The sequence below is a fragment of the Polypterus senegalus genome, chromosome 12 (assembly GCF_016835505.1).
Source record: "Polypterus senegalus isolate Bchr_013 chromosome 12, ASM1683550v1, whole genome shotgun sequence".
Lineage (NCBI taxonomy): Eukaryota > Metazoa > Chordata > Cladistia > Polypteriformes > Polypteridae > Polypterus > Polypterus senegalus.
In genome coordinates, this window is record NC_053165.1 from 105,384,773 (window position 1) to 105,456,861 (window position 72,089).

Here is a 72,089-nt window from a genome sequence, read left to right on the forward strand (position 1 = left end):
ACTCCACAGAAAATGAAACACAAAATGTGGTTAGTGCTATGTGCCAGTATCATACATGGGTCAACTTAAAATTTGTTGATATGACTGATGTGGCTGCTTGCAGTGAGTTTGATTCAGACAATTTTATACAGAATGTCTGTTTCAATCAGTCTGTACTCCATGGTCTGCTGAGTATCTCAGAAAATACCTGGCTTATTGAGTACTGCAGCAAGGCTGATAAATTTCAACCCCAGGAGATGTGCCAGTACCACACATGGAGTAACATGAGACCAATTGATATGACTGATGTTGCCGCTTGCAGTGAGTTTGATCCCTATAATTTCACAGAAAACGTCTGTGGCAATCAAACAATACTCCAGGGTCTGCTGAATAATGTGGATAGTGCCTGGCTCCTAAGGTATTGCAGCAAAGCTGACCATTTCTTTCCCCTGGAAATGTGTCAGTACCATACATGGGTGGCTCAGGTTCCTTCTTCTGTTATCATTCAGCAGTGCTGGGATTACAATAAAAAACAGTTTGTGTCTGTTGTCTGCAGTAATGAGGAGCTTCTATCTCAGCTGAAAAAGGATACATCTAACAGTTGGATCAGCATTATCTGCTCCACAGAAGGTCAGACATGCCTAGTGCGAGATATATTGACCTGGCTGAATTGGTCCTGCAGCAGTGACCTTTCAACTGTATGTCAGTACAGTGGTATCAGGCTAGAGAGTATGGAGTATCTTATTCAGTGTGGAATGGAAATGGCAGGGTTCCAGGTAGGCGGAACCGCAATTCAGCAAGTAGTCTCATCCTTCCATAAATCAGTGAACAAAATAGTTATTTTGCTAGCGGTGCTGGAGGAGAGCCACATGCTTTCTCTACATCTTACAGAGAACATTCGTCTGAGTATTTTGCAGTCCACCATGATGTACCTACGCACTCAGGACAACTTTGCAACAAAAAGAGTTCTTCTACAGTGCTTTGGGGTGAGTAAGATACTATGAGCATACAATTTTTGCTGTGGAAATTTGACCAGTCATAGTAAGATGTGTACAATTCAGTAGACTCTGCTATTGGTGTACAAGTTTCTTCACAGTAAGCACAGGTCAAGCTTTAGCTTTGAGGAAATTGTTAATGTGAGTAGATTTTACAGCGCAAACTTTGAAAATTCTGAATTTCATTCATATTTTGTAAACATTTCCATAATTTTTAGATGGGGTTTGTTTCAGTACTGGGTTCCTCAGTGATCACAACCCAGGATTGAATTAAATTTAGCCTTTTGGGTTTTTACTTTTATCTCTTTTAAAGCTTCCCTGCAGTTTCAAGATTTATATTGGCAAATCTAAAACATTTTAGAATATAAGTAGCATATATTGTTTGAAAAATGTGATAAGTATGCCTGCATTACTTGCATTTAGGATGTCACAGCTGTATTGTAGTCAGCTTCAGGGCCCAGCATCCTAGGCTTGTTTCTAATGCCCTGCTGTTTTCTGCAACACTTGTCCCCTATCCAGGGCTAGTTTCTCTCTAGTGACTGACGCTGCCAAGTTGGCTTTGGTTAACTGTGACTCGAAATTGGATTAAGTGGGTTTGATCGTTTTTGGTGTGTTTGCATGTATGAGGCATTTATTAGGCCTAGAATTTGGAACTGATCAAGAGTAGGATCAGATAATTTACTGTTTTTAATTGCATACATGAATAGTGCAGTTCATCACAAGCTACCTATTCACCATTATTGCTGTACCTCTTCAGGAAATGCTCAGAGATTATAACTTTAATGATCTCCATATATTCTTTGAACAGGGAAATTAGTAAAGTGCTTGAATATCAATGTTGTGGCCTGCTTTGTTCTCTAACACCTTATATATAGTTTACCTACTACCTCCTTTACTAATGTACTGTACCTTGGTGTGGCCTGATCTATAAAAAAAATGGTTGCTGGTTCTGTCCTTAGCACAAACTTGAGTGAGTCATTTGCCAGTACTCTCGTTATATAAATGTGTAAACACATCTTAGGTACTTGTAATGTGTTTTAAGAAGGTGTTCACAATGATAACTAAGTAAGTAAGGTTGGGAACATGCACTGATAACACGTTTCCACACACACCACACAACAGACCACCTGGATTGGGACCCAAGTGCAGCAGGTGACACCTCAGCACCACACTGGAGCAATGTGAGGTTTTTTACAGTGGCTGAGGTGCCAATCCTGCCACCAGCCCTCAAGTTTTCCCTGTAAGTTGGAGGACCTATTTGTAAGGCTGGATGCAGATAAACATCATACACAGGACAAAAGAAATTGTAGGCTAAGAGCCTTACTCAAGTGCCCAATGGAGTAGAGTCACTTCTGGTGTTTATGGGATTCGAATCAGCAACCTTCCGATGGCTGGCACAGATCCCTAGCCTCAAGGCCACCACTCTTCCTTACAATGATAAGTTATATATCAAATAAAGTAAGCAAATCCCCTTTTCCTGTGGCCAACTAAAGTCACTTCTAGCATTATGGGCTTCACTCATCAGCCCTAAGTTATATTCAACTGCTAGTCATACTTCCCAGATAAACCACACCTCTCCCTTAAAACTATGCTTTTAGCTTAAATGACATTCTAGCATACAGTTGTTTTGTCTTACTTTTGGAAGTGGCAACATCTCTGTTTCAAAATGCAATCAAGCTAAAACTTGAAAGAGGTCGAATTAGTTTACTAATTAGGACATAAAAGCCTTATTAACCAACTAGTCAAAATGGAGAATGAAAAACACACCAAATGTGCTAATGGATTAAGCAAGTGAATCTGACTTATTAAACTACATCCTGAAATGACAGACAATATCTCCTTCTCTCACAGTTTGGACCCTGGATTGATTCCCAGCAATAGGAATTTTGCATGTTATAGGTTCACTCCAAGTCATGCATATTTCTCCCAAAGACATATTGGTTGGTTGACTAAATACTATAAATTGGTTCCATGTGAGAGAAACCAGATGTGCGCTAATGACTTGTGTTCGATCTATGGTTGGTTTTCAGGTTATTTTTTTCAACATTTCCTTAAATGAACCACTCTTTGTTGACAATTTCTAGAAAGTTGTCTAAAGTGCTATATTAATGTAAGATTTGTAAATTGATTATTTACAGTATTTGACATTGCTGTGTTCTCCAACATTCAGTACTCCCTTTTTTCTTATTTGGGTCATGTGTACTTTAGCCTGCCACAGGGCTTACTCCTTTAGTCACTCCTTCACTCACATTCCAGATGTTTGGACGTGCTAGTCAAACTCACAATAGACTTTATGCACACAGTAGTGCATATCTCACTTCTGTTGTCCATACTGCAGTTGTGATTTTGTTTAGTGGTGATAATGTCCAAGAAAACGGAGTTTTAAGTTTCTGCTTACAGATAGCTCTACAGCTGAACATTTTTGTGTACCTTTATGTCGAGCTTCCAACAAGGTACTTAGTTTTCATACACTTCCCTCCAATGAAGAAACTTGATTTAAATGGATTTTTGCCATCCGGAGAAAAAGCTTTATGGTTAGTCACCATACCTGAGTTTGTGGCCAGCCTTTTAAAAAAGAGGATTTTCATGAGCCAGGGTCTGAGACAAGTTGGCGACTGTTGAAGAAGGGAGCAGTTCCTTCATTTTTTGAGTGGAACCATTTCTCAGTTCCTCTTTCATGACTGGGTTATTGGGAGAGGAGACAGTGACCAACGGAGGATGATAACATTCTTGAGGACTATGATTACGCTTTGGCTCCGTATCCAACATTTGTCATCCTAGCAATTGATAAAAACATGTCTATCAGAGAGGAGATCCTCCAGCTGCGGAAACAAAGTGATACCCTTACAATGAAGCAGCGATTTGGCATTCACCATTTTGCTATCTCAGACAGAGAAATTTGTTTTTCACAATGTGAGATGTTGAGCAGACTCACGTTATTATGTTTTGTAGCATTGACGCCAAATGCCCCAATGGATGGAGTCTCTTCTCTTTACATGGCTGATTGAGGTGGCTCACTATCCTTAAAAAGACTGCTTGCCTTTTGCCGTACTAGTTGGAAAAACTGCCTGTGACTGTGCAGAGTTTCAGTTTTTATAGGCGCTTTCGCTATTGATAATGTAATGGCAGCTCACTCTTTTGGTTACTCATCACTGGCTGATTTAACTTGTCCAGTGCTGTTGCAATATTAAGCTAACATGCATATTCACCTGTCCCTAAATAAAGTTTAATGACTAATTATTGAAATTCTGTTTTTTAATAATTTCATAGTAAACACAAGTTTTTAATACATCTGGATGTAGCTTGAAACATAGTTTGAAGCCCTTTGCCTTTTTAGCTCCTAATGTTTGGCACACTGTTTGAATAAAGCGACTTTAGATAGATAGATAGATAGATAGATAGATAGATAGATAGATAGATAGATAGATAGATAGATAGATAGATAGATAGATAGATAGATAGATAGATAGATAGATAGATAGATACTTTATTAAAGTTGTTTACCATAAATCTGGTCATGTCTTGTAGCGATCAAGTGAAGAATGCCATAGCTGGTCTGTTTTAATATCAGTGCTGGAATTGCAACAGCTGGCTGACATGGAATCCGGAAGAGAGTGTGCATACAGCATATTAGTAATTCAATCAAAGATCAGCAGTTAAGAGACAGCAATTCTACCTGCTGCAACACCAGGTTACACAAAAGATTACCAAACTGTGAGCAAAATGATAGACTTTTTTTTCATTATACTATAGCTATATTTTCTCATTCCTAGAAATGTAAGCAAAAAAAGACTAAAAGATTGAAGAATCCTCTCTTTAGTGTTTGTGCCTGCTATGGGCCTAACATTTTTCAAAAAGACACGAGTCACACAGACCATTGGTCCAGCCAAGATCAAGGTTACAGCACCAGTAGTTTGCGGGTAGCAGCTGATTACATGTGCTTGGTGCTGTCGTTCTTCTTCTATCACATAATTGACTTCTGCAATTTGCTTCATGTTCAGTAGATTTCACTGTTCTCGTTTTTCTTTCTGCCATGTCAACTTGATCAGTCTCCCTATGCAGTTTGCCATAGGAAAGACACAGACCCTGCGAAGTTCACAGAGGTTGCCGCTAACCACAGTTTTGCAAGTATTACATCATAATCTTTCGGTAGTCACATCATACACAATCCTTAGCATTTTATATTTACTGTATAGGTTTGCATAGTAAGCTAAAAGGTTGCATGTGTGGTGTCGCCTGGGCTAAGTGATAGGAGTCAGGAGATTGAAATGTGAAACAAGTAGATTTAAGACGGAAGCGGGAGGGTTGAGTCCTCTTTTAATGCTGAGTTTACTTTTCTGCAAGCAGAACCTTCTGATGAGCCTGATGCAGACTGGCAGGGAGATCTCTGATGAAAACTTCTTCCTAGTGAAGGTAGGGTTATAATGATGATGTGGAAATTGCTTCAACACCAGGTTTACAAAGGATTCCTGTGAGGTATGCAGTCTGTCAGCAAATTATCAGTGAGTATAGAGAGATGCTAAATTGATCAGGCACTTCTGGGGGTGGGTTTAATTAATCACAAAAATGTGTGGCATTGGTGAATTATCATTGATTTAAATTGCTTTTGATTGCAGGAATACTTCCAGCTTCCCCTTGAGAATATTAAGGCTGTACTCATGGCTATGAACGTAAAAGCAGGGCGACAAATACTTCTATACCTAAACAGAAACTGGGCAGTCCTAAAGGTGAGATTAAGCCTGATTAGACAGGATAAGCACAGCTGTGTGTTCAAAAAATGATCTTAAATAACAGTAGAGATCACCACATCATTTTTCCAAGATGAACATCCTTTATTACAACAAGGTTGAGGGAGACCTGCTATACGAACAGCTCAGTTGAGTAAATGATGAAGAGCATTAGTTTATAAAGCTAGAATAATTAGAATAGGAACTTTTTATATATACAGTAATACTGGAGTTAGAAAAGTTGAAAATCATATGATCTCATCATCTCCATGGTATAAGTGCTGGAAGAAAGTGTACAGAAAGCCTTGGTTACATAGGAAGGGAATACTCAGAAACACTTACAAAATAAAAGAGAAAGCTTTCCCCAACAATTCGACCCTTTTTGTTGATTCAGAACAACTAGAGTTAATTATTTATTCTCATTATTAAAAGGTAACAGTTAAGCATCAAGCAATGATTTGACCAGGGAGCCATGTTTAATATTATTTCCAGAAAAGATAAGAAATCCTCTTTGTTTCCATGGTACACCAAAATCATGAACTACCTCAAAGTCATATCTATAGGGTGGTCCAGATCTAATTATGCAACTTTTAATTCAATGCAGGAAAACAATGCAAGACAAAAGAATTGTTTGAAATATCTTGTAATAAACGGAAATGGACTTACCTTGAATTAATTCACTGATTTTCCATGTAATGCCCCACTTGTCCTCCATTCAGTTGTGAATTCTCTATGTAATAAACTTAATACATTACAGCGTAATGAAAATTGCATAATTAGATCTGGACTACCCTGTACTATTTGTATAGATGTCTACTGTTTTGTGACTCAGTACTCTTTCTTTTGACTTTTAACTACTGCATACTTTCCTGGCCTACTGCTGTGACTGCAGCCTTCTTGGTATTCTTTCTTGCAGTTGAGTGATGACTACTTGAAGACTATAGCTTCGGTATATCTGCAAAAATATGTGATCGCAGATCCCTCTGTGTTTGCTGACCTGGCACAGCTTTTGAGTTATGCTTCAGTTTCAGATATTTCCAAGCTGCCAGCCCTGCAAGACAACCTCATAGTGTAAGTCCTGGTTATAAATAGGGATATTAGTGCTGGAGGTTAAAGAGTAACATGTCTGCATGGAATTGGAAAAAAATTGTCATTTTTTGTGAAGGAGTGAGTAATACAGTACCAGGAGCATGAAAGAGACATTTTTTGGAAATTAGGAATTGTGATGGTGTGAAAAGTAGCTGAAGATAATTTATACATGGTGAAAAACTGGTACAGTATCTCATGATGAAGGAGCAAAATGACATTCTTCAGGAAAAGGTGATGAGTCAAAAGAAAGGGTAGGAAACACTGATATAAAAATGTTTGAAATATTGCTTGTGTCTTTAACATTTTGGCTTTCAGATTGTCAGCAATCAGTAGTTCCCTGCCGAAGCTAAGTCAAGACCAGAAAACAGCATTTGGGAATTGGCTTGGCAACTCGGTTAAATTCCAGAGTGTGGCAAAGTGGCCGATGGCATTTGTCAAAGAAGTAGGCGCTCTTCTGGCTTGCCTTCCTTTTAACAAGTTCCAGCAACTGTCTGCTGCTCAGGTATTGTTGTAGGTTATTACTCAGGTATTTCTGTATAGTTGTATGATGGAGGGCATTAAATAAACCAGTCTTGAAAATCAAGGCTCCTCCAGGGCTCTTGCAAGTATACCATATGTGGAATGAAACCACTTTCAACAACAACTTTCAATTTTTTTTAGATGTTGGTGAATGTTGAAAAATTATTGGCTGTCCCCATGACAAACCTTCAGCAGCAATTCCTCGCTCAGAGTATTTTGAAGGCATATACTAACTTGACATCCCAGGATTTCAAGAGGTGTGTATGGCCATTATGGTAGTAAACAACTTTGGGTGTGTTTATCCCCTCTTAGGGAGTCTTAAGAGACATCCTTAAATGTTCTGGCACTGTCTGAAGGTAGTCCAGGTTATAATCCCAAAAGTGACTGGTGTCCACGGGTCATGTTCCTTTGATTTTAACCTCTCATTCTGCTTTAATTGCTTACTTGTGCCAATCATCCCTTTTTAGGCTGGGAAATCTAACTTGTCTAGGGCATACAGTTGACTTACTGCCCTATCTGCACACACCTGCCATGGACATCATTAAGAAAAACATACAGAGCTGCCTTCGTATGGGTTTCATCGTTCCCAGTGAAATGGTACAACTGTAAACATTAATTGTCCTTTGCTGAGATTACAATTTAGGAAAATTCCACCTTAATTTTGTTATTTCTGCTTTTATATGTTTCTCTACAGATTTCACTCTTCCTTGTGAACAGCACATTTTTGAATAACGTATCAGCCCTCAGTATCGAGCAACTCAATGACTTGGCAGTGGTAATGCCAAAGCTAGGCCTCCCCTTTCTCAAACAGCTTCTGCCCTCTCAGGTTGAAGCTTTGCTTCCAGTGCTCAGCTCTGTGCAGTTCTCTCCATTTCAGGTAAATTAAAACCTTGGGTCACATAGCAGCTGCTGGACAGAACAGTGTCCTCAGCATAGTTATGATAGGAGTACATCAGTCACCCACTGATGCACTCAGTGATCAAAGAGAAAGTGAGAGAGTCTGCCATCTGGTAGGGTTGAGAGACCTGTCTAGGTTGACAGGCTGTAGCCTCACAGCTGTTTTACTTACCCTATACCCCTGTGTGCCTGCAGGCCCAGGAGCTGGTAGACAAGCTGTTCCTGAGCAAATCGGTGAGTACAAAGGACCCAGCCCTCTGTCTGGTCATGCATGTGAACAATAACCTTCTGAGCTCTTCCTGTTTTGTTTTTTTTCTATTTATTGCAAAGTATCTAATTGCATTCTGTGTACTATATATACTAAAACCCAGAAAAATTGATATTGACCATCAGAAACTATAAAATAATAAGTACATTATATAGTCCCTGTATTTAACACAATCTAGTACCAGAAATCTCAGACTGCCTAAAGGCCAGCTGTCTACAGGTATGTTAAAGAAGACATTTCATCCAGCCACACAATACTGAACATATGGTCAAAGTTAGGCTTACTCTTGCCATTGTAAATGTGGTGAGATTTGTGTTACTAATTGATGTAAGGTACTGGTAGATACTCACTGACCTGAGACTATTCCAGGTCAGTTTCCCTCAAATCAATACCCAAATAGCACTTTCTCATCTAGTAAAGTCCTGGACAAACCAGTCCCATAGCAGCTAGCCTATTACAAGTTAGACCAGGGTCTGCCTCCATTTATATCTACTTTTCCTACCTCTAGATGCGTCAGGACCAGTTGAGGTTTTTGCACTATTTTTTGTTAATAGTTGTGTGATGTACACCCCACTTCCGCTCACATCCTTTGGCTGTGTATAGATAATGTTGCCTATGAAAGTTACCATACCATTATGACATCTTGAGTAATTTTTTTTTTTCTCACCTCTTATTTTGTCCATTTTTAGGACATTCTTCCAGTGACACTCAGCAGTTTGGGCTCTCTCATTACTGGGGTGCGTCCAGAGATTCTGCGGGGACTGTCAGAAGACACACTTGCATATGGTTTGGCAAATATCAGTAATTGGAAGTCTCTCCTGAATCCTGTCCAGAAGGCAACCATTGCTAGTAAACTCTGGGTATGAGTGCTGATATCAGGGGTGTTAACCTTGTAATAAGTAGCGTAGACAGCAGTGGGGTTTTCCTGTTTGACATGCTAACTACCACATTAGTGTTTGTATTCTGCTGATTGCTCAGCTGTATAGTGTTTGGTTTGGCAATGATTTTGAAATAAATTAACTTTTCCAAAACTCAAAACAAATCGAAGTGTGACAGTATATGCCCCCTTTTGTAAGGGTTGGTGATGACATAACACTCTACCATGTCCTGATACTACGCCATATCAGCAATTACAAGCATTAGAACTTTAAAAAAACAGGTTAGGGAATGGGTAGTGAAGTCCCAGGCAAAACAGGTAAGGTACTACAATAAACGGGGAAAAGTAGTTCTATATTCAGTGGGTGACCTGGTTTAGTTTGAGGCTCACCCCCTTTTTAATGCATTAACTAAATTTGCTGCGAAGCTAGCTCCAAAATGGTTCAGCCCAGCTACGGTACTTAGCAAATTAGGTCCTGTTAATTACCACGTTCAATGGGCTACTGACACAGGGCTAAAATTGGATAGTGCATGTGACCAACATGAAGCCCTATTTTGGCCCTTCACTTCGTTTGGGGGTGGAGAATACGTAACGGGTGCCACATGTACTATTGTCCCATAGTCAGTTTGCATCTCTTTAGGGTGTACATCAGGAAATGGGCTGCTGAGGGTTCCCCAAAAAATAGGGAAATACACCTTTAAGGGGAAGACACAGCGCAGACAGGACAGTTGGGGCTGAAGACAATTTAACCAGAAAAGAAGGGAGAGAGAGAGAGACAGAGAGACATTGGGCAGTGGAGCAAGGAGAAGCAGCGAGATAGTGGCAAAAATCCACCTGCATGCCACCTGCTGTAAGAAGGTTTAATTTTACTTGGGGAAACAAGGGAGACGTGCCTCTGAAGACAAACATTTTTGTGGCTTCACCAGAGCGATCAAACTTTGGAACCGGTAGGACAGAACGTTTTGTTATTGGCCCGGCTGCTGGTGTACTGTATGGGGCTTCCTGCATTTCACTGTGCTCATGAACTGTAACGACAGTGATCCATTTTGGAGAAACTGGGATATCTCAGGCAAGAACATCTCACACCCTAATCTGTAAAAGTTTGTCTTTGTTTCTTGTTATGTACTTGTTTTTTTGGGGGAAATTGCTTAAGCTATCTTGTTTGTTAATATGTAAATATACCTTTATCTTTTTTTTTTTCCTTTCATCGCTTTAACACGTGATCTTGTACTGATCTGAGGCGTGTGATGAGTGGGTCATAAATAAGGACAAGCGTTGGTCACGTAACCCTCAAAGATTTCAATAATAAACTGCTTTTCCTAGCAGTATTCTGATCATACAGCAGCCCAGGGTTTTGTTGTTCTCCCGTGGCAGCAGTACAAGATATTCTTCAATGTAAAATTAACATTTATAATGTCTTCTATAAGACAACAGCTTTTCTAGTACTGAGAAACATATTTGTCTATCACTGCACTTACTGATTCTGCTGCTTAGTCTTTAGCGTTGTCTTTTATTTTTTTTTAAATCTAGGCATCTAACAGAGTCAAAGAATGGTTTGACATCCTGGAGCCTCTGGTTTCTGAGACCCCACTTTTGATTGTAAAATCACAGCTGAATGCTCTACTCTCCAACATCTCAGCTACTAGTCGCATGTCATGGAACAACCAGCAGGTCAGGAAAATGAAGCCAAAATTGAATTATTCTGTAATAACACATGACTAGCTGAAGGATACTTTGTAAAGTACATTTCACTGTACTCCAGCACATCAGTACATATCATTACAGCGATAGAAACAAATTATCCTGACTTCATGATCAGCTGGCTATGCAATCGTTCTACTATTGGGTCTCAAGTGAATCACACTTGTATCCTAGAAGGAAGCAGCCAATTGTCCTTGGCCTATCAGACTTTGAACTTTATTCCAGTTCTTTAGAACCCTAGATAATTTTTATACAACATTTCATTTTACAAGACTTATTATTTCCTTTTTTGCCTGAATAAAACATACTATACTGTATGTTAGTATGTTATACTAACTTTGTGTTATATCATTTCTAATATACTGACTATACTGTATATACTATACTATATATGCTCAGAGCCGTGCTATTGTGAAATGAGCTATGTAAAAAGGAAGTTTATGTAATCTATACCAGGGATAAGTTATTGATATTGAATTATTCATAAATCTATCAGCTAATTATCCTTTGAAATCTTAATGCTAAATTGAAACGTATACATGTTGCAAAGGTATACGCCGCCAGGCATTTAGCATGTTCTGAAAGGTCTAGCACCCTGAGAACATGGACAAGTCATATTGGACATAAATAAAGTTTACATTCAATTGAAGACTATTGCCAGTAAACATCAACAGCAATTGATTATGAAAAAATAGTGCTGAACTCATTTTTGGTCTCAGTAATATTAACATGTGCATACGCACTTTGATCCACAAAATTTCAGCTTCCTACCTACTTTGAACAGCATGCAAACATATAAAGAGGCCATGTGTTTCAGGAGCAGGCTTGTGAAGTGCTACTTTCCAGTGTCTTACATGCCTCTCCTTGAAGCCTCCTCATCCTCCACTCATCATAAATAACACTTGTGGCAAAGACTTGTGGGTCTAACATCTCACCTGTTAACTGGTTGGGAGAAAATGACAATGAAAATAAGATATTTTTATTTGCTTTTCAGGCTAATCTCCTTTTCAGGGAAACCCACCGTGACAAGGGGATCAGGACAGAGAGTTTCCTTCAGTACGTAAGACTTTTACTTTTCTTAGGATTTTGTCTGGTTTGGCTATCATTATTATTTCCCTTGTTGACCAATAGTCATTCTAAAGATCTTCTGTACTCATACCAATTCAGGAATCATGCAGACTATGAATGGGTCTTATAGTTTAATCTGTAGAAACCAAATCATACAGAAAGAGTAAATTAACAAATGGGAAAATGTGAAAAGAATAATTTGGAAATGTGTGTTTAGTACAGCAAATCTTCTAAAACATATTGTCTATCCCCATGACCACTTCAATGAATTAACATCATTAGGACATAATTATGCAGAAAGGTCTTTGCCATGAAACAGAGCTCACTGTTATAACATGTAAATCCAGTATATGTGGATTTGAAATGAAAGCCTTTATTTCATATTCTCTATTGTTTCAGTAACAAGCTAACATGTTGAAGAATTATGAGCACTTATTAACTCCTTTTTCATTTGTACAGATCTCTTGGAAAAATTCTTCAAGGTATTGACTGCACAACTATAGGCAACTTGCTTGCCAGCTCAACATCTCCCTCCTCGGCTAGTTATCAGATTTTGCTGTTCTTTCAGCAGGTTGCAGTGCAGCTGCCAAGTGCCCTGGTATGTAAAAGAGAGTAATTGTGGGAATTGAATGAGTCAAGTAATACAGTCATGCCTATTGCTTGACTGGGAGGTGATCCTCTAATGTTTAGGAAGATATCTGCACGCTAACTAAATGGCAGAACCCATCAGGCAATAGACATTTATAGTTGGCAGGTGATGTTAGGGAAAGTATATTTGATTAAAGTAATATAGACGGAAAAAGAAAGAAATGAAAAGTGCTCATCTCAGACATATTGTACCAAAAGTGTTAGTTTCTCAGCAATGTATAGTTAAAAGTCTGAAATGAATCTCCTACATCCATCAACAATTTTAGGAAAGCTTCTCTAACTTCCTGTTTGTTTCCAGAAACAGTGCATAATTGAGCAGATGAGCAATGTCAGCTTAACAACAGTGCTGCTGCAGGATCTAGGTGCCCAGGTGGCAGTTGAGCTCCCGTAAGTGCATCTTCTTTGTTTACCAAGATCACAAAGTAACAGTATCCTCCTGTACTGTTCTAATTCTTCTGATGTAATAATACTGTATGCTTCCTTGATTCTGTTGAATTCTTCTTATATACTGAAGAAGCTATTGTATTATACTTGGTATGTTTAGCATTAATCTGGTGGAAAATGTTGGTGAAGGAGTTGAAGAGCTAGCTGCAACACTCCATTGGCCATTAATCTGGACCTACCTTTGGATATTTCTCCTGTATTTTCAGGATCAGCAAGGTTAAAAGGCTGTCTACTGATGTGATGCAAAGTTTGCGAACAATGATTATCCAGGATCCAAATGAATTTCTCAGTCTTCCAAAGATCAGACAGGTCCTGTTAGTGGATAAAGTGGCTCAGAGGCTGGTATGAACAGAAAATATATAATGTTTTTACATAAGAATTTGTTAAAGAAGATGGCAGTGGCTGCATCTGTTGTGAATCTGCTTCAGAAAGAAGCTCATTTACTCTATTTTGTCTCTGTTTGACTCTAGACGACTTTGGCAGTGTGGTGTAGTTGTTAAGGCTTTGGATCTCAGCCCCTGAGGTTGTAGGTTCAAATCCTGCTACTGACACTGTGCGACCATGAGCAAGTCACTTGACCTGCCTGTGCTCCAATTGGAAAACCAGAAGAAATGTAACCAATTGTATCATAAATGTCATAAGTCACATTAGATAAAGGTGTCAGCCAAATAAGCAAATGTAAAAGGTTTACTCATTAAACTGGGATTATGGCTGTAATGATCCAGATTAATGAAAATTATTCTGTATTATTTGGTTTGTCTCAGTCAAGGCTGAGCTACTCTATATACATACATCTTCTATTGTTTGAGATTCAAAAATTAACAATAGTTCTATGCAAAGTTTTATTCCTAAAATTTTGCCTTGTTCTATTGCAGTGAGCTCTAAACTTTTCATCTTTATGTGCAGGTGACTACTATTACTTGTGACTGTACGAATACTAGACATAAGATGTCTTGTTCTTTATAGGGTGTCTATGGTGGGGAGTTCACCAAGGAAGAGTTTGAGTCACTTGGTGTGATGGCATCTAGGGTGGTGGAAGAGGTCTTTATCAACCTTTCCCGGCCCTTTCTAGCAGAAAATATACAAGAGCTTAACAATGGGTGCATTGACAAGACTAAAGGAGATATCCTTGGGGCAATGCTGGAAGAGACAAATGTTTTTGGGTATGTAACTTTTGTCAGTCATAAAAGTTAACCACACTGTGTCCATCTCCTTTTGTATCCTTAACAGAGTTTGCTTTTCATGCATGTCTGCCCTTAGAAGAAGGAAACTGAAGTCCCTATTTAATTGTTTTGCACTTAAGTGCCACTTTTCAATGACAATCAGTTAAATTGTGATGTGGAGTTACAACAGAACAGATGATTTTGCACCCATAACTTCAACAATTGAGAATGATTTGATAACATTTGAATATTACATACTGAAGTGTTACATGTGGTCACCCTAAAATGTGATGATGATATATGGAATATGAAATACTATTTTGTTTATGAATATCTCAGAACATGAATTCATTCAGTTCCTAAAATCAACTTTTGCAACTTTATAGACAACATCAGACGCAAGCTGAGAGACCAGCTTTTCAAGGGACACAGCTTCTTGGCATGCTTTTAGTCAGCTCACCTTGGAACAGGATGTGACAGACTGTAGTGTAACCCTTTTAACAACTGTTTAGTGCCTCTCAGGGAATATAGTTTTAAGTAAGAAAAAAGTGTTATGTTACAATGTTTGCACAAAAGGATACAATGGCTACATGTCTGGTTTCCTACCACTTGGATTTTAGATGGAGTTGTCATTTTCACAGCTTTATTTCATGGTAAATAGATTGCTAGGATTCAGTGACTCTGTGAAATGCTGTGAAAACTAGCATATGCAAATGTTTTTTTCTGAGTTCTAAGTGAGTTATAAGCACATTAACCTTGCATAAAAGCAAGATAACTTTCTCATGTTTCTTATCTTTGTCACAATATGTTTTCAACATCATAGCTCTTGCCTTATAACGTTCCATATGAGGGCAAGGACTAAAAAAGAGTTGTACAGTAGGTCTAGCATCCTCAGCCATAAATGGAACTGTTTCACATTGCCATGATGTAGCACCAAGGTGAACCAGTATAATTCTACATTTAAGATTAATTAGCTTTATAATGCTATATAAAGGTGTTTTATCATAAAAAGTGCATACTAAAAGGACTGTAACCTCTAAGGTTCTTTTTATATTGGTAGACAAGTTAATACTGGAAATACCTAAATTCTTAGCCTTGATATACTGTACATGTTTTTCCCACAATACTTACCTTTTTAAACATTCAGTCATCATTCATTCTGATCTCAGACACTGCCAAAGTACGTTCAACCTGAAATGCAGCACACTATATATACAGTATGACAATAAACTTGATCAATTGCACCCTCAGCCTTTTTACCGCTCCTTCCTCCCACTTCAGTAAAATGATGCTAATAATTGTCAATATACTGATGCCTTGTGTTAATACAACCTACTATAAAGTATGGAAAAAGTAGAACAAGTTACCTGAACTAAGTAGTTTGTGGCATATTGAGTGCTCTTTCATTGTGTTGTGTGCATTAATTTGTTCTTCATTCATTTATCTATAATAACCACGTTCTTGTGTCAATCCTGCAGTCCAGCATCCAATTGGACCGATGTAAAAATGGATCAGATAGACAGATTTGTGTTCTTTCTACCAAATCCTGCAATGAAGAAGATTCCAAAAGTGAGTAACAGGTCTCTTGCTAGAAAAAGATGCTGGATATTAAGCAGTAGCCTATGTTACCTAACGTTTGCTATTAATTTCTAATTAACACTCTAGCAAAGGCTTCTAGCTTATTTCACTTGCCTTTTCTTTCTCTTCAACTGCATGACCATCAGACACAATACTGAAAAGTAGTCCACATCTGAGAAGAGCTTTTTAAGTTCTCAATTCTCACTTAAACTGGTTGCTCAGTGGTTAAATTATACAGAATCATTGGGCTCCTTACTATTTCAGATCCCAGCTGTTCTAGCATCTTTTTTTCATTGCATCCTGTTTGCTTAAAGTGTTTAATATATTTCTTTGATTTTTAGGCCTTTGATACTATTTGTCATACCATTCTCCTTAATAGATTATCTTTGATTGGAATTACCCACACTCCACTTGATTGGTTCAGATCCTACCTCTCAGGCCACCCTCAGTTCATTCAGCTTAAAACTTTCACATCCCAACCCACTGCTGTTACTTCAGGTGTGCCCCAGGGCTCTGTCCTGGGGCCTCTTCTTTTTATTATTCACCTTCTTCCCCTTGGCAATATCTTTCGGAAATATAACGTTAATTTTCACTGTTATGCTGATGAAACCCAGCTCTACCTTACTAGTAAACCCACCTCTTCTTTTCCACCATCTTCGCTTATTGACTGCATTGCTGCAATGAAATCCTGGTTTTCTTCACATTTTCTTAAATTAAACAGTGACAAAACTGAGGTTCTCCTCATTGGTACAAGATCATTATTATCCAAAGCTGATAATCTTTCACTTGCTATTGATAACTCATTTGATTCCCCATCACCTCAGGTCAAGAGTCTGTGTGTCATCCTTGTCAGTACTCTGTCTTTCAAATCTCACATTAATAACATCACCCGGTCTGCTTATTTCCACCTACGTAATATTAATCGCATCCGCCCCTCTCTCACTCCCCATACTACTGTCATTCTTGTTCACAGTCTTGTTACTTCTCATGTGGACTACTGCAATTCACTCCTCTTTGGTCTCTCTAATATATCTCTCTATAAGCTTCAGCTGGTCCAGAATTCTTCTGCTCGCATCATTACTCGAACCTCATCTATTCACCATATTACTCCGGTCTTTCAGCAGCTTCATTGGCTTCTGATAAAGTTTTGAATTGATTTTAAAATTCCGCTGTTAACATTTAAGGCCATTCATAACCACGCTCTTCCATATCTGTCTGACCTTCTTCATGTTGACATTCCCTCCCGTAACCTTAGATCCTCTTCCTCCATCCATCTGACCATCCCTCTCGCCTTTCTAACCACCATGGAACTATCACTACCTATTGAGCTTAGAAATATCAAATCATTTTCAACCTTCAATTGTAAATTGAAAACCCATCTGTTTAAAATGGCTTTTTCACTATGATTACAGTTTTGTTTGGTATTCATTTTTATATTTTCTGTATTTTCTGATGTTTTAAGTTATTTATAATGATGTTTTTTTATTTACTGTTTGTTTGATGTCCTTGAGTGCTTAGAAAGGTGCCTTGTATAAGTAAAATGTATTACTATTATTATTTCCTTGTGCAGTATATTCTAAGTAATCCCATAGCCAAGTACTGACTGTTTTACTTGTGCTTCAGAGCCTCATGTCACTTGAAAGAATTGAGCGGCTATTCCAAACCCAGAAGCAGTGGGATAAAAGTGCAGTTGGAATTGCCTGCGCACAGAATGTTGAAGAATCGGACAAGGAAGCCATGTTCAGAAGCCAGCAGCTTCTGCTGCAGTATTTTTTGAGTGTAGTCAAAAGTGGAGTTTCACCAAAACTTGGTGAGTTCATCATTGACATTTTTCTTCTCTATTGTGCACATCTTATCAAATTGTGTTTTCTACCACAGTACCCCAATTAATTTGCACAACACCAGCCATTTTGCAATTCCCTGCAAGTCCAGTCCACTTTTGCTCTGCATCTGCATTTGTTGCTCATTTGCTGATGTTTTCATTCATCCAGCAAATATTCAGTATGATGACATATTTGAATTGTCTGCAACTTAACATCAGTAAAATCAAGGAACTGGGGCCCCTTCATACCTACCACAATATGCCTTAATAACTGCCCACTGTGACCTCTCTTTGTATCTTTAGCCAAGCCAGAACTTTTCTTTCATTTCAGTAATTTTGGTGTGTATTCGAAGGAGATTGTTGTTATTTTTGTTATAATTGTTATTGCTGTTTGTGAGCTTCTGTAAAAGCTAAATTTCTCCTCCTTGGAACAAATAAAGTACTATCTCTATTTTTGTGCATTCTCCCCCAGCTTTGCCTCCAAGTTGTAGCAGTGTCCAGTTCACATTGCCTTCAGCATGGGATCTGGAAAGTCTCAAAAGCATGTCAACAGATGATTTCATCAATTGCCTGGAAACCTTTGGTCAAGACCCACACTTCCAGCCAGAGAATCTTTCTCAGCTACTGCTCAGAGTTAAGCAGGTACATTTAAAACACTATTGAGTATTCAACAAGAATCATGAATTTTCTTAACTGGTCACAGAGAACCCCTAAAAAGATACTAATTCTGGCTGTGCAGTGCTGTGATTAACTAATCTTGACATAAGATTTACATTGCTTGGCTTGGGTATGTACAGTTTATTTTTCCATGTCTGGAAGAAGCAGAGCTTTTGTTTTGCTAAATCTCAGCACTAATACAAACTTGTTTTTTCTAGATTTTTGGTCCTGCTGCCTCTCTGCCCTCAAAAACCATCAAGTTCCTTGGGCTGATAGCCACAGGATTCACAGAAAATGAACTCATGCAATTGGACCTCTCAGACCTGACAACTGTTGCCACTCTGGGGAAAATTGAAATATGGTCTTCTCAACAGGTAACTTTATGGACTGGATAGCAAGATTAGGAAAGTGGTCTGTACAGGAGAATTACTTTTACTAAGAGGTTTATGGGAAGTCAGTTCTCTCTCCAGTCAAAGCTTGGGAAGATTTTCACACTACCTTATAAGGTTTATTCATCACCCAGAAAAGACTTTCTTGTATTAGCCAGTTTTACAGAATCCTTTTTCCCCCAACCAGTCCTTAGTGATGCCTCCATACCCAAAGAGATTCTGAGAAGTCCTTCTCATCCATAAAAGCCCCTTTACTGTACATTTAAAATCCAGCTCATCTGAAAATATTTTATCATACAGTATGTTCTGCCATCACCCTTTTGAGGTGCTCAGTTTTGACAGAGCCTTGGGAAATATAATGATTTGAGAAGATCCATGTATTTATCCCTCCTTCTCATATTCAAGAGAAAAGCCCTCAGTGTGTCATCTTAATTTTGACATTGTCAGTAAACAGGAATAGACTTGATAGCCCTGCAACGCAAACAGATGAGCAGGTCTAGAAAATATATGGATGAGGTTTTTAAAATATGGTAAGATCCACTTCTCCAGGTGTCGTGTTACATTATATGTCTTCTCACCACTCACCTACAGTATTGCTTGCATTGTTTTACAGCTGTCTGCCCTCTACACAGCCTATCTAAACTCTAGCAAGCAGACTTCAGGTAGCTTTGATGTTAGTGTTCTGGTGGCACTTGGATACATCATCTGTGGCAGTAAGGTATCAGACATTTCTGTGATGAATCCTGTGGAATTCAGGTAGGTGGTTGCTACAGTATGTTAAAAATTACATCAAAAGTAAAGTATGCAACTGAAGTACTCAGGGCTTCCATTGTACGTTATCTTCCTGGGAAGAAGAGACAAGTATAGTTTAGAAGCCTAGACTTGAAAAGAGTGTGGCATCTAATTCCACAGCTAGGCATTTGTGTAATCTTAAACTAGTTCCAGGATTGTCCAGATATTAAACTGTACAATGATGCACCTCTGCAAGTTAACTTGACATTGAAATATATTTTGCATTCCCTTCATTATGGAGTAAATTATAATGCAATTAGAAGTGTCCTTTCCATTTGCTCTGCTGTGTTTGATTTCACCAGTAAAGCAGTTCTTTGGATTGGAAAGTTGAAACTGTCCTGCTCTGAAAATCAACTGGAAGAAATGGCCAAGCTGCTAATGCACAGCCTTGCATTTGGGCCAGCAAGTAACTGGCATGGTGACACCTTCCTGGAGATTGGAACTATTGCAGGTGAGAAGCTCAACCCTGCAGTTTATTTTCTGACATTTATATTCACATTTTGATTGACCATGTTTTTATTTTTGTTTTTGTTTTTTCGGCTTAGCTGGACTTCCAGATTTTGTGTTGTCATCACTTGTGAAAGAACAAATTGAAAGCCTTACACCTTTGGCTATATCCAGCATTCCCCCTTCAAAGTTATCTGTAAGTGCACGATTTTGACTTTCTTGCTGACTGGTGAGGATTGTGCTGCACTTATGATGATTCTCAACATTCTTTTTTACAACGTTTTGTGTTGCAGGTGGCGTTTAGCCCCACCCAGATTCAAATGTTCACTTATAATCAGGGAGTTGCCGTCACTGCAGATCAGCTTCTGGCCCTCGACAGTCAACAGCGGGCTGCATTATCCATGGTGCTGGCATCCTGGGATGACAGACAAATTGATTTTCGAGGTATGGCTGTATTATTGTCATGAATCATCCCTCTAAAGAAAGTAACATATAATGTACCATTCTTAACAGTCAGTTCTGGTCAAGTGTGCTTTAGCTTGGCCTCATGTTTTTATCAGGGAAGATTTTGCTCAGGGGCACATAAACTAGTTGAAGATCCTATCTAGACTTGCCAGCCTCTGCTATTTTTAGTATTTGTCTGTTCATATTGAATAATGTTTAATTCTATGGCATGGAAGTTTACTAGTCAGGAATACTACTTCACAGCAGTCAAGGGACTGCATATATGGAGTTTGCATTTTCTCATTATGTCTGCATTTCCACATCCCAAAGAAATACTGTACTTATTTGCTCAATTGAAAACTATATACTGGACCATTGATGTGTTAAATGAATGTGACCTGTGATAACCTGAAATTATATTCAACGTTAGTTGTGGCTTTGTATCTGAGGCTGCTGGGATAGGATCTTGCCCCATTAACCCTGAACTAGATTTAGCAGTTTATGACATAAAATAAATATCTTTGCTTACTGTAAAGTCCCACTGATTTTCCATTATAGTCTTAAAGTGACTTCTAGAATAACAGAACAATTTAGGCTTAACACCTGCTTGTTATTTTACTACAGGAAGGTCCAGAGGAGTACGTCTGTATGTCATAAGCCTTGGACTTATGTCAAGCCTACTGTCAGCACTGTTGCTGTTGCACTGCCTACAGAATTAGAAAGCTGTACTTCTTTAACAGCGCCACTAAAATAATCTTAACAGTTTGAAGTTGGAGTCTCAGTTTTTTTGTGACAAAACACTTTTCTGATACATACTGTGTTCTGAAACTGATCATGAGACTGAATTGTCCTTACTCTGCTCTGGATGAAGTCAGTGGGACCTCCTTACAATTTTCACGTGTGTCTTTATACTAGATGATTACCTGCGGCTCATCTAAGGATATGAAAGATGTTAATTTAGTAAACTCATTCCCATGCAATTAATTCTGTCAGCTCCCATGGGTCACAAGGGTTCCATCACTCCAGACCACTGTCCCATCACAGGAGCTGTCCCAGGTGTGCTAGTGTGTAATGCTTTCTGTTGTCATCTGTGTGTACAAGTTTAGCTGATTTTCTTGGGTAATGTAAAACGCATACTGAATTTCTGATAACCTAGTGTGCACTGGAAACAGTAAAAAAACGTCTGTGTTGTAAAAAAAACATTTCTTTACATTTTTGAAAACAGGACAATATGATTGACTTGGGATTGTTAATGAAACACAATGACCCATTTAGAATCATGGTGGGAAAAGGCAGGAGATCGACATCTTACTTTTAATGTGACATTAGAATCTATTTTGGAAAAAATAATTTGTAAATATACAATTGTCAGTTTTCTGACCATCTCAGACATTTGACTAGACTCCATAATCCTCAACCACAACACACATGGTAAATATGAATCTGTCTTGGCCCGAGGGCATTCTGATAAGTTTCCTGCGTGTTACTCTAGCCCAGATATGCGCATGTTGACTTCTGTCCAGCAGGCTTCATATTTTTCCAGACAGGTCTTATTTACAGATTCCTTAGATTACTGTCAATATTTATGGTACTGCCTCTCACCTCATAAATTCAGATTCATTTTATATGTCTTGAGACTTAATGTCTATGAACTTACATACACAAAGTGAGATTTAAAAGATTTCATTAAAATAGCAGCATCTTAAATGCTTATTTCTAATTTGAAATTGGGCTGGCAGTGTATTGAAGATGTATACCATAGCCTTGCAGTGGCCCATTTATGTGGGTGAAGGGCATGGGCAGGACCTACTCCAGGTAGTATATATAATATCTGAATGTTTCTGATATTGTGAATAAAGTAGAATTTGATCATCTAATTTTACTGTCAGCTCCCTCTTCTTATTATCCGGTCTCATAAACAAAAACTGATACTGTGTACTTTTTATTTTGTCATAACTTTAGATCAGAATTATTTAAGCAAGTAACCCCTATGAACTATGAGTGTTTAAAATAAGTGTGCAAGACCCATTTAATCACTGTATTAGCACCACTGTGAACTATTTGGGGAACTAAACAAAAGCAGATTTTTAAATTTATTTTTTAATCTGGTAATGTATTGTTATTGTGTCAGCACAGCCATCTTCTATAAAAAAAATATATTCTGTGCTCTGCTACAAAATGTAAACTACACTTACTTCTAAAATTGGGATTGGCTCCAGCAGACCCCCGTGACCCTGTAGTTAGGATATAGCGGGTTGGATAATGAATGGATGGATAGATTTCTAAAAAATCCTCATGAAAAAGAATCATTTAGCACTTAATCCTGGAGTTGCGTTGCCACCTGCTGCCAACAATATGTCATTGCATTTAATATGTCAACACTAAATGTGCTGCTTTGCTTTGGGGCGTTTGAGAGGAGTACCTTTATCTTAAAAAAAATAAATAATGTGTGCCTCATTTATTATAAAATGTGATGTATTCCCAAACACTTATGTGTTTAAACATATTTCAACAGAAATGTATCTGTACTTTGTCTTATTTTTTCCTAATTGTATATTTTACTTTAGAAGATGCTGTTCCACGATTTGTCTATGTGTATAGCCCCAAGCCAGAGTAGCTTTTTTTTTTTATTTGTATTTTATTAAATGTATTTAAAGCATGTAAAATTACATACAATCAAGTCAAACATAACAAAACTAAATTATTTTCAACTGCCACCCATGAGAAAGAGAAGGCCAACAGCCAGAGTAAACATTTTGAGAGTAGTAAAGAGAGAAAGGAGTCCACTCGCTGTTCTAGGTCAGAGGCCAGATTGCGGCCCTAAGTTGCTGAAGAATCCCTTGTCTTACTGATGTCAGGGTGTCAATGCTGTATATTTTTCTGCAGGGAGTCCGTATCGTTTCCTAGCATTAGCCCATCTCGGATTGGGAGACCATTCAGTTGCACACCGCTGTGTCAGTATACAGTATACAAGATCAGTGTAGAGTCACCACTCTGCTTAAGAGGTCTTTAAACTGAAGCAACAAACAGGAAACCCACACAGGGCGCTCTGCAACTGGAAATTAAACAAGGGTCCAAGTATCTCCTGCAGCACCATTGTGCCACCTCATAACTTTCTTTTTTTTAATCAGCGGTAACATTCATATTTTAAAATGTCTGACAAAATGTTGTTTGCTTTTTTCCCTCCACTTAACTGTTTTCTATAACCTCCTCCCATTCCCTTCTTCTCTGCCACTTTTCCTGGTGAGAGTTATGGCAACAGCAGGCCAAGCAAATCAGCCCAGATTTCCCTGTTCTGAGCTACAGATGCCAGCTCTTCCTAAGAAATAATGTTATCTTATCACGACTATTTTACAATAAACCATGCAGTGACTTATTGTAATACATGGCTTGTGGCCGTAGGACGCGTGGCACACTTGCTGTCTACATATTTATATAATGGTATGAAAATCTGCCTCAGAGTGCTGAGTTGATTATCAACTATCTGATTGAAAATGAATTTGGGATTCTCCTTCACAGAAACTATCAAAAGAAACTTGGAATGTCTACAAAGACATTGTGACACAGGACAAACCAACCAAATGAAGACATCGATTGATCATGTTTTCTCTTTGCACTCTATTTCTTGGTTGTTTCTGTAGATGTTTGTGTCTTTGGTTTCTGTTGCTTTCCCAAACTCCCGTACACTCACCTCGGTAGTGCGTTTAAGTGAACAAACAAACAAGGACCATGAAGAAGATCACCTACAGTGGTGCTTGAAACTTTATGAACCCTTTAGAATTTTCAATATTTCTGTATAAATATGACCTAAAACATCATCAGATTTTCACTCAAGTCCTAAAAGTAGATAAAGAGAAACCAGTTAAACAAATGAGACAAAAATATTATACTTGGTCATTTATTTATTAGGGAAAATTATCAAATATTACATATTTGTGAGTGGCAAAAGTATGTGAACCTTTGCTTTCAGTATCTGGTGTGACCCCCCTTTGCAGCAATAACTGCAACTAAATGTTTCCGGTAACTTTTAATCATTCCTGCACACCAGCTTGGAGGAATTTTAGCCCATTCTTCCGTACAGAACAGCTTCAACTCTGAGATGTTGGTGGGTTTCCTCACATGAACTGCTCACTTCAGGCCCTTCCACAACATTTCGATTGGATTAAGGTCAGGACTTTGACTTGGCCATTCCAAAACATTCACTTTATTCTTCTTTAACCATTCTTTGGTAGAACGACTTGTGTGCTTAGGGTCGTTGTCTTGCTGCATGACCCACCTTCTCTTGAGATTCAGTTCATGGACAGATGTCCTGACATTTTCCTTTAGAATTCTCTGATATAATTCAGAATTCATTGTTCCATCAATGAAGGCAAGCCATCCTGGCCCAGATGCAGCAAAACAGGTCCAAACCATGTTATTACCACCACCATGTTTCACAGATGGGATAAGTTTCTTATGCTGGAATGCAGTGTTTTCCTTTCTCCAAACATAACGCTTTTCATTTAAACCAAAATGTTCTATTTTGGTCTCATCCATCCACAAAACATTCTTCCAATAGCCTTCTGGTTTGTCCACGTGATCTTTAGCAAACTGCAGACGAGCAGCAATTTTTTTGGAGAGCAGTGGCTTTCTCCTTGCAACCCTACCATGCACACCATTGTTGTTCAGTGTTCTCCTGATGGTGGACTCATGAACATGAACATTAGCCAATGTGAGAGAGGCCTTCAGTTGCTTAGATGTTACCCTTGGGTCCTTTGTGACCTCGCCGACTATTACACGCCTTGCTCTTGGAGTGATCTTTGTTGGTCGACCACTCTGGGAAGGGTAACAATGGTCTTGAATTTCCTCCTTTTGTACACAATTTGTCTGACTGTGGATTGGTGGAGTCCAAACTCTTTAGAGATGGTTTTGTAACCTTTTCCAGACTGATGATCATCAACAACTCTTTTTGTGAGGTCCTCAGAAATCTCCTTTGTTCGTGCCATGATACACTTCCACAAACATGTGTTGTGAAGAGCAGACTTTGATAGATCCCTGTTCTTTAAATGTCACAGGGTGCCCACTCACACCTGATTGTCATCCCATTGATTGCAAACACCTGACTCGAATTTCACCTTCAAACTAACTGCTAATCCGTGAGGTTCACATACTTTTGCCATTCACAAATATGTAATATTTGATAATTTTCCTCAATAAATAAATGACCAAGTATAATATTTTTGTCTCATTTGCTTAAGTGGTTTCTTTTTATCTACCTTTAGGACTTGAGTGAAAATCTGATGATGTTTTAGGTCATATTTATGCAGAAATATAGAAAATTCGAAAGTGTTCACGAACTTTCAAGGACCACTTGTACATAGAGGATTGACAGTAGCCTACAAAAGCTAGACAAAGCCATTGATGAGAACCTTCTATCTGCTGTGCAACTAACACAAAGCAGCAATGTTAGATGGACTGCACCTGAGGGAAGCTGCTGACACAACATTTGAGGAACACCTTCAAAAGGGCATCCTCTGCTAAAATTCAAAATGTCAAACCACATGCAGAGACCAGCACTTTGAAAATGTGGAACAGACAAACTCCGCAGGCTCCTGCTCTTTATCACTTCGTGTTTTACAGGTACAAAGGCGTAACTGTCTATTTTACTGTGTGTTGGGGCAACATTAATGTTTAGCATACAACACTGCTGATTTGCTGTAAGTGCACCTAAGTTAAAACAGTACTCTGTTTTTCAATGGAATTGACTAAGTTGTTTTATTATTTTCTGTAAAAACTGTCATTTTTGATTAATGTATGTTTTAATAAATACCCCTTTAATCTCTGTTACCTGCTTATTTCATTCTAGGTGCTTTATAATGCCTACCTTCTCTCCATCTCACATTATTATGCGTTTGACTTCCATTTTGATTACTAACTTTGAGGTGCATTGAGCTGAGCCAGACAAATCAGTTATGCAGCATCATATGGAAGATTATGGGGACACTTGGACTGTGTCTGTCAGTCAAATGACATTATTGATATCTACTTATTTATACAGTTCAGCTGTAGCTGTGCGCTTCCTAACCTGCTAAGTCAGTTGTCAGAAGATATTTGCACATCTGATGTCAGCAGAGTGCTATGCAACAAATGTGCCAAAAACCCACAACTGACAGCGGGCATCATCATGCAGTGCATAACAGAATAGCCACAACTGCACAGCATCCGACTGAATAAAGCAAGTCCTGATTCTGTTTCATCCTTATACTTACTCAATGTGAGAAGAGTGCTTCAGATTTCTCTTTACAAGAACCTCTATTAACAAAAACTTAACCCTAGAGTGACTTATGACATTAAATAAAGAAAAGAAAATCAGTTAAGTTGTTGAGTTGAACATCACATAATGCAATGTGCTATACATGCTATGCCAAGATTACCTGTCCTTAAGCTGCCAAGTCATTCATTATGCAACCTAATTAAGCTGACATTCTGAAAATGTACTATAAATCCATCGATGCATGCATATTTGAACCCGCTGCAGGGTCATGAAGGGCTTGAGACTATGTCCGTGGCACTAGGTCTTAAAGTAATGGTGTGCCATTTCATTCCAAGGCCTTTGCACAAACCCACTGCCTGGCAACATGCCAGCCTGCCAGCGTAACTCTTAAAATAAAGTATATTTAGTTTTACTTTAAGAGAGTTGTACCTGTTTTACCATTATTACTCACTTAACAGTATGTCTTAAGCATTTCTGTCCTAAATAATTAGAAAATGAATCTTCATTTTGTGTGGCTCCGCCATTAACTGCAGGTAAGTTTAAAATACACTGCCGTAGCACAATGAATTTTAGGAACAGAATAAATTGATATCTGAATGTATTCAACTTATCACTCCCACAATATTAATGAGGCCATCATCACAGCTAATTAATATACTTGATCTCTGCATCTTGTTCTAAAAATGTTAATCTAACAAATGTGGTCAACTCAGTTTTATTTGTAGAGCACATTTAAAACAACAGAAGGTGACCAAAGTGCTGTATAGTCATAAATCCATCCATCCATTATCCAAACCACTATATCCTAACTACAGGGTCACGGGGGCCTGCTGGAGCCAATCCCAGCCAGCACAAAGCTGCAAGGCAGGAAACAAACCCCGGGTAGTGTGCCAGCCCACTGCAGTATGGTCATAAAGTTCAGGTTAAGTTGTTTTTACTTTATATTTTGTATTAATCATTTTTATATGAATAGTTTTGGATTGTAGTTTCCATTATTTTGTATTGGGAAATTCGCTTTGATATACGAGGGCTTTTCCAGGACAATTACGCTCGCAAACCAAGGCACCAGAGCAATGTAAGAAGCAGGAATCCATCATCACCTGACACAGCACTCCAATGCACCGACAAGCTGCATCCGCCTGGGGACGAGTCACCACCACTATGAGCTGGCGTTCCATCATGCAGATGAGCACCTTTAGAGCCAGCTGCAGGGGAGCCTATAAAATAGTGCAGCTATGGTCGTCCTGGACCCTTTGAGTTACATTAACCAAGATGTATCTGAAAACAATGTGTTCTTTGGTTTCCAAAGAAATATTCCTGCTGTCAGACTGAGTGACCCAGCCATTATCCCTGAGAGACTTTGTCCACCGCTAATGGCATGCACACTTTCATCCTTCAGCTCAAGAACAGCCGAGAGTGATAGAGTTTTGCAACAGAAGGGCGACTTAAACAGGGGCACTCAAGTCGTAAAGCATGTAGAGAAGAGAGTGATATGTCATGTTGTAATAGCAGTTCTTCGGCAATAACTAGTCACCGCATTATAGGTTATAGTGCTAGTCACAATAAAGCATACAACGGTGATGATTTTCTCAAACGGTAAAGTAATAGCACTTCTGAACGTATGTGGTGTAACAAAAGCTTTCAAAACGTCCACACGCTGATCTCTGGGACACAAGGCAGGTGCAGGTGACTATTTGCAGAATTGCAATCTGTCCATAAGTGACGGCATATCGGGTGTGACTGAGTCTAGGGGACAGGACCAGAAACGCAAAAATGACATCCAAATTCCAGGTGCACATGTGGTCTGATGTCAGTTATGACGAGCTGCCTGCTGACTTTCACTGCACTTATTGTACTGAATCATTCAAAAGCCTGAGGATGAACTGTACTGACCGATTAAACTTTTTCTTAAAATGTCTCATAGATCATTTTTGACGACTTACCTGTCGTCTTATTGCACAGAAGTGAAAAATCCTTTTTGAAAAAAAAAAAATCTTCTCTATGTTTTTCATATCTGACCAGAATAAAGTTGTTGACAAATCACAAACCGATCCTCCTACAGTTACTCAGCTGGCCCTCTCTCTGGGTACTGAACAACAGGTAATGTTTGTTGGTAGCTGCATAGGCAGATAAAAGTGGAGAAAAACTAAACCTACTGATGTCTTTTTTTAATTTAATTGTATTGTTTACATTTCTTATCTATTTTTACTCTTGCTTTCAAGTTTTTCTTAACAGCTAAAAATGTATAATACTGTGAAAACAAGTTGCAATAATATTTTCAAATATCTTTTCGTCCCTCTAATGAAGACAGATAATATTTGCCCAGGCTCGCTTTACTCTGATGACAATCAAGTAGAATTCTACGCATTGACGTTGGCTGTTCTGTCCCCCCTCTCTGTGTCATCCGTAGTCTCAGTCGCTGTTTCTATGGCTTGTGCTGCTATGCATCTCCTCGTCACACTCACACACGACTTGCTGCTCCTGTGTAGCGCCTCTTCACGTTTAGGTGACTCCTGAGCTTTGACATGACATACTGGTTTTGTTTCTGTGTTTCCCTGAGAACGCCAAACAATGGTTCAAGCTCAGGCCCCCGTCCCTCTTAAGTGCAACAGAGCTCAAGCTACAAACTGTCCTTGCTGCAGTTGGATACTGACTGACATTTTTGCCGTTGGCATTTTAGCAGTTCCAAGCAGCAGGACACTGAAGTGAGCTGAAATTCTCATTTCATTGTGTACTTGGACGGCGGCTGCCTCACACACAGGACCAAACTGGGAATCGCCTGTACAAAGGGCATGCTGAAATAAAGAAATACACTTATTGTGTTTTTTGTTGTTAGTCTTTTATAATCCATTGATCGATGTAAAAAAAAGTATGATAACACCAGAGAGGTTCTAGTCCAGGAATGGCAAACTCCAGGCCTGGTGGGCCGCAGTGGCTGCAGGTTTTCATTCTAACCCTTTCCCTAATCAGTGAGCAGTTTTCAGTGCTAATTAACTCCTTTTCTCTTCATTTTAATAGCCCTGTTTTTAAGGATTCAGTTCTCTGAATTGATTCGTTTCTTCATTAAATGACAGCGAAACAGAAATGAGACGTGAAACGAGCTAACAGATGACCAGCTAAATTGGGGCTTCAAACTGCAACCAGTCTCTTAATGAGAAGCTGATTCTTGCTGTTAATTAAACTTGTTACTTAATTCTCATTCTGCCATCAGACATTTCCCAAACTGTTGATTTTCTGTTTTTTCAAAGAACACCATCAAAATCCTTTGGTGACCTGAGAGATCAACCTTACCGAGACCTTCACCTTTCTTTATTTTCAGATATTGTGTGATGGGCACAGGTGAGCTGCTCATGTGGCGGTTTGTTTCGTGTCTCATTATTGTTTGGCTGCTAATTAAGGAAAAAGAGACAACTAAGGGGTCTGAATCAAGTTAATGAAGACTAAAGCAAAAGAAGTTAATTAGCAGACAAATCTGGTCACTAATTAAGAAGATGGTTAGAATGAAAACCTGCAGCCACTGCGGCCCTCCAGGACTGGAGTTGGACACCCGTGTTGTAGTCACTTGGCAGCTGAGGCTGACGGTGCAAATCCGGCGCCTGGTCACTGTCCACATGAATTTTGCACGTTCTCCTCATGTCAGTGACTTTCCTCCAGGCATGGGCACCACCCACTCACCCTCCTCAACATCGCTCAAATAATACCAACTGTGTTACCCTTTAATGGGAAGGATAGCCTGCATTTGAACTGTAAGCTTATTCAGCTAAAGAATTATCTGCTAAATGTACTGCATCTTCTCACTAAAAATCAAAACGGCTCACACATACACTCAAGAAATGAACTATTGGGGAGGTTCAAGGTAAGTATTTAGTCTAAGTTACTTCAATTTAAAATAATTAAATGTGCTAGCATCCCTTAGGGCTGGCACCCTACCCGGGGTTTGTCTCCTGCCTTGTGCCCTGTGTTGGCTGGGATTGGCTCCAGCAGACCCCAGTGACCCTGTGTTAGGATATAGCGGGTTGGAAAATGACTGACTGACATTGAGTTAGATTTGTTAGATGTCACTGTGACGATGCGGGTTTGGGAGCTCTTGAACCCGACACAGTCGATAATGTAACCGGATGAGCTGGACACGAGGACACAACGACATAAGGGGATGGTGCAAAATGCAGATGTGCTTTTATTAAAAACAATCAAAAGCAAAAACAGTGTCTAAAGTGCAATGCAATCAAAATATCAACCAATAAATAAATATTCCGTTAAAACCAGTGAAAAGTGAAGGTTAGAATCCATTGAATAAATCCATATAAACGAGTCTAAAATACTAGGGCTGGAAACAGTCCTTTAAAACAAACCTCAGTGCCTTCTTCTACTGGCAGCGTCCCTGCTTCTCCCATCCAGGCTATGCACCAGAGGAGTGGCCCTCCCTGCAGCTGACCTTCTTCTAGTCCGGTGGCCTTTCAGTCCCTGACTCTGTCAGACCAAGACTTTGGTTCCCTAAACGGCCAGGGCGCTCACGCCGGGGTTCACTCTCCCACACTCAGCCTTCCTACTCCCACTGGGCACCATGGCCTTATGCGGCAAGCCAACCACCTTGTGGGTCACTCAGCTGGAGTGACCGCTTCCTTCAGCCCCACCCACCGACTGTCGGCCAAACACCCTTTCCAGGGGGCTCTCCTTGAAAACACCAGCGAGTCTGCTCTCGATCGCTCACTCTCTTCATCTCGCCTGTCATCCTCCTCCTAACCTCCGTTCACGCCAGTCCTTTTTTTCTCCTCCTTCCGCACTCGCACTCCTGCTATATGTAATGGGGACGTGGCTCAGATGTGGCGATGAGCAGTTCAATTACGGATGCAGACAACTCCTCACCTGTGTACATAAGCGAGGAAACGCCCGCCTCATGTAGCGCCCAATAACTGCACCACCATGGCCCCTGTTTAAACCGCGAGGGCGCCGATTATTTATTTAAAACTGGCCTTTTCTTCTCCGCCGCGCACCCGCTCTACCACAGTCACCCTAACACAACTGATTTGTGTTGAAACAAAGCAATCAGAGTGTTTTCTTTTATCCACTTATTTTATGTTCATCATACATATTCAAAATTAAAACTGTTCTAATCCTCACAATGAGGTACTGTATTCCCATTTCCTCACTGCACAGATAAATTATCTTACAATAATTAAGTTTTATGTACATGACTATCCCAGATTTGCATAAAGTATGATATTTTGCATAATGAGTCGCCTCTTTTGTTGACATCGTGCCCCAAAGGATCCGCACACCTTTGTATATTTGAAAATAAAAATAGTTTTTTTCCAGAATGCCATGGGTTTTTGAGAGGTTGCGGAAGCCAGCATATGATATGTGCTGTATGTGACTACAATTGGCTGGCATTAAACCCCAAACCCAAGACACAGTAATAGAAGACATGGTTTAGAATAAAATAAAAGATATTCATTCTTCCAAGCACCTCTTCACAATCCTCTTCAGCAGTCAGCCACAATTACAAAACAAATGAAACAATAATAAACCATTCTTCTTCTTTACTTCCTCCCGTTCAGTGTTGCCTGCTGCTTCCCAGTGTGAGGAAGTTGGACCTGGGAATGCTCTGGCGTCACACTGTGCCCTCGCAGGAGCACCTCTGGGCCATAGGAAAAGTTGGTCTGTAATGTTCTTTACTTTGGCCACTAGGTGGGGATAGTGAAGAGGCATAAAGAGAGTGTTACGAAAACGAGAGAGTTTGCAGGACTACCGTAATTCTTTTTCCTGTTGTTGCTTCCAGTTCTTGAATTAAAGCCTTAACTTTTGGCACTGAGTCTCTTCATTTTATCCTCCCTCAGCAGTGCCCTCTGTCGATCGCAGGGACCCTGACAGGGCTGCACTTCTGGACTCCCAAGTCCCAAGCACTCCTGATGGTGTCCTGATTGGATTGACATATGAGGACCACTGCCACTTAGACTAAAGGGGATGGAACCACTCCTGATCCTCTACTTTTCTCCATCTATCCATTAAACCATTCCAACTGGGTACAAATTTATTTCCTTGCCCCTCCAGCCAATCCGCTTGCATTATTGCTCTGGCCTCCTGTCTGGGTAATGCCTGGGATGCTTGTTCTCCTGTATAAATATTTAACAGGATGACATGCAGAAGTGCGACTGCCGTGTCTGTTGAGGGTTGTTTGTCCGTCGCTGAGGCATCGCAGCGCCACAGAAACAACTATAACCTGACCGCTGCCACACGCAAAGCGCCAGTCACCCGACAGGTGATGCAGGGAACATTAGAACTGGGCCATTGACCTCCCCGACCCTGCCTGTATAGTTGAATGGCAGATCCCACTACCATAAATGACCCTGCTGTTCCTGTTTCGAGGTGAGTATATAAAGCTGGTTTTGCTAGAGTACTGAGTCTCAGTCACATTGTATATACAGTGGTGTGAAAAACTATTTGCCCCCTTCCTGATTTCTTATTCTTTTGCATGTTTGTCACACAAAATGTTTCTGATCATCAAACACATTTAACCATTAGTCAAATATAACACAAGTAAACACAAAATGCAGTTTTTAAATGATGGTTTTTATTATTTAGGGAGAAAAAAATCCAAACCTACATGGCCCTGTGTGAAAAAGTAATTGCCCCCTGAACCTAATAACTGGTTGGGCCACGCTTAGCAGCAATAACTGCAATCAAGCGTTTGCGATAACTTGCAATGAGTCTTTTACAGCGCTCTGGAGGAATTTTGGCCCACTCATCTTTGCAGAATTGTTGTAATTCAGCTTTATTTGAGGGTTTTCTAGCATGAACCGCCTTTTTAAGGTCATGCCATAGCACCTCAATTGGATTCAGGTCAGGACTTTGACTAGGCCACTCCAAAGTCTTCATTTTGTTTTTCTTCAGCCATTCAGAGGTGGATTTGCTGGTGTGTTTTGGGTCATTGTCCTGTTGCAGCACCCAAGATCGCTTCAGCTTGAGTTGCTGAACAGATGGCCGGACATTCTCCTTCAGGATTTTTTGGTAGACAGTAGAATTCATGGTTCCATCTATCACAGCAAGCCTTCCAGGTCCTGAAGCAGCAAAACAACCCCACACCATTACACTACCACCACCATATTTTACTGTTGGTATGATGTTCTTTTTCTGAAATGCTGTTCCTTTTACGCCAGATGTAACGGGACATTTGCCTTCCAAAAGTTCAACTTTTGTCTCATCAGTCCACAAGGTATTTTCCCAAAAGTCTTGGCAATCATTGAGATGTTTCTTAGCAAAATTGAGACGAGCCCTAATGTTCTTTTGCTTAACAGTGGTTTGCGTCTTGGAAATCTGCCATGCAGGCCGTTTTTGCCCAGTCTCTTTCTTATGGTGGAGTTGTGAACACTGACCTTAATTGAGGCAAGTGAGGCCTGCAGTTCTTTAGACGTTGTCCTGGGGTCTTTTGTGACCTCTTGGATGAGTCGTCTCTAAGCTCTTGGGGTAATTTTGGTCGGCCGGCCACTCCTGGGAAGGTTCACCACTGTTCCATGTTTTTGCCATTTGTGGATAATGGCTCTCACTGTGGTTCGCTGGAGTCCCAAAGCTTTAGAAATGGCTTTATAACCTTTACCAGACTGATAGATCTCAATTACTTCTGTTCTCATTTGTTCCTGAATTTCTTTGGATCTTGGCATGATGTCTAGCTTTTGAGGTGCTTTTGGTCTACTTCTGTGTCAGGCAGCTCCTATTTAAGTGATTTCTTGATTGAAACAGGTGTGGCAGTAATCAGGCCTGGGGGTGGCTACGCAAATTGAACTCAGGTGTGATACACCACAGTTAGGTGATTTTTAACAAGGGGCAATTACTTTTCACACAGGGCCATGTAGGTTTGGATTTTTTTCTCCCTAAATAATAAAAACCATCATTTAAAAACGGCATTTTGTGTTTACTTGTGTTATATTCAACTAATGGTTAAATGTGTTTGATGATCAGAAACATTTTGTGTGACAAACAGGCAAAAGAATAAGAAATCAGGAAGGGGGCAAATAGTTTTTCACACCACTGTATTTCCTTTTTTTTGATACACATTGCCCATCCTTCATCAGAAAAGCATACTTTTTTATTCCCAAAACTGTAATATAAGTAATTTTAATAGTACATGAAAAAATGCATTCAGCCAAAGTGTAACTCGATTACCTTCTACAAATGAACCACCACCCACTTAACCAAACGTTTGTGTTCTATGCATTCGTTAAATCTCACCACTATCTGCCATTATCATTCATATATAACGACATAAGGTTTAGTTGGGTTGATATACAGTAAGAAAAACATGTATCCTTAACTAAAAAATATGTTTAATAAAGGAATTTAAGTTTAATGAAAGGGATCAGCTACTTTAATTCTACACCAAGACGTTCATTTCATTTACCTTAACCATGTCATGTTGTCTGAACACATCTCTTTATATATAAAAAAAAAATCCTGGAATGAAAAAGCAAGGGGACGAGACGTGATCTTCTTGGAAGTTCCCGAAAGACATTTAAAAGAGCCGTGAGACAAAAAAGACTGACAACGGAGCGTCTCGTGGGGACCGTAAACATGACACTTGGTGCCAAGAGATTGTGCCAGGGCAGTCTCGCAGGGACGTGGAACATAAGATTCTTGCAAGACACGCCCTTCTTATCAAATAAGACCACGGACAGCTGGCAAAACATTCAGTCATGTAAAGTCACGTGGCACACACAGATCCTGTGCTCTCAGCAAAGAAGAAAGAGAAAAGAGACCCAAGGCGCAATACATATGCAGAGAAAGGTACAGAATATGAAAGCAGTAACAGTCGAAAGTATTGTAGCGTCCCAGCCAAGCTGAAGCCTTTTTTGTTTTAATTGACTGTTAAGTCCGATCGAGGGAGGGCAGAGTGCAGAACTGAAGACTGATAGCTGGGTGCTGATTGATGCGGTAAGGGGGAGGCGAGACCCGTGGGAGGAGGGGTTGGAGAGGGTGCTAGAAAGTTGTGTTTGGGGTACGCAGTCGTCGATTGTTAAAGTAGAAGTTTTGTGACACTTTATTACGTCAGTTGCTACAGTATCAAAAAAAAGATAGCACAGATCGCATTGACGCAAACAAAAGGAAATTAATTTAAGTTCGAGAATTTCAAAAATGGGGTTTAACTCGCATGCATTTATTGGTTACTTAGCAAAAAAAATTATTAACTGCTGATGATGTGGATCATTTTGTCTGTGCTATCTATCCTAAATAGTGTTACAAAGTCATTAAACACAAGTCTCACAGACCTCATTTAAAATATTCAGCATATTGGGACACGAAAGATTCTAAATATTGTTTTTACAGAAGTTCTGAAATAAAAGTGAAACTAATATAATAGCAACAATTCAAAGAAAAAAAAATCTTACAAGTGTGTATCCGGAAAACCAAACGCGAGGGTTGGTGAGCGAAGCGAGCAGGGGGTGAAGCCCCCTAGTCAACTTAAAAAGAATCTTTCATTTTAGAACCAATCAAACTACAGTGGCACCTCAGTATACGTACGTCTGCTTTGGAATACGACTCTCATGTTAGAACACAGCACGCTACCCTTGTTTACCTCTCTGGAGACAAAGCCATGACTGCCTACGAGCGTCAGTATGCACTATAACTCTCTGTGAATTTTCACGTGATTTTGTGTTTTTTCACGTAAATTTGAATTGATTGTTGAAAAGTATGAAGGTGGCATGCGTATCCGGGACTTGGCTGCTGCATACCGTATGCCGAGAACGACGGTATCTACGATTGTAAAAAATGAAGGCGTTATTAAAAAGTAAAGTGAGGTTACATTTTCATTTATTTCATCTAATTGCTTTTGTATTTATGTATTTTAGTATTAAGCAGTGTTTAAATTATTTTATAAAACCCCATCAATGTATAATATGCCAATAACAATAGGATTTTTTTCATGGGAATGGTTTAATCATTTTCCCGTTATTTCTTTTGGGAAAAATTTGTTTGGTATACGTCCTGTTTGGTTTAAGTCCAAGGATCTGGATTGGATTAAGGACGTATACCGAGGTACCACTGCAATTGTGTGGAGCCACAGTACAGAACTGAATTAAATTAATTTAACAAATCATTTTTTGAGTGAACAAACATGTATAGAGGGGTATTGTATAAATTGTGAGAAGCCTGGATACATATTTACAATTTTTAATTGAAAAAATTGTAGTGCTGGTGTAATAAATCACAAAGAAGGCAGAAAAAGGTTGAGGAACTGCCCCTTATATTGTACAGCATACAAATCAAAAATGTCGGTCATGCTGGAACAAATGGCACTGGAAGCACAAGTGCATACCTGCAAAGCCAATTCTAGAAACCAGAATGTCAATGCTTTGTTATTTTCTTCTGAAAGCTACACTCCATGGAAGGAAGGTGGACAGTTGACATACTAAAAAGACCAAATATAATGCATAAAAATGCCACCAAAAACATGAAAAGTTCAGCGTCTTAATGTAAACAACACTAGTGCATGGGTTAAAAGCAACAGTGTTACTAGTTAATTATGAGATTCTAAATATAGAAAATGAAAATGATGGAGAGAATTACAGTATATCAAAGGTTATAAAATCCTCAGCAAAGATGGATGTCGTAGAAGAAGATGCAGTGTGGCAGATCAACACAGAAGAAGCAATCACTGCAGTCTGATTAGTGATTCAAGTCCACTTCTGATTTATCCAAATCCTGGGATATAACACAACTTCTGTATGCAAACAAGAGCAGGTAGTGATGATGAGTTGTTTCATCTTCCTAAACGTTGACTGCAAAGCCTCTCAGAAATGCAGAAGGTAATCCATATGGTGAATGACTGCTTCCTCAGTCAGTTAGTTTCAGGCCAAACTCAGGCAGTAACAACTGGTTAGACCTCGTTGTCTTCAAACAGTGTTACATCTTGTTATGTTAAAAGAACAACCAGCCCTTAAGTTTAAATCTGCCTATGAAATGTAATTAGAAGTTTAACTTTCTTAAGGCCCGTGTTTTAGAGTTCTCCCACCTGAACCCTCAAATCCAGTGCTGAAGCCACCAAGAAGACAAGGCTAATGTTGCTTCAGTTTCATTCTGGAGTTTACTTGTGTCCAGATGACGTCCTGGACTAGGCTGACTTCTGATGAAGAACTTTCTAGAAATACTGGCACAATCTCCTTCAGGACACTGAGCACCCTGAGAAGGCCAGCAATGTCAGTAGATGCTTTTCCAGCTTGTGATAATTCTACTCAATTAAAATGGCTTATGTTCTTGAGAATCTGTTATTTTTCTCATAATTTCTCCTCTCACTCCTTTATAGGTCCAGTTCCTTTACCTGAAATCCACTCCGGCATAATTCATCTTATTGAGTTCAATGCCACAGTGACTTTGACATGTATGGCCACTGGTTGAGATGTTTCTTATCAGTGCTTCATTGGCAGATCAGAGGTTCAAAGGACACCGAGGATTGATCTAAGTCAGCGGTTCCCAACCTTTTCTCTCTCCCGTACCCCTTGATTAGGCTTTTCATTTATGAGGACCCCCTCTCTTCATTACCCCCACCCATCCCTCAAAAAAGTTTTTTTTTTTATTTTCTTAATAATCAAATGACTCAAATTAACCTAATGACATTTATAGGCTTTTATTTTTTATTTTACATTTTACAGTTTATTTCAATTTTTTATAATAACAGCCTAACATAAAATCAAAACAAAGAAAAACAGCATTAAAATAATTTTTACCCACAATAACTTATGATGAAAGTACATAACAATTATTCATCTTGATATTCAAGTCTTCCAATGTGGCTCTTAATAATTTGAATGCAATTCTTGAGTTTGATTCATGGATCCGAGTTTGTTAAAATCAGGTTGGAATGAAGACAGATATAACCTCAAATCGGAAGCTGTGTCACGCTTATTACGATATTTATTCTTAATATATGCATAAGACGAGAGTGCTCTTTCGACAAGCTCTTCCGTGAATGAAGTATTCAACAGAATATTTTCTCTTCTTTAGTTGAGCACTGATGTTTTGAGTTTTTGTAATAGTGTTAACTTTATCTCTTGCAAGAACAGGCCTATCAGTCGCTGCACCCTGGTCCCCTTGCGCTTGTGAATCATCAGACTGCTCCAAAGTACTTGCAGCTGCCGAATCAGCAGGTTGAATTTCAATTCTAACTGCAGCTCTCTTAAGAGTTCCAGTTTTCAGCCATTTATCTATCCATTTTGGGGCAAAAAACAATATCAATAGAAAATCACTCATAACAATAAATAATAGCTAAACACTTCAAATTAAGCACTCATAAAAAAGGAACGATCTAGACCTATTAATACACGTTACTCACTTGACGCACAATCGGACACTAAAATGATGGACCGCTTTCAATCACGAAGAAGGGGAAGACACATACACAATCTCACGATATGATTAGTGGTGACAACTTTCACATAAAGTCTCTCTTTGTGAACAAAAACTCCATCGTTTTGTTTTTGTGTTTTTATTTGAACTCCTTTTTTTTGGGGTTTTCCACCATTACCGATATTATTTTCGCATACCCCGAACCGGTCCGTGCCACAGGTTGGGAACCGCTGATCTAAGAGATAACAGGAAACTACTGATGATATCAAGAATTTTGCGAGCAGACCTGCTACGTGTACAACAATGTCAGTAATGTGGCCAGCAAACTCTTTAGTCTTGATGTAAAATATAGGTTTTTGATAAGAAAAGAAAAAAGGAATCGGAGATCCACCCCATACCTGGTAAGAAGTTATGAGCTCCATAGAGTAATTTCAAAAGACTGAGTCCAGAATGGAACTGACTGTGGAAGGCAAGTGACTGCTTTTATAGGCAGTGGAGAGGGAGAGGAAGGTCCATCAGGGCACCACCAGAAGTGAGGTCAGCAGGAGGGCGTGGTCTGGAGAGGGAAGTGGAAATTGGTTAGAATGCAGTCAGTCTTCTCTTCTGTGTTTCTGCAGAGGAGGAAGAAGACATGTTAGTACACTTCATCAATCCCTGACCTGACGTTTTACCCTTAGTTACCGTATATACTCACGGATATGTTCTCCTCTATAAAAGTAAAGGACTTGATTTTACTGTATAATTTCTGGTATTTTATAGTGTCGGTTGTATAAGTCGAATGTGAAAAACTCACGCTATTGGTACAAGAGATTATGATATACTGACGCCCATCTAACCATGGAGCACACAGCCTTTTATTTGTATGTGGGTGTAGCAGTGCGCTGTATCAGCGAGTCCTCCTAACCTCTCTCTCTCTCTCTCTGTTGTGCCTACGTGACCACACAGTTATACCCAAACTATTCTGAAGTGACGTTTGCACTGATTTGTGTTTTGTGTATCTCATACCCTCATACGCCTTTATCGTAAGAGCATCCCTTATCTACGATGGAGAATTCGATAAGAAGAAAATATGAAGCTAGTTTTAAATGAAAAGTCGTTGAAGTGGCGAAAGAAATTGGTAACTGCGCTGCTGCAACAAAATTCAGTCTGTCTGAGGAACTGGTGCGAGACTGGAGGAGGCAAGAAGATGTAAAAAAAAATGAAGTGTTGCAGTTTTGAGTGGGCGTACAAGTCGAGGTCTGATTTTATGATCAATTTTAATACATACGGTAAGCCCATAGACTGTCTGCCATGCGCATGCGTGTGACAGCATTGTAAGCTGTGTTACTGGCATCCATTAATTGAGATATTCCTGTGCTGTGTTTAATGATGTGTTCTGCAACATCTCACCATGTATTTTAATTTTGAAGAGTTTTATTTCTTACAGATAAGTCATCACCGCTTCTAGCATGGCCAGCTCTAAAAGATATCAAGTGCTAAAAAGACAAGAAGAGTACAAAAAGATATTTAAAAAACTACAAGAATCATTACACAGTACATTATAATATTTCTTTCTTCAAAAAGAGCAATTGCTTATAGAATAGTCATATTGTAGATAACATTAAATCGAAGTTGACTCCAGCCAAATGATCATGTTGTTGTTGCAATTACTAAGCATGTTTCAAAAACATAATAGACAACCAAGACTGTCTGAAAATGAAACGTCTTCATAATTATTCATGATTCAAAACTTGATGTTATCTTGGGAAAATTAGGTGAATAAGAGCGATGAGCTTTGTTGTGCCTTCTCTAAAGTTCTCGTTCTAATGATGGTGAAGCCGTTGGCCCTTCTGCCTCACAACTCCAAGGGTCTGGTTTCAACTCCAGAGCCACTCATTGTCCGCGGAGAGGTTGTTATGCCAGCTGCACTGATGGGTGACATTAGGTTGGCCTGTTGTTAGGGACTGTGTTGCAGTTCAGTAAGCATGTGAAAGAAGGCTTGCGCTAGGCACCTTGGGACTGCACTCGGACCACAGGAGCACAGCAGTTGAAAGTACCACGGGATCAGAAGATGGATCACAGTTGTGATAACAAGTTGTAACCAGGTGTGCAGGAACAAAGTAAACACTGGCCAGGGCGTGAGAGAAAATTATAGATCGAGAAACGCATAGAGAGAGTCATCAGCCAGAATATTTCTCATAGCATAAGCAGACGGGGAGCAGGAACATCTTTTACAGGAACCCCAGACCGTCCCTCTTCAAGTGCATCAGATACTGGATATGCAAACTAAATCATCTGGAACGCAACGTTTCTTTAGCCCCATCACTGGACTTGAGAAGGACTGACTAGACGAGAGAATGGATTTGTATATAAGAGTTTGACGTGAGAAAAGTGGAATGCAGAATGAATTTTGTAAAAGCCTGGAAGGGCAGGTTTATGCTTCGTTGGCCTGATTTTCTTAATTAAGGCATAAGGACTGATGAACCTGGACAGACCTTTAAGCTGAAAGTCTCACCCAACAAGATAGTTCTCCCCATCCATGACATGCTGATCAAATTCTTTATTTCCCGTCAGTGAACTTTTAAAACAGAGGCTTTGTCAATCCACAGGTTCACTCCAAATTGTTTTCAAATTCTTCAGATGACTGTAAATGTTTGGAAGCGCGGAGGAGGCCAACTTTACCATGAAGTCTAAAAACCATACTGGCACATGAAAGGACTCAAGCATAGTCATTACAAAGGCTGCAAATGGGACAATACTTTTCCAATTAGAATGTGTAACGGCCGACCCCTTATTCCCAGCCGGCAGCTACACCTCCAAGACCTGTGGCCTGGATAATTTACTGAGAAGCCTTTCCTGTCAAGCCGTACTCCTACACAAATAAACTTTCCCCCCAATCGACGGTTTGTAATGCAAAGACACAATAGGCAGAATGTAAAATTAAACAGTAATAAATGTATTAAATGAGACAAGACACGCCACAAGACAAATGCACACCCAAATATTCCTCCACCCCAACAATCCCAAAGCAATACTAAAAATATACATACAAATCCCCTCCCTTGTCCACGTAACATATAACACACCACACAAACAACAAATGACTAGCAAACAGAATGATTGTGAACTTGAGTCCGATACGTAAATAAATGTCCTGAATACGGGTACTGATTAGCGGCAATTGAAGTGTTTGTATTTCCCGGCGTTTGGAACAACCTCACCGTGATTCCTCGGCGTGTGGCGAATGATGATTCGACCCCGGGGTCTTCAGCGGCAAACAAGTTGAAAGGCAGTCCGGATGAATGAAAAACAAACTGGATCAAAGCGCAATGAAACTGAATCGGCAAGTTAGTTGTAGTCGTGAATGCGATATTGGTTCTCTCTCTCTCTCTCTCTCTCTCTCTCTCTCTCTCTCTCTCTCTCTCTCTCTCTCTCTCTCTCTCTCTCTCTCTCTCTCTCTCTCTCTCTCATGCTAGTTCCTCGTGCTAGTCCCCCTCTCCTCCTTCCTTCCACTTAAATAGTCCGTGACGGCAGTAATTGATTAATTGATACACAGGTGCTTTCCAGATTAGCGGTTGTGAACTCCTCCCATCATCCGTCCTCCTTTACGGGACAACATTAACTGATACACATACACACAGTCAATGGGACAATGAAACGAGACACACACAGAACTGACATTTAAACACTAACTATGTGGCACCGCTACAAATGAAAAGAACCAAAATGTCCTTTTCTAATTACTGATTTATCCAATCCATCTAAATATCGGGTTCCATTCGGAGACCAGAGGTTAAGTAAACAGGAAACAGACTGGGACCTGTGTCAGAGATGGTACTTTCTGTAAATCCGTGTGATTAACTCTTTGAGGGCTGAATATTTTTTCCAAAAAACAAGTTTCTGAAAAGCAATGGTTTCACGCAAAAATCAACATAAAATGTCTGTTGCTGCGTACTGTGGCTGCCAGTTTGCCAAGAATGTGCAGTAGGTTTGCAGCCAGGCTGTCTTCATGTGGCTGGGGCAGCAGCAGCGATCACGGTCGCAGTGCATTGCAATGTGGTTTCTACCTCTTATCGTTGTTAAGTGGCAGTTCTACCTGGTGAACATTGTCAGTACCACGATTAGCTGGGGACCAATCAGCTGAAGCTGGAAACTCACATTTGTTTTTGATCACTTGTATCAAAATCACAGTCCAACAAGTCATAGTCCAGTTCAGAGATAACAGGCAAAATGTCATCTGCGGAGTATTTTGCTTTACACATTCGCTTTGATCTCTTGCCAGATGTTAGTCCCATTTTTGCCATTGTTTGTGCCTTGCTACTCACGCAAGTGAAGGAAATCTCGGTCAAACCAATGAATCTAACGTTCCTTCAGGCAAAAAGAGTCCAACTAAAACATAACAGTTGGTTTTCTCACAGATTACCATCGTAAGCTCCTCCTTTTGACAAAAGTCGACATCAGCCCTGAAAGAGTTAAAATGGTTCTCTGATGGACGTTTCCTAATCCTTCAGCACTCCACAATTTCCTCCCAACAACAGCAACCTGCTGTGAGGCAGAAATGTCATTTTCAGGGGCTCACTGAATTGATAAGAGCATCCAACAGCATGTAAATTAGTCTTAATGGTTACTGAGAAGAATACACCACTTACTGTCAGTGCTTGCGACTAAATTCCCAGAACCACCACAATACAAACATCGCCTTCAAGAAATCTACATCGGCTCTCTAGCTTTCCAAATGCTTTTAGTGTTTAATTACCTGACTGAATCATCGTTAGCCCTTCACAGTTTGTTTTTTTCTCAATGCATCACAAGAGTGACTTAATGGCACCAGGGCCAGATTAAGACTCTGCCGTACCCCTCTGATGCGGCGCCACTCACACAGCGATGACTCAAATGCAATAAACTATACAGTAGTTTATACAAATAACTCAAACACCCGTGACTTGTTAACATTTTCTTAAACCCCAAAGGAAGGCCAAATGGAGTGAGACATAATTTTAATGATTTGCAAATCGTAATCTTGCTGCTTTTTCCCACCTACACTAAGGTGACGCCTGTCCGTTTCATTTTCTTTATTTGTTGTACAGTAAGTGGGTTAGCAAGCCAACCACCCACATGGGAACTTAACACGTGTTTTATTTTATTTATTTAATCATTAGGAAGGTTTTGGTTGAATTTTAATTTTTTGTGAACTTCCTGGCAAATGCAAATGAGCAGGGACAGCCATTGAGCTACTTGTGAAGCGTGTAAAACATGAGCCCAGCGTTGGGTCTTACGTTTGTTTGTGCCAATGCCCCGCAGGTCCTGGTGCTCCTGGGCACTGTTGTGGAAAAAACTTTCCTCCATCTTCAAAGAAGGCAGTCATGGAGCCCAGACAAGAATGCAGAACGTTTCTTTATTTGCCCAGAGTTATGCAGAAATGGCTCAGTTCATGGAGTGAACAATCAATGAAACAATTAATCTGCTTTTACCATTTTTTTAAAATGACATCACCTCATCTTATACATCACGTCATCAGACCCTTAATATGCAGAACTTTATCACCTCCTCCAGTCAACTAACGCCACCAATAACTTGTGACTCGTGTCGATTCTCCCACTAGTCTGAACACCGCTATGTTAAGAGCAGATGGTGCTACTGACCTTAGTGCAGCTTTGTAGCAGGGGGGTATGGGCTTTCCCTTCAGTTTATCCCCACTTTCTGGAGGGGTGGTCATTACTCATTTACCTCAGTCTAACCTTGCATTGGTAGCTGCTCTAAGACAAGGCAGAGACCTCTTGTGCTTTCAGCTTTAAATTACATTTACTTAAGCCATGAGTTACTACATTTAGCCCTACTCTTTCTGTCTACTAATTCATTCTGTTATGACTTTATATATATATATATATATATAGGGCTATTCAAAATGAAAGAGCGGATTTCAAAAATGTATTTCAAACAAACACATTCTTGTGGAAACTGAATGTTCTCTTCGTTCCCTTGTACTAATTCATGTCTGAGAAGTAGGCTTTACTAAACCATGTAATAGCATGCTTTGTTTTAGCAAACAGAAAATTGTTTGTGCAAAGACTCAAGGTCTGAGTATTCCACACATGAGTCTGCCTTATCACGTTGTCCCTTAGCTTACATCTGAACGCCATAACAAAAGGAGCCAAGAAATCAAGTTTTACAAGGGACGTTAAAGGGGCTCAAGGTTTGTGTATAATAAATGAGTTGACTGTTACATTTTATAATGATATTAAATCACGCATTCTAGGGGTATAAAACTGGACCCCACCCAACAGACGGGGTTCAGAAGAGCCCGGACGCTGTCATGTATATTGATTGTCTGTTTTTCTAAAACTCTTCTCACCGTGACTCTGAAAATAAAGCTGCTTTATAACCGCACCTGCTGTCGGGTCTGAGTTTTCGTCCACATTCTCCACATCACTGGATAGAGGACAGTTCAATGTTTGGTCCTATGGTCCTTGAGGTTGCATGCACTCAGCATGAGCACCATGTGCAGCACGACAAACATCAAAACGGTAGACCATTTCTTGCCACACATAAGTCAACTGGTCCCTACTTACTGAATTCACAGCTTCCTCAGTTTGATGTCACAAATGTTGAAGATAAGCAGGCATAGGTGGAACAAACACTCTTTCTTTAATGTATACCCATAGATAAAAATCGCAGGGGGTAAGGACTGGAGACCTGGGAGGCCATAGACGATGAGCAAGATCTTGTTGTCCACCTCTTCTGATTCATCGTCATTCAGGTAACACCAGACCTCCAAGTGGAAATGCTACTGTACTATAAATGAGAAACAACGCTCGTGGCATTCACTGGTACTTCAAGGTGGGCTTTTAAACTTTGAACTTTCTACTATCCAGTGATGTGCAGAATGTGTTTGTCTCATACAGTTTGTTTGAAATGAATTTTTGAAATCTGCTCTTTCGTTTTGAATCCCCCTATATATATATATATGTGTGTGTGTATGCAGGGTATGTATGTAGAGTGTATATGTACAGTATATGTAATAAACTGTAAAAGATTATAATATATTAACTAAGATTCCTTAGTACTCACCTGACTGCCCATACAGTTCATGATATAATGCTGTGTATTCACTCTCTAACAGACTGAACATCTCCTCTATTTAGATTACCTCAGATCACGTCTACTGTCTTTAGTCCTATGAAGATTTGTTACTAATGTTCACTTGGGAATGTTTGATTCATGTTTACTGTAAGGTGGTCTTAAAGTCCATGCGCCTCCTCCAGTGTCTGCATTGTGGAGAGGAGGCCCACCTGTGTGCATTGCTCCTGGGGGTTTGATCGCTGATTGATCACCAGCTCTGTTTATGGTTTGATTTACCGGCTCACAGGTGAATCCACACCTCTTGTTTTATGTGGTCAACTGCTCTCCGATCCGATCGTGAGAGAGATAAAGAGGCTCAGAGGCTGAATCAGGTGCTAGGACTCATCTGATTAACTGGTTGTTTAATGCAAACTGGATTTATTTTTTTGACTCCAAATGCCTAATTACTGGTAGAAATGTTTCCCATAATGCACACTATTTCCTGTAGTTAGATCTACAGTATTCCACATTGGATCACATTCATATTTGGAGCAAAGAGCAATTGCAACAGCAAAACACACAAGTTGTCATTCAAGACGGCGTCCACACATGAACTGAGGGTGATACCGTCGGGTGGCTGCTTTAAAAAGGGCAGGCAGCTAGAGGCGCGTCTTTAGTGTGGCACCTGACAGTGAGGTCAGTGATGGGGTTGGACAGGAGATCTGCTGTGGAACCAGAAGTGAGGTCAGTGGAGCAGCTGGAGGGGAGGTCAGGTCGACTTTCCTGTTGAGGATCCGTAGAGGAAGGAGAAAAGGTGTTAGTGTGAACCGCCAACCCTCGGTCCGGCCTATAAACACATTTAGTCAAGCCCATTGGCTGCTTCCCATGTGCACGTGTGTCACAATATGCAATATAAGCAAAGATAATAGAGCGTGTAGCGCGAAGAAAGAAGATGTTTGCAATACACTCTGAATATGTCCACCTCAGAGGACAGCACATCCTAGCTAGTCTTCTAACTAAAAGAAATGCTAAAATGTTTTATCAAACCATAGAGAAGTAGTGACTGTAGAGGTAAAAGCAAAGTATGAAGGAAACAAGCAGAAAACACTACAGGCACATTGGGTCCAATTTACAATCTCTCTCTGCCCATCTTCCCACCCTCCTGGTACCACACAAGCACCCACCATCTCTACTCTCATTTAGAGAGATAGATAGATAGATAGATAGATAGATAGATAGATAGATAGATAGATAGATAGATAGATAGATAGATAGATAGATAGATAGATAGATAGATAGATAGATAGATAGATAGATAGATAGATAGATAGATAGATAGATAGATAGATAGATAGATAGATAGATAGATAGATGCTTTATTAATCCCAAGGGGAAATTCACATACTCCAGCAGCAGCATAATGATAAAGAACAATATTAAATTAAAGAGTGATAACAATGAAGGTATATTAGACAGACAATAATTTTGTATAATATTAATGTTTACCCCCCGGGTGGAATTGAAGAGTCACATAGTGTGGGGTCTCCTCAGTCTGTCAGATGGGCCGAGTGTTGGTTTTTTGAGAATAATTTGTTGGCTGAAAGTCCTCAGTGTTAGTGTGTCAGAGAGAGGATGTGCAGCATTGTTCATAATGGCCGTCAGTTTTGGTTTAATCCTCTCTTTTGCTACGACCTCCTGGGGGTCCAGAGTGCATCCCATAACTGTGCCTGCCCTTTTAATTGGTTTCTTGATCTGCTGGGCCTTTCTTGAAGTGATATCACCAGCCCAGCACACTGCAATGTAGAAAATCACACTGACCATCACAGAGTTGTAGAAGATGTGAAGGACGCCACTGCCCACATTAAAGAAATGCAGCATCCTAAGGTAGAAGAGCCTACCCTGACTTGACTAATATGGCAGGAACACTTACTTCTACCCCAAGACATTGAACATGTAAGCAGAATGTGAAAGCCATAATTATTAGTACATCATGTGAGTGGCATCAATGGCCACCACAGCAACATTACAAGATTTGAATGAACAGTAAGACTAAAGGGGCTTCAGTAATATCAGTAATTCAGTCATATAAGTGCTCTACAGATAGAGGGTTTGCCCAAAACAGTTTTCTAGCAAATTTTTTAAAAAGAAAACGTCTTATTACAGAGTGTGCAGCCGAGTAAGTTCACACCTTACTTCAAATTCACCGTGTGACCCTGAGCAAATCATTTAAACTCAATGTGCTTCAATTTTAATTATGCATAAAAAGTACCAAGGAGCTTTGGGATAGTGCTCAGTTTTTGAAAGGTGCTATATAAAATAAAGTTTGCAGATTTGAAGCTACAGGCCTAATTCATGTTTTTATTCAACCTCAGTCAAGCCATCGGTTTAAACAAAAGCTAGGAGGGTTCAGATATGTCATATTAATCCAATTTAAACATTGGTTTTATTATCTTTATTCTTAAGCAAGCAACATGAGTTGTTTGTAGTGTGTATTTTCCGTGCACAGCCATAGAGACTGTTAACTCAGATATTTGGAGTAATTGCTTAATGATTTTTTTTATTAATCATTTCCTTTCTAAAAGACCAGAACTGAATTGTATTTTTCTGGTATCTCATCACAATGGCTTGTTTAATGTCTGGAGCTGACACCATGATTAAGAAGGTCACTGGGTCCTACCTGGAGGTGTCTGCTGGACCCGAGCCATGCTGGACAGAATCCGTGCATTTCAAGGTTCCTCACTTGTTCCAGTTTCTTGTAGAAGCAAACCCAACAGAGGTTTACGAGAATGTAAGAGATGCTGCAGGAGAGGTGAGTGTTTGCAATCTGTTCCTGTCAGAGACATCAGACTATAAAGTATATTGTGAATTTCCCCTTGGGATTAATAAAGTATCTATCTATCTATCTATCTATCTATCTATCTATCTATCTATCTATCTATCTATCTATCTGTCTATTATATAGTGCCTTTCATATCTATCTATCTATCTATCTATCTATCTATCTATCTATCTATCTATCTATCTATCTATCTATCTATCTATCTAAAGTGTCTTCAACTCTTTGTAATCCTTGTTATGAGAAGGTGTCCCAAGTAGACTGTGTAATAATTTGATGCTTTGGGATAAGAACAGGTATCCCAGCCAGGGAGAATCAGGGTTTATTACTTGAACGGGAGGCCAAGAGGAATGACAGATGAATTGGTTAGCTGGATGAAAAGAAAACTCTGTGCCCAGCTGGTATAAAATAATGGATGGACCAACAGAAGGCACTTGACATGTGCAAACTTAGGAGTGGTTCCATCTTCCATGCTTTAGGTGGCAGCAGTCCTCACATAAGAGCCCAGTCAGAACACCCGCAGGGGTGCTTGGGGTACGGAGTCCAGAAGTGCAGCCTTGTTGGGGTCCCGACATTTCATCAGAGGGTGCTGTCAGGGGAGGACCTCCCTACTTTCATTATGGCCTGGAAGTGCTTGCCAGAAGATGTGGTATGGTCCTGGAAACATTCCCAGGTCCAGCATAAAAGGAAGCCCACTGCCACACATGGACGAATCGGAGTCGGGAGACATTGGGCAACATTCAACCAGGAGGAGAGAAGGAGGAAGAATTGTGAGAGCTGTTTGATTGTATTGTACTGTATATTTGTGGCTGATTACTGGAGAGAATAAAAAAGCCTTTATTTGATCCTAATAGCGTGTGCCACTTTACTGTGTCTGTGCTTTGCGGCTCTCTGGCGCCTCCTGGTGTCCACGATGGTTAGCTTTGGAACTGACATCAGACGTGTCTGCTTAGAGACCCAGGATCTTCAAGTCCAGCATCTCTTACTTAGCCATGTTAACATTTAAAGTCATACTTTTACTGTAAGATCATTTTTGAAAGACTTCATAATATTTTTATGAATTCAGTTTCTCACTTCAGATGGCAGACTTACAGTCCTACACAATCCTGAACGATGCTAGATATGATGAGGGGGAGTTAGCTGTTAGGCCAGAGACTGGTAGTGGACATTATGTGAGAAACTGTCGAATTTGAAAGTAAAATACCAAACCTTCTTCTAGGACAAAGTAGACTTGCCGACGGCGTTAGGCCTAGGAAACACTTACAATGCAAGTGCAATATTACAATAGAGAGAGAGCTGGCAGTTACATACAAGATACTTCAGTACAATACAGAGACTAATGTCCTCAAGGGGACAGTAACAAGCTCCAGCAAAACTACGGAGCAAAAAGTCACAGGCAAAACAATAAAAACACGGTGTAACCTTTAGCATCAGTGCAAGACGCAGAACTATTTACTGTGTAAAATATAGCCGGCATACATTTAATAAAGGTTATCGTGTCCCAAAAGAAATATCATGTCTTTAATAAGAGATTAAGGTGACGGGGGCATAATGGGACAAAGCTGTGTGATGGGGTGGGCAGAAAGTGACTGAGCTGTGATGCTTAGCACACCAGGAATACACATCATCAGGAGTTTTGAATTATTCATTTTGTAATCGTCCCCTTTTCTGTTACTTTTTCAGGGTCCATCCTTACTTATTACTTATTACTTACTTAATCGGACCTTACTCATTTTCTATGTTAACTAATGTTGTCTTATTTTAATTTCTTTTGTCTTTTATTTTTCTATTCTTCATTATGTAAAGCACTTTGAGCTACTTTTTGTATGAGAATGTGCAATATAAATAAATGTTGTTGTTGTCCTGTGACAATCAGTTAATTCAGACATCTGCCATCCCCTGAGCAAACTAGAAGGTCTTTCTACCCCTATGGACTGGCAGAACATCCCCAAGCTGCTCGTCGCACACATCAGGAGACCTGCGGCCCCTGCTCTCACCGTTTTTATACGGTTGGTTATGTTTCGTTCACCCAGTCGAGCTTACTGTTCAGATGAATCCACAAGTCTCTAGCACTATCGTGTTTAGTGATCTCAGCGGGCCCCTGTAAGAGTTCAAGCCCCAGAAATTATCGTTTGTAGGCTTTGCTTGGCCATCCACTCAGTTTGTTACTTGAATGACATGTTTTGTTTCCTTTCAATAAAGTAATTCATTCTACTTTTTGTTTCCAGGTAGAGGCTGCGGCCTGTAAGAAGAGCAGCCTACTGCACTCTGGAGCCAAAGCAACGAGTGCTCCCAATATAATGACAGAGTCTCCACATCTACGCTGGTCCAGATCCTTCATGTAAGAGTGTCGTCTCCCAGCTCCACAGTTCAACAAGTGCTGTTGGCCATCTGCATTTGAAAACAGCCAGGGGATTTGGTCAGTTGGCAGGCCGTTACATTATTGTTTACTGGGACGGTCATAAAAGCGGCTGTACCAGAGTTTCATATCTGGATCAGGAAGTTAAAAAATGGAACTAAAGAAACAAAGATAGCTGAAATCAAGCAGATAGGCTGCACGCCAGCAGGTTTAAGGGATGAAATCTCAAGGACGGAGACAAACACAAATACAAAAAATAAAAGCTGAGGGGAGCTAGGAAGCACAACAGTCCATTAGAGAAACTGGACGCGAACTGCACTTCAAGATGGAGCCTGCGAGCAGACAGAAAGATGATAGAATTCAGGTGTCTCCTGACAGCTGGCACAGTTGGCCTTCTCCTGTAAAACTGAACTCTCCGACGCGAGAATCAAAACTGATTTGGAAAATGCAGCAGGACACAAGTACACATGTCAGAAGGAGGAGGCCGTGACTTGTCTTGCCAAGATTTTAGACCCTAAAAGAACTAGAATTGCACAGAAACTCGCATAACTAAAACCATACAGGAATACAGTACTATCCATCCATCCATCCATTTTCTAACCCGCTGAATCCGAATACAGGGTCACGGGGGTCTGCTGGAGCCAATCCCAGCCAACACAGGGCACAAGGCAGGAACCAATCCTGGGCAGGGTGCCAACCCACCGCAGGACACACACAAACACACCCACACACCAAGTACACACTAGGGCCAATCTAGTTAGCATTTATCAGAGTTTATCAAGCCACGTTTACCAAAATAAAAGTCTTTATCTGAAAAATATGATAGGATGGAAACTTTCAGAAGCTGATTCTTCTTTAGAAACGCTCCGTTTAGAATGTGTGCTTTATTAAATCAGCTAAGCTAAGCAGCACCGCCATACAATTGCTCATGCATGAGAAACTCAAAGCATGATATCGTGGCACTGGGTCAGTTATCAGCACATAAGATGAGTTAATTTCATGAGGAAAACTCACAATCACAGCCCTCTCAGATATTACAAGCCACAAATGTTTGATTGGCAAACAGACTTGAATTCCTTTAAGAGGTACAAAAGTAGGCTTTTCTTCAAATCGCTCGTAACCGTTTTAATTGGCGTGACTGACGTTTGTCTCTCGCATTTCTGTAGAGTTGCTCATAAAGAGGCTGAACACACTCACGCACTACACCAGAGTTCACTCTCGAGCAAACATGGCAGGCTTACTACATTTCAAGACTGGTTCTCTCTCTCAATTTTGTTGTGATCGTGTTTTATTTATCTGGAAGCCCACCCTTGCACTTGCTTAGTGATCTGCATAGCCATTTAGCTGCTGCTTCTAAACTCTGCCATCCAGTTAACTACAAAGTCTATAAAAGGGATTCACCCTCTTACTGTTATACAACACTGAATCCCAGTCAATTTAATTTGATTTTTCTGACCCCGATCAACAGATAAAGACTCTGAAATGTGAAAGTGAACACAGATTTTTACAAAGTGGTCTACATTATTTACAGAGTCATTTGCTAACCCGCTTAGTGCTGAAGAGGGTCACGGGGGGTGCTGGAGCCTATTCCAGCTAGCATGGGGCACAAGGCAGGAACTGGGCACCAGTCCACCCACACACACACCTCAGTCACACACACGGGCCACTTCAGTATCGCCATGTCTTTGGACTGTGGGAGGGAACACATGTGGACATGGAGAGAACATGCAAACTCTAAGCAGGGAGGACCTGGGATCCATCTGCTTAACACGAGGCAGCAGTGCCACCACTGTGCCACCCCTATTACAAATATAAAACACAAAAACACCGATCACATAAGCACTTACCCCCTGTAGTCAACATTTAGTAGATGTACATTTGGCAGCCATGACAGCCTTGAGTCTATTTGTGTGGTGCAGGACAGACTGGCATTACCCATTTTGCCAGGCTGGAACACAAGTCCTGGTTTAGTAAGCCACTGCCAGCTTTTTTTTTTCAGCAGGCCTCTCTTTGGAAATCAGCCTCTGCAGCTTTTCTGTTAAAATGATCATCTCACAGCCATTTTCTTAGGGTACCACTTAAACATTCAGCTCAAGGACTGATAACCTTCATGCGCCGAGCTTTGCACCAATGGTCCACTGAAAGGATGGACTTATGTGTACCCAAGAAAATACTGGCAAGACGTCCACTCCTGCCTTTAAAACACCGCAGCACCCCCTAACTCACTGCTGCCTCCAGAGACCCCCAGGGTGTGGTCCTAATACAATCCTTTCTACTTCAAAAGAGTAACAAGAGCTGGACTGAAAAAATGGAAGACTGTCTGGCACAGGAGTTGGACGAGGGGTGCCATTAGTCCAAACCTTGCAAAGACAACAAGTGCCCAAGCAGAGGAGGACTGTGTATGAAAGTTCACGCCACGCGTTCATCTTGTATGTTGGTCAGAAGATGTGATGTTGCTAGCAACAAGAGGATGGACCCTGCTGAAGCACTCTGATGAAGCCTGACGTCCAATCCAACACTCCTCACACGACAGGCAGGCACAAGGCAGTCCATACACCCTTGCAGGTACGACGATCCAGGATGGAAATGATGTTCCACAGGTGGAATTGTAGACAAGACAGACAGATGAACACAAACACAAAAAACTGACCTCCTTTACAGAGCAGCTGGCTTCCTTTTAAAGTTCTCGCCGGCCCCTCTTGTCCCCTAGCAGCCCCCGTGCCCTCTGCAGCCATCCAATCAGGGCAGCTGGGAAATGGAGTCCGTTAATTCATAGCACTGCTACATTGTGTTTGAACCTCAAAAGAAACTGCAGTACCATCCCCTCAACCAGAAGGTGCAACAAAGCGAAGGAGGAGACGAGTTTCTAATAAACAAAAGAACTCATACGCTGCAGACCCCTCCATAATTATTAGCACCCCTGGTGAAGACTGGATTTTAAAGGCTATAAAATATATCACCTTTTTGGCGAATCATCTCGCACACAAAAATATTAGAGAAATCCAATCTTTAACTTACGGAAGTGTATTAGGGCCACATTGAAAAAAAAAATACGAAATTTTGAGATTAAAGTCGACGCTTTGACTTTATTCTCGACATTTCCACTTTATTCTCGTAGTTTATTTTGTCAGTAGAACATTGTAAACTAAATTCCATTTTAAATCAGTGAAAGGCAACCTTTTTCGAGTTGCGGCGCACTAAGTCCAAAACTTTTCTTTCGCGGCGCACCGGAGGGACTGCCCATAAATAAAGTCGTGACAACACAATCTATGGACGATAGCCAATAAAACAGTTAATTGTACAAGTTTGAAAGACATTTTATTAATAAAGGAATCAAAGGATAAATCTTAAATTTAATTAATGTGAACGTTGAGATTGTTTTTCAGCACATATGAGATGATGCGAGGATCAATTTTCGAAAGACAGACGCGCATTTCCTTGTCGATCATTTGAAGTCTCTCGCGTTTCTTAGACTTCATTTCCGTAAGTGTTCCGTTATCTGTTTTTCCAACATAAAATATATATTTTTAAACTTTATCTTTATAATCAACCAAAAGTTCAAAAACACTAGCAATTTTAAATATTTTACAAAAGTTTTCAAAGCGCCCCTAGAAAATTCCACGGCACACCAGTGCGTTGCGGCGCACCGGTTGCCCGACAATGTTTTAAATGAATGTTTAATTCACTGGATTTTCTCAAACCCCGTCATAAATTATGTAGCACATTAGATGCTTTGTGTTAAGTGATCCCCGACCCAGTTGTTAATCGCTACGCGCTTCTTAAACTGATTTCCTCTACACAGCGATCGCCGCACACAATCCATTCACTTCATGATATTCCTGCTCTCTGAACATTTAGAATGCTAAGATAAATACTTGATATCATTTTCATGCTGAAATGTGTTAAAGCATGTGGGGGCACAGGGTGGGGGCACGGTGGCGTGGTGGTTGCACTGCTGCCTCGCAGCAAGGGGGTCCCGGGTGTTCCCAGCCTTGAGTTTGCATGTTTTTCTGGAGGGTTTACTCGACATGTATGCTTCAGTTTCCTTTCAAAGTCATGTAGGATGGCGGGTTTTGTTATGCTATATTGACCCTGCTAGTGTATGTTTTGCTCGTATTCACCCTGCGATTTGCTGGCGCCCCATTGAGGATTTGCTCCTGCCTCACACACGATGCTTGCTGTGATGGGCGCAACCCTAAATGGATGGCATAATTAAACATGTACGAAGATTTTTTTTAAAGTTCTGAAAACTCTGAGGTCTAAGTTTATAACTAGTTTTAATTTCACAAAGACGTTTATCGTGTGGTGATTGGTTATGTGGAGAAAGAAAAAGGAAGGATGGGAACTGGGAGTTTAGTACGTCAGATAGAGACAGCATGCATGCTATAAAGAAAGCCCACTCAGAAGAACATCCATTGAATTCTGTGTTCGTGTCTCCGACCACCACATCACGAACCCAACATTCACACAATATTTCAGTTAAACCTGCGCGATACCCATTCATATATCCAGTTTTTTGGAGCCTCGTCACACCTGCCATAAAGGTCTCTACACTGAGCGTAGACCTGGGGACCCCTTAATGCAAGGGAGCAGCACTACAACCATGCCATCGTGCCCCCTGCCACCCATGTTTAATACATGCTTTAATGCATTTCATCATGAAAAAGATATCAAGTATTTATCTTAGTATTCTGAATGTTCATAGAGCCGGAATATCATGAAGTTAATGAGCGGCGATCGCTGTCTGTGCCTCCTCAGTGCAAGAGGAAGTCAGTTTAAGAAGCGCGTAGAGATTAACAACTGGGTCGGGGAACACTTAACACAAAGCATTTAATGTGCTACATTAACTTATGACAGGGTTTGAGAAAATCTAGCAAATTAAACATTCATTTAAAATGAAGTTTAGTTTGTGACATTCTACTGACAAAATAAACTACGAGAATAAAGTGGAAATGTCAAGAATAAAGTCAACTTCTTCTTCTTCTTCTTTTGTCTGCTCCCGTTAGTGGTTGCCACAGCAGATCATCTTCTTCCATATCTTTCTGTCCTCTGCATCTTGTTCTGTTACACCCATCACCTACATGTCCTCTCTCATCACATCCATAAACCTTCTCTTAGGCCTTCCTCTTTTTCTCTTCCCTGGCAGCTCTATCCTTAGCATCCTTCTCCCAATATACCCATCATCTCTCCTCTGCACATGTCCAAACCAACGCAATCTCGCCTCTCTGACTTTGTCTCCCAACTGTCCAACTTGAGCTGACCCTCTAATGTCCTCATTTCTAATCCTGTTCATCCTCGTCACACCCAATGCAAATCTTAACATCTGTAACTCTGCCACCTCCAGCTCTGTCTCCTGCTTTCTGGTCAGTGCCACCGTCTCCAATCCATATAACATAGCTGGTCTCACAACCGTCCTGTAGACCTTCCCTTTCACTCCTGCTGATACCTGTCTGTCACAAATCACTCCTGACACTCTTCTCCACCGATTATACCCTGCCTGCACTCTCTTTTTCACCTCTCTTCCTCACTCCCCATTACTCTGTACTGTTGATCCTAAGTATTTAAACTCATCCACCTTCGCCAACTCTACTCCCTGCATCCTCACCATTCCACTGACCTCCCTCTCATTTACACACATGTATTCTGTCTTCTTCCTACTGACCTTTATTTCTCTCCTCTCTAGAGCATATCTCCACCTCTCCGGGGTTTCCTCAACCTGCTCCCTACTATCACTACAAATCACAATGTCATCAGCAAACATCATAGTCCACGAGGACTCCTGTCTAATCTCATCTGTCAACTTGTCCATCACCATTGCAAATAAGAAAAGGCTCAGAGCTGATCCCTGATGTAATCCCACCTCCAACCTGAATGTATCCGTCACTCCTACTGCAGACCTCAACTCTGTCACACTTCCCTCGTACATATCCTGTACAACTCTTACATACTTCTCTACTACTCCAGACTTGCTCATACAATACCACAGCTCCTCTCAAGGCACCCTGTCATATGCTTTCTCCAGGTCCACAAAGATGCAATGCAACTCCTTCTGGCCTTCTCTAAACTTCTCCATCAACATCCTCAGAGCAAACATCACATCTGTGGTGCTCTTTCTTGATATGAAACCATACTGCTGCTCACTAATCATCACCTCACTTCTTAACTGAGCTTCCACTACTCTTTCCCATAACTTCATGCTGCGGCTCATCAATTTTATTCCCCTGTAGTTACTGCAGTCCTGCACATCCCCCTTATTCTTAAATATCGACACCAGTACACTTCTTCTCCACTCCTCAGGCATCCTCTCACTTTCCAAGATTCCATTAAACAATCTGGTTAAAAACTCCACGGCCATCTCTCCTAAACACCTCCATGCTTCCTTAGGTATGTCATCTGGACCAACAGCCTTTCCATTTTTCATCCTCTTCATAGCTGTTCTTACTTGCTCCTTGCTAATCCGTTGCACTTCTTGATTCACTATCTCCATATCATCCAACCTCTTCTCTCTCTCTTGTTCTGTTCATTCATCAGCCTCTCAAAGTACTCTTTTCATCTGCTCAACACACTCTCCTCGCTTGTGAGTACGTTTCCATCTTTATCCTTTATCACCTGTCAGAGATGGCTGGGGTGGCAACCCAGCCGGGACGCCTAGGAACACTGGAGGGGGGCTTACACCTTCCCCAGACCATGTGGGGGCGACCGTCCTTGTTCCTTTGGGGGCCATGGGTACAGAGCTTAGAAGCTCAACCCTGTAGGGGCACATGGTCACCGCCAGGGGGTGCCCCCATTCCTTTGGAGACCTAGACCTCAGCTCTCCCGCCACACCCGGAAGGGCTGGGGGGAAGAAGACTGGGGACACCCGGAGTGCTTCCGGTTACGCAGCCGGCACTTTTGCCACACTGGGGCGTGTCGATTGGAGATTGCCGGGAAGCACCTGGAACACATCCGGGTGTGTATAAAAGGGGCCGCCTCCCTTCATTCGATGGCTGGAGTCGGGAGTGTAGTCGAAAAGGTCTCTGGAGGAGGCATAAGGCGGCCTGAAGAGAGTGAGGCATTGGGAAGTGGCCAGGACTTTGGGGACTTGTGGGGTTTGTGAACACTTGAACGGTGTATATAATGTATAATAAACGTGTGTTGGGTGACATTGGCGTGTCTGCCTGTCTGTGTCCGGGCCAGCTTCCTCACACCCTAACCTGCTGCACATCTTTCCCAGCTCGGTCCCTCTCTCTAGCCGATCAGTACAGGTCCTTTTCTCCCTCCTTCGTCTCCAACCTCTCATACAACTCATCATGCACCTTTTCTTTAGCCTTCGCCACCTCTCACCATCTCTTTGTATTCTTGTCTACTTTCTGCATCTCTCTGACTTTTCCACTTCTTCTTTGCCATCCTCTTCCTCTGTATACTCTACTGTATTTCCTCATTCCACCACCAGGTTTCCTTTTCCTCCTTCCTCTTTCCAGATGTCACGCCAAGCACCCTTCCTGCTGTCACCCTTACTACATCTGTTGTAGTTGCCCAGCTGTCTGGTACCTCTTCACTGCCACCCAGTGCCTGTCTCATCTCCTCCCTAAACTCAACCTTGCGGCCTTCCTTTTTCAACTTCCACCATTTGATACTTGGCTCTGCCCTCACTCTCTTCCTCTTCTTGATCTCTAACGTCATCCTACAGACCACCATCCTATGCTGCTTAATTACACTTTCCCCTGCCACCCCTTTGCAGTCTTCAATCTCCTTCAGATCAACTCTTCTGCATGTAATCTACCTGTGTCCATCTTCCTCCACTCTTGTACGTAACCCTATGTTTCTCCCTCTTCTTAAAATACGCATTCACCACAGCCATGTCCATCCTTTTGGCAAAATCCACTATCCTCTGACCTTCTTCATTCCTCTCCTTGATACCATATCTAGCCATCACCTCCTCGTCTCCACTGTTCCCTTCACCAACATGTCCACTGAAATCCGCTCCAATCTGTCCCTTGGGTACACTGTTCATCACTTCATCCAACTCACTCCAGAAATCCTCTTTCTCACCCATTGCACACCCACCTTGCGGGGCATATGCACTAACAACATTCATCATCACACCTCCACTTTCCAGCTTCATAATCATCACTCTGTCTGACACTCTTTTCACCTCCAAGACACTCTTGACATACTGCTCCTTCAGAATAACTCCTACCCCATTTCTCCTCCCATCCACATCATGGTAGAACAATTTGAATCCACCTCCAATCCACCTGGCCTTATTCCCCTTCCATTTAGTCTCTTGCATGCACAATATATCAACCTTCCTTCTCTCCATCATATCTGCTAACTCTCTCCTTACCAGTCATACTGCCAACATTCAAAGTTCCTACCCTCGGTTCCACTCTCTTTTCCTTCCTGCTATCCTCCTGCCTCGACATTTAGTTTTTGGTTTTTCTCCGTGGCCCAAATAAGCTTCTGTATTAACTGGATTAAATTTAATCTGAAAAAAAACATCAATTCTTCATCAACACCTACCATATATATTCGCGTATACATTGGGTCTTGAAACCCGAAAAATCAATCATAAAATCAGACCCTGACTTATACGCCCATTCAAAAATGCGACACTTGCATTTTTTTTTACATCTTCTTGCCTCCTTCAATCTCACGCCAGTTTCTCAGACACATCGAATTTTGTTGCAGCAGCACAGTTACCAATTTCTTTTGCCACTTCAACGAGTTTTAATTTAAAATGAGCTTCATATTTTCTTCTGATCGAACGCTCCATTGTAGGGATGTTCTTACAATAAAGGTGTACGAGGGTGTGAGATACAAAAAACACAAAACAGTGCAAACGTCGCTTTGGAACAGTTCTGGTCTTACTGTGTGGTCACGTAGGAACTATACATAGAAAAAAAGGGCAGTGTGCTCTGTGGTGGACGTCAGCATATCCTAATCTCTCGGGCCAATAGTGTGAGTTTTCCACATTTGACTTATACGAACGACATTATAAAATACCAAAAATTCTCTGACTTATCCTCGGGAAAACTTAAACGCGAGTATATACAGTAATTATTTTAACAAAACTATGGCATCCATGCATTTAATGTTTTGTACAACCTCCTTTTGCCAATAAAACAAAAAGTGTCTCCTCTGATAACATCTTATAAGTATGGAGCATACAGAGCAGGGAATTCAGGGCCATTCCTCTCTGCAGAATGTCTCCAGATAATCCAGGGTCCGAGGGTCTCTCTTGTGCCCTCTCCACTTCAATTCACCCCGCAGATTTCCAATGAGGTTTAGGTGCGGTGATTGAGACAGACATGGCAGTCGCTTGATTTCATATTCCTTTAAACATTTTTGTGTCGATTTAAATATGTGTTTTCAATCGTTGTCCTGCTGGACGATTCACTGATGACTCGGTTTTAGTTCCTTGGTAGATGCCACCAGATTTAAATTTAAAATCTGGGTTTTCAAGGAGTCCATGAATCAATGTACCCTAATGAGGTTCCCAGGGAAACTGAAGGAAACTGAACGTCCACCATACTGGACAGTGGGGATCAGAGTAATTTCGATATGGCCATCCTTCTTTTTACACCAAACCCACCTTGAGTGTTTGTTGCCCAAAATCTCAATGTTTGACGGTTTTCAAATCAAAGTCCCAGTAGCGTTTAGCAGACTCCAGGTGCTGCTCCTTGTGGTTAAAGGACAGAAAAGCCTTTTTTTAGTGGCACACCTTCCAAATAATCTATCAAGGTGGCATCTGATGGCAGCTTTGGAGACTTGGTGACCCCAATGTGATGCCTTTTTCTGAATTCCTCCAACAGTGATTTTTATTTTGATCTCTCTTGCAGTCCTGCATCCTGGGTGCTCTTCTGGGCAAGGTGGTAACAGTTCTAACTGATGGGGACTTTTTAATTATTACTCTTACTGAAGAAATGGACATTTTCAAGCAAGTAGCCATTCTCTTATTTTTGAAGGTCAATACGCTTTTCTCACATTTGACACTCGTGTTCTCTTACCTCTCCTGTGTTGATGAATGAATAAAGGAGTTAGGCCTCTGTGCCCTCTCGTATTTATACCCAATGAAACACAAAGTCATGGGTCACAAGTTGAAAGTTTCTGCGCATTCTGATCAACTTAAAATAAGGTCAGATATAAATGGAAAAAATGCTTCAGTTAAACTTTGTTCATAAGACTTTTTCTATGGGGTTCCAATAATTATGGCAAATGTGGTTTTGTTAAAAATAATTATGTATTAATGTAAAATTTGTCCCTCTTGATGAGGGATATTTTTTCTCAGAATACGTTTACTTCTATTTAAGGTTGGATTTCTCTCATTTTTGCAGTGCAAGATTAATGTAATTCACCAAAATGCGATTTTTAGCCCCCTTTTTTTGCTCCTCTTCTTTACCGGGGTGCCAATAATTGGAAGCACGTGGGACACCATTGTGACTGAGCAACAAATGCATGGAAGTCAGTGCAGTGCCATAAATTGTATCAAAATCAGACAAGCAAGTCAGGAGACAAACTGCTGAACGCAGAAAATGAATTGTCATGGGAGTAACACGAAACACCCCCAGCACAAAAGGGCCATCTGTTCTTATTCCTTTTGTCCATTTGAGGGGCTCAAGGGGAATGGAGCTCTGGGCACAAGGTGGGATTCAACCCTACATTACTAGGGTTACTTTACTTTAACATGGCCTTCTCATAACTTCACTGTAATTAAAATCCTGATACTTTGTATATCCAACTCATTATAGTAACTATTCATGGTGGCTCTAAAATCTGTACTAACCCCTACTCTCTCTTCTGTTTCCTTTTCTGGTGTCCTTTTACTCAAAGCACCGTGATGTTCCAACAATGATGGATGGATTAAAAGCCAGAAGTCTGTATGACCATCAACATCAAGTGACTCCATGAGAACCCTAACTACAAAGAGGACTGTTTCATTTATGTTAGGTAGAATGCTCAGAGGGGACTGGGTGGTCTCGTGGCCTGGAACCCCTGCAGATTTTTTTTTTCTCCAGCCGTCTGGAGTTTTCTTTTTGTTTTTTCTGTCCACCCTGGCCATCAGACTTTGCTCCTTTTCTATGTTGTCTTATTTTAATTTCTTATTTTGTCTTTTATTTTTTCTTTTCTACATTATGTAAAGCACTTTGAGTGACTTTTTGTAAGAAAATGTGCTATATAAATAAATGTTGTTGTTGTAGATGGGGTACCAGTCCATCACAGGGCATTAAAGGGTCCTAACCACTTAGAGAACAACACATGCCATGACAGTGGGTTTCACTCCATCTCGTCTTTACTTTATACTATGAGGTGACATCTTCATTTGTGTTGCTCCAGGCTGGTCTGTCTTACGATTTGAAATAATCTCTCTCTTTGTCTCTTACAGATGTTACAAGATGGCTGCACAAAGGAAGCACTGAAAGCAGCACACTTCTTAATTTTTTTTTTAAATTTTAGCAACATCTGTTTTTCTGTAAATTTTAACTGTGATTGAAATCATCTGGGGCCTCATGTATAAACGGTGCGTATGCACAGAAATGTTGCGTAAGAACTTTTCCACGTTCAAATCGCGATGTATAAAACCTACACTTGGCGTAAAGCCACGCACTTTTCCACGGTACCTCATGCCTTGTCGTACGCAAGTTCTCCGCTCAGTTTTGCAAACTGGCGGCACCCAGCGTCAAAGCAGTGCTACTGTTCTTGTGTGATTACTCATTATTTTCCTGACGCGGCTTTATAAATACACTGAAACTAACCGCATATTGTTTATTAGTGTAATGCATCTGATTGTAATTAACTCGTAACAATATAATGGTCCAGGGAACAGCCATAGTACTCCAAATACCATAACTGCTTTAGCGTTGTTACTCTCACTTCTTCTTCTTCTTCTTCTTCTTCTTTCAGCTTCTCCCGTTAGGAGTTGCCACAGCGGATCATCTTTTTCCATATTTCTCTCACTGCACCACTCGGAGTATTTATATCACTGTATCTGAGTGTGAATCACAGCAGCAGCTGATCGGAAAGAGAATTATCGGTATACAGCTTCAAGGACACGCTGTCTCAGCCACTGCAAAACGTTTCAAAGTCTTTCCTGTACGGACCTCGCGGTTCAGAAACAGTTTAATCCCAAGAACTTTAAATGCAGCCAATCAAGTGCTCCTTGTAGAACTGTTTGTACTTATAAGTACAATCACCTCACTGTAAACTTGCACTACAGTTATAATATTGCACAACCTGAGCCACTTTGTAAAGCGCGTATTTACATATGATGACGATATCATTTTTAAGGTGAAATGCAGCAAAATATGTTTGTTAAATTATACACATAAATTTAACTTCATTTAAATAATCTATATTCTTCACTGGGAGTGTCTTTAAGGATAGAATAATTAAACATGTACTACGAAGATATTTCAATGTTCTTTAAACGTTTTGAAGAATCGGCGCTAAGCTTACAGATGGCTTAACTTCTATTACAGAGCTGATTGTGTGGCGATCGGTCTTGCGATCGACTTGGGGAAAGAAAAGCACTGACTGCAGTGACGGCTATGCCAATATATATTGAATATAAAACAGAAAGATAAAATAACAACACAGCTAAAAACGCAGTGACAAATTTCGGCAAAAGTTAAATGCTTGTGTCATGAGCACGAGGCGGCTATGCAGTGTCTGCAACAGACGAGGCCATCCACTGTGCATAAGCTAACTGACATTGGCTGACGAAGGAGCCACCGATTCTTCCTCTGCCCAGTGCCACCACAAGCTTAGAGCCGCCCCTGAGTACTGCTGCAATAAATTATTTCATCGAAGTGAAACACATGTTTAATAACGTGCTTTAACTCCTATCATCATGAAAATGATATCACGTATACATCTCAGTACTTTAGTTATTCAGAGAGCTGTAATATCACGAATGTAATGGACTCTTTGTGTCCAGTTGGAGGAAGAGAGCCGGTTTAAGAAGCAAGTAGTGATTCACACACATAGAGCACATAGAAGATCACATACAAAACAAAGCATTTAACGTGCTACTTTAATTACGATGTGATTTGAGAAACTGGTTAATTAAACGATTTTAAGATGAAGTTTATGATGTTCTACTTTAATGACAAAATAAACTACGTGATTAAAGTGGAAATGTTGAGATTGAAGTTGACATTTCGTGCTTTTTCCCCACTGTGTGCCTTTTTTTTCTCTGTACCCTAATAAACTTTCATATGACACTCAGACAGTGGGCTTACAACTCGGCTTTTCATGGTGACTTTGATATGTGACTTCTTTTTTATTTCCGGCACTGTGTGATTTTGTGAATGTGAGCTTTCAAGTTTCTCCAACACGCTATGTCACTCGATCAACTTCATTTTGTTGATTATATCACGGTTTATTTGAACAAATAGTATGTTTTTCCTTTGCCTCCACTTGGTATTCGCTGAAATTCTTATATTTTCCCCCGTGCTTTTCCCATTGTCTTTTCACAGAAGGATGCGCTTAAGGGCGATTTATATCGATTTGCATATTCAAAGAGGCGTAATTCTGGGAGGATTTGGGGCGTTACATAAAGCGCGTGCACGAGCGTTAGTTTTCACGCTGATCGGGATTTATGTAGCGGAAGAACGTGGAAGTTGGAGTACGCACAGATTCCTGCATCTGGATTTTTCTGTGCGTAAACACAATTCGGCTTTTGTGCTTACGCCATGTTATAGTGCGAGTTCTACGCACGGTGTTATACATGAGGCCCCAGGTGAACAATTACACTTAATAGTTGCAGCAAGAATAGCCTTGACATGTAATACTAAACACTACAAAATTCTCTTTGATCTTATTTGGGAATTGTGTATTTGTGGAAATAATTTGATTTCAGCCAAACCAGGAACTGAACTAACCACAGACAGGAAGGGAACCCACACGATAACAGCATGACGGGCAAGCTGGCCATCGAATCAACTACATGAACTCTGGGGGACTCGTTCTTGTCAAACATTCAGTGTCATGGTGGTCTGCAGTCTGTCCTTGCAGCAATACCTGCGTGTCGGGCCTCGGGGTCCACCAAAGAGCTACAGCTACAGCACACTCACTCACATTTAAACAATCTATAAGAGGAGTCCATCTGTGGACTGAGGGAGGATTCACACATAAACTCAAGGAGAACTTGTCAGGTCTGCTCCGAAGCTACACCAGTCCTTCAATGTCAATGTCAATTTATTTATATAGCACATTTAAAACAACATAGGAATGCTGTGGCCAAAGTGCTTTACAATAATAGAATAAAAGAAAAACAACAATTAACATGAATAACATAAATAGAAATAAAATAAATGAACATAAAATAAATAGAAGTAATCAATCAATCAATCAATCAACATTTATTTATATAGCACATATTCATACAAAAAAATGTAGCTCAAAGTGCTTTACAAAATGAATAGAAAAATAGAAGACACAATAAAAGATAAACATAAGTCAACATTAATTAACATAGAATAAGTAAAGTCCGATGGCCAGGGTGGACAGAAAAAATAAATAAATAAATAAATAAAATCTGTAGGGGTTCCAGACCAAGAGACCGCCCAGTCCCCTCTGGGCAATCTACCTAACATAAGTCAAACAGCCCTCTTTGTATTTAGGGTTTTCACGGAAGGACCTGATGATGATGGTCATGTAGACTTCTGGCTTTCAGTCCATCAATGTTGGTGCATCATGATGCTTTGAGTAGGTGGTGGTGGCGCAGGCCGCCACCACAAAGAAACTGGAAAAAGAAACAGAAGAGAGAGTTGGGGTCAGTATGGATTTTGGAGCCACTGTGAATAGTTATTATGAAGAATTGAACATACAGAGTATCAGGATTAAGTTAAAGTGAAGTTATAAAAAGGCCATGTTAAAGTAATGTGTTTTCAGCAGTGTTTTAAAGTGCTCTACTGTAAAAAGTAAATGTAATGTAAGTAAAGTAATGTTACATACTCACAATGAGGAAACCATCAGTATTACTGAAGGTCACGGAATGCAAGTGAATAGAAATGAGTCTTTAATCTCGTTTTGAACAGTTCAATTGTAGACGACTCCTTTATGTGATGAGATAAAGAGGTCCAGAGGCGAGGAGCAGCAGCTGACAAAGCCCCATCTGTCCCCTTAGTTTTACACTTGGTACGAGGGACAACAAGAGACAACTGACCAGAAGATCTAAGCACTCTAGATGGCTGGTGTAAAGCACACAATTCAGATAATAGGCAGGAGCAAGCCCACGTAAAGATTTAAAAACTAGCAACAAGATTTTAAAATCAATTTGAAAACTGACAGGCAGCCAGTGTAACGAAGCTAATATTGGAGAAACAGAATCAGACTTTCTTGCTCCAACCAGAAAGCGAGCGGCAGCATTCTGGACCAACTGTAACCTGCGTATCAAGGACTTGCCAATCCCAGAATACAGCGAGTTACAGAAAAGATAAAAGCATGAGTGCCTTTCTCAAGATCCCTAGAAGATGAAAAGAGGCTTGATCTTACCTGATAGACGAAGCTGGAAAAGCAACTCTTGACTACAGAATTTACTTGTTTCTCACAAGACAGGTTACTGTCAAAGATAACACCAAGACTGCGGACTTGAGGTTTGCAAAAGACAGAGAAAGAGCCGAGAAGTCCAAGACCAACTTGGGTTTTAGCTGATGGACCCACTATAAGCATCTCTGTTTTATTTTGATTCAGATCAAGAAAATTATTAGCCATCCAGGATCTTAGTCCAGAAAGACAGCTGTGCAGCTGATTTATTGCAGAGTTGCAGACGGGAATATAAACCTGAGTATCATCAGCATAGCAGTGAAAGCAGTCCTTCATGAAGTGCTTTGAGATGTCCGGTTTAATTAACAAAGTCAAAACTACGCAGACCTGCTGGAGCAGTGGATCATTTTCTCGTTTCCCTAACTGTGGGCTGTTAGCCGGGACTGGGACTGTTCATTCATCACGAGCAAGGCCGACAGTAGACATCACTTTAAGACACTTGCACATGAAAATGCCACATTGACATCTAAACGCTTCCTTTTGATGAGCCACCATTTTATATTTATGTGATGCAAACTTAAAGACAATCATTGCTGCTAGATGGGTTAAAAGTGCTATGAAAAGTTCATATTTTTAAAGTGAGTACAACAATAATAAGAATAATGCGTTATGCAGACAGTAAGCAAAGAAGAAATCTTCAGCCTAGCTGGCCAGTTTATTAGGCACGCTTTCTTATTCTGTGTAACTGAGAACGTCATACAGGAAGACATCCATCCATCCATCCATCCTCTTCCGTTTATCCGAGGTCGGGTCGCAGGGGTAGCAACTTAAGCAGAGAGGCCCAGACTTCCCTCTCCCCGGCCACTTCTTCTAGCTCTTCCGGGAGAATCCCAAGGCGTTCCCAGGGCAGCCGAGAGACATAGTCCCTCCCGGTTGGACGTGCCCGGAACACCTCACCAGGGAGGCATCCAGGAGGCATCCTGATCAGATGCTTGAGCCACCTCATCGGACTCCTCTCGATGCAGAGGAGCAGCGGCTCTACTCTGAGCCCCTCCCGGATGACTGAGCTTCTCACCCTATCTTTAAGGGAAAGCCGAGACACCCTGCGGAGGAAACTCATTTCAGCCGCTTGTGTTCGCGATCTCGTTCTTTCGGTCACTACCCACAGCTCATGACCACAGGTGAGGGTAGGAACGTAGATACAGCTCAAAACTAAATACAGCATTTGTATGGCGTTGAAATGCTGTGTGGCAGAGGGCGGCAGGTACAACGGCACGACATCGCCTGGAGCAGCACTCCTGAGATTTTCAGGTAGAACAGATTGATGGGTGTATTATGAACGGACTGCGAATGAAAAAGTCATCAACACCCAGGCAGCTAACGGCGAAGTACAACAGGCCATCTAACTAAACGTATTAGCCTGTCATTCTACAAATAGGGTTTTGGGGCCAATCGTCCCACTAAGATTGACTCCAGTCAATGAATAAAGGGAAAGTAATTGGTCCAAAATGCTCCACAGAACAGAAACACTCGCCATTTTACTATTAAAATAACCTTCACCCTGCCCGATGTATCTCAGTTCCTGGTATTTGAAGAACCAGAATGGGGTTTAAACACAGATGGACTCACCGATCTGTCCCACTGGCTGTAAACAATCCATGTTTTTGGTAGTGATGTGGAAATGGTCACATGGGGCTCGGGGCTATCCAAAGAGCAATGGGCATGAGACGGACCCTGGCCTTAACCCATTGCACCCGCACAAACCAATGAGGCTGAATTAGAATCGTCACTTAACCAGGCAGGCACACGTCTAGGGGTGGATGTGCCACCATAACACCCTAACGTAAAATGAAGGATTAGCGCAGGGTATAAAATATGGGCATCACAGGTATCTCCTCATTACAGCCATGTATGTAGGGGCAGTTACTCTTTCATAAATGCCATTGGGTACTTCATAGCTGGCTTTAATACGCTGAATAAACATCAAACTTTCCATAACGTGTTCTCTTAGGGTTCTTTATTTCAAAAAGTAAATTCCGGTAAAGGAAATGATAACATTCACTTTGACAACCCTAAAAGCAAAGTAAATCATCAGGCAATCATGTTCTTTGTTTAAACTTTGAGAGACACCAAGGAGGACACTATCCATTTTATAAAACATTATGTTGCACACCTACATGCACTCAAAACTTCTACTCAAAACTAAACTCACCTTTGCTTACTGCTCAAAAAAAAGAAACAACATAAGAGACTCAGCACCTGGCTGTGGGATGCTGGTAAACCTCCATACATTTATTTACCAGTTAGTGTACAGTGAATGTTCAAAATGGGACACACAAAGTCATCCAGAAGTCCACTCACAAAGAACACGCACCACAAAAAAGCGAACAGTAGACCTGTGGAGGAGGATCTGCTGCTGTGCACTGCTTGCTCCTGATTTGTGTGATATCTCTAGGACCCTTGTCTCTTTGTCTCTCTCCTTTATGTAGCTAACGAATAACAACTCTGCATCTGAACTTCAACAATCCTGAACGGTGTCAACCCGTTGGTGTTACAGCAACACTAGTTTAGCATTTCACATCACTACCACCATAGCAAACGGCGACTTGTTAGGAGCCAAAATGTTGTCTGTCTGAAAGTAAGAACCTTGTCTTCCTTTCTTCTGGTGCGGCACCTTTTTAAAAGTGAAGTACAATGTCATTCACAGGAGTATTCCTCTGAAATATTTACGTTAATGCACGTCTGATTATAGGGGAACTCCGGGATAAAAAGATAAATAAATGCTTTTAGCAAAGCTTAATAACTAATTTCTTTTTACTGGTTATCTTTAAGTTAAATAAGTAAAACAATTGTTTTCTACTTCTGTTTTGAGACTGTTAGTATTTTTTTCAGGGTTACTTCCTCATTCCAGGTTTTTAACAATGGGACTAAAGGAAATGTAAGAGCCAATCTTAGAAAGTTAAAGTTTTGAGTTAAACTCATATTAATGTTTGCTTAATTTGAATAGAATATAAATTTCTTCCATAGTCATAGCTTATGGCAGGGGTGCCCACACTTGTTCGGCTTGCGAGCTACTTTTAAAATGACCAGGTCGAATAATGCAGTCAAGGAGCTTTTGAATTCAGCCGAGTGAAAAATGACAGCTGTCCGATTAACTGCGATTTTAGTTCCCTTTACTTTTTTCTTTCTCAGATCGCTTTTCAGAAGGAAGTCAGTTTCGTAGTTTTTATGAACAGTTCGAAAGTGTCTTTCCACATTTTCCTTCTTTGGAATAGCAGTGATAGATTGACAGATCAGACAAACGCACTTCGATTGTGACATTGTGAGAAAAAAATCCTCTTCCAATTCCACATCCAGCCCATACCCTCCCCAAACATTTTTTTTTAAATCCCTTCTTTAGTCGATATAAATTGTAAGGCTCACTAGATCACAGCCGGAGTTTTGCAGTAGCTCGTGCGTGTGATCGTGCGTGCGGGATGACACTGGTCAGGTTAGAAGAGAAGAGATCTCAGACTGTATCTCAACCCTGTATGTCAATCAAGTGGCAAATGCCATAGGGAGGATATATGATAGACTAACGTTTAAAAAAATTCTACCTTCACTGCCTTTAAGATCTACCAGTCGATCGCGATTGACACATTAGGCACCCCTGGCTTATGGTATGGTCTTTCCCCCCTGTAAGTTAGTAAGAGACAGAACCTTCTTGCCATAACTGAGATACAATGTGATAATAGCTCAGTAGTTGTGCTTAGAACAGGTCCCAGTACATAGGGACCTAAAAGACCCATTTTCAACTGAGATGGGATAAGCATACATTTTTTCTGACCGTTTTGAAATGGTTCAGAAATGTTAAGTAAATAATAATAATAATAATAATACATTTTATTTATATAGCGCCTTTCCCATGCTCAAGGCACTTCACAGAGTTTAAGAGAGAACGGCAGGGTATACAGTATATAGCATAGTACAAACCAAATAAATAAAGAAGATTAAGACAGTCAATTCAGAGAAAAGCCTAACAGACAACAGAACTGATGGTCTCGCACACACACACAGGTTACATGAGAATCTTGACAGAAAGGTACATGGAGAGAAGGGTAATAAAGTCAAGTAGAGCTAAAAGCCTTCCTGAACAGATGAGTTTTGAGTTGTTTTTTAAAAGAATTCATGGAGTCAGCTGATCTGATTAATTTCGGTAGGTCATTCTAGAGTCTGGGCGCTATACAGCTGAAGGCCCGGTCACCCATGGAGTGTAGATTAGTGTGGGGCACAACAAGATGGCCAGAATCAGAGGACCTTAGTGGGCGAGCAGGCACATAGTGATGGAGAAGGTCACTGATGTAGTTTGGCGCAAGGTTATTTAAGGCTTTGTAGGTTATTAGTAGGATTTTATATTCGACTAGCCATGTGCGGCCAACTACGTTGCGCGTGTTAAAGTTGTCTGTGAAGGGCTCCCTGTTTAAACGCGGCTGCCAGTCGTGAACTGGGCCCTTCGTCGCACAGCATTACGATTTTTTTTATAAAGGAAACATAATTTAAAAAGAAAACCCTTGGATATTGATTCGATAGGAACGGCCCACTCGTAATCATTGTCCGAATAGTAATTATGTGGTGGTGTAGGAGCTTTTCTGTTTCTGTCCGATCACAGTCCGTCTTGTTTTCACGACGCTATCGTTTCCTCTCACGATCTCTTCTCAACCTTTCTCCAATCTCGCAGGTTGCTTTGTGGGAATCCAAAGAGTAAGGCAATGTACACGGAGCAATGGTTATAAAGGGGGACACATAGGTATCCAAGCTCTTTAGCGCATAAATAGGGATCACTTCACTGACATGTGAGCAAGCCACGGTACAACTGTGAGACGCGCAGCACTCGCCGGCTACAACGTAACAATAATAATTTCCAGAACGTGCTGTTACGTTCTGTCATTCATCTTCAGTAGTATAAGCCTGGAGGAGATTCTTAATGCAATGCCTATGTTTTAGCTGTCTCTCTACTGCCATCTAGTGCTGCTTCTAATTCGTTCGCGGACAAACAAAGATCAAGACCCAAATGAAGATTATATACAGTATAGAGATTCTGTAAGACACAGGGAGCCAGTGAAGGTGAAGCAGGGTGGGTGTGATGTGCTCGCTGCTGCTGCTGGTTCGAGTGAGGACTCTTGAGCTGAGTTTTGAATCAACTGGAGCTGTGATAGACGATCAGAAGGGGCACCTGTCAGCAGTGAGTTACAATAATCTATGCGGGATGTGATAAAAGTATGGACAAGTTTCTCATCATCAGAAAAGGAGAGGAAG

General features: G+C 40.6%; 1 protein-coding gene and 1 long non-coding RNA gene across 2 annotated transcripts; both read left to right on the forward strand.

The window, feature by feature from the left end:
• Window positions 1-880: 880 nt before the first annotated feature.
• LOC120541551 lies at window positions 881-5,662 on the forward strand. Its single transcript, XR_005636030.1, has 3 exons — window positions 881-965; window positions 5,322-5,387; window positions 5,591-5,662. It is a non-coding gene; the product is annotated as an uncharacterized LOC120541551 (long non-coding RNA).
• A 1,552-nt stretch (window positions 5,663-7,214) lies between these two features.
• strc1 (stereocilin 1) lies at window positions 7,215-38,145 on the forward strand. Its single transcript, XM_039771349.1, has 21 exons — window positions 7,215-7,292; window positions 7,451-7,566; window positions 7,777-7,906; window positions 8,004-8,186; window positions 8,402-8,440; window positions 9,164-9,334; window positions 10,882-11,022; window positions 12,047-12,108; window positions 12,580-12,718; window positions 13,067-13,155; window positions 13,419-13,554; window positions 14,179-14,375; window positions 15,854-15,944; window positions 17,577-17,763; window positions 18,248-18,417; window positions 18,651-18,806; window positions 19,435-19,577; window positions 19,916-20,064; window positions 20,159-20,256; window positions 20,354-20,504; window positions 38,054-38,145. The coding sequence occupies exons 1-21, from the start codon at window positions 7,215-7,217 to the stop codon at window positions 38,143-38,145; spliced, it is 2,718 nt and encodes a 905-aa protein (XP_039627283.1).
• The last annotated feature ends 33,944 nt before the right edge of the window (window positions 38,146-72,089 follow it).

Coding starts and splice junctions, on each gene's coding strand:
- strc1 (XM_039771349.1), top strand. CDS start 7,215: ATGGCATTTGTCAAAGAAGTAGGCGCTCTTCTGGCTTGCCTTCCTTTT. Junction 12,109..12,579: donor AGGACAGAGAGTTTCCTTCA/GTACGTAAGACT, acceptor TCATTTGTACAG/ATCTCTTGGAAAAATTCTTC. Junction 19,578..19,915: donor ATGAATCCTGTGGAATTCAG/GTAGGTGGTTGC, acceptor TGATTTCACCAG/TAAAGCAGTTCTTTGGATTG.